This window comes from Dufourea novaeangliae, unplaced genomic scaffold (genome assembly GCF_001272555.1).
Source record: "Dufourea novaeangliae isolate 0120121106 unplaced genomic scaffold, ASM127255v1 scaffold101, whole genome shotgun sequence".
NCBI lineage: Eukaryota > Metazoa > Arthropoda > Insecta > Hymenoptera > Halictidae > Dufourea > Dufourea novaeangliae.
This window is the reverse complement of record NW_015373989.1, coordinates 1,591,095-1,663,183: the sequence shown is the minus strand read 5'-3', so window position 1 is coordinate 1,663,183 and position 72,089 is coordinate 1,591,095. Positions and strand designations below refer to the sequence as shown.

The window sequence follows — 72,089 nt, the reverse complement described above, 5'->3', positions numbered from 1 at the left end:
TGCACTTGCCCAACACGTTCCTCGTGAATACCACGACGGTAGAACGGAGAGAAAGAGCAGACTCGGCCGTGTTCGAGACCATAATCGCGTCGCAATAATAACCTATACCTTCGTTCAAGGTCGGGATCGCGCGAACCAATGTAAATGGCGTACGTCCAGCAATGCGTTTCAACGATTCTGTTACTGTGGAACGCGATTGGCTCGGCTAGTTACGAGTATGTAGTTTGTCGAATGAATTATCAACGAGTTTGATAAGTGACGGTAAATACCATCCATTTTGGTCCATTCTATCGCGTTCGGTAATGTAAAAATAAAACGGGTGTCCGATTACGAGAGGAAAGGAATTATTCAGTTGAGTACGAAAACGAAAGGAAGACGTTATTCTTCTTGTTAGATGATCAGCTGAATTTTAAATTGATCACTTAACTATGGATACTTCGATGAATTTATTAAAATTGGACATATTTGTGGTGCACTTTGGTAATTATTAAATCATCGTTCTTATGAATTTGCAATGTACTGTTTACTCCAAACAGTTGTAAAATGTTTTTCTTCTTATTTTTTTTTGTTATAATTTAGAACTTATTTATATGAAACATTTAGTAAATTGATTTTAAAAGATCTTTGTCCATACTTTCAAATGCTCGTGTTCACGAGCAAGTGAACTGTTGGTAACGTGTAGCTTTAAGGTAGTGATGGGCAACCGAGCCCGCTCGGGCATTTTGCCCGCACGGGCAAGTGGCGGGCAGCCGCGGGCTCCTGTGAAGACGACTCGAGGCAGGAAACGTAACGATATATTTGTGTATTGAAATTCCTTGACCCTTCTCGCACATTTTAATCTAAACTAGCGTATCACTCGTATAGATTAATAATCATTTATGTTTCTTTTTATTCAAAACAGATAGAAGCAATCTGATCTTGTGTCGGCCACGCGAAAATGGTGTCTATATTAAATAGTATTTAAAGCAATTGTTATTAAATTTATATAAATACCATTGTAAATTGTATATTTTCTTACGATTTTGGAAGGGTTGCGAAGCAGAACACATCACGAGTCACGAGTCGTAATTCACGACATATATGTGTGTGAAAAAAATGATAGTTACGTGCTTTCATTCACACATTTCACCCACCACTGCCATATGACCGTATGTTGTACGTTGTTGCCCTGAGTTGCCCATCACTGCTTTAAGGTTACTGTTGTCCGTAATATTATTAGAAACCGTAGCGTGACAGCAACTACTATGACAAGAGTATATGATGGCACGTATGTACATTAAATAGAATACAGCACTATACAGCTGAGATGGGCAAATTCATTATCTAGATAACAAGTTTCGAATGGCAAATAAAAAATAAGAAAATTACATCGCCATTTTTAATTGATTAAACGTGGGAATTCCAATTTTTGTAATGACATAATACTTCTTTTTGAATGAATTGACACTCGAATAATTATTTAATCTCATCAACTGTTTAAAGGTCAGGGTGACGCTTTTAAATAGTGCTGCTTTTCACTATGTATTGTTCGAATAAAATTCTGCCCAACTCTGTTTCAGTTCAAATTCTCCCAATCTACCATTTCGTTTCCACAAATCCGATTACAGTTAATTCAACGTAACCGACAATATAGGATACAAACTCCTCTTCGTCATTACTCCCATTGTTATTTATTTCCAATAATTTCAAAGACGTAATTCCTTATTCCCCTATTATCCTCATTTTCATTAATCAGTCTACAACATTTCATATTAAAATCACGATGATACATAAGGAAAACTGATTTAACACTAAATAATTGTTTTTACTCCACTCTTATAATGATGATTAAAATGTTACTACAATTCATTTTCTCATATCTTTCACAACTTTCATTGCAATATGAAACTAAAGAAATTACCGTAATGTTTCGATGAATGCGACGTACTTGGGTCTGCTTCGGAGCATTCATGGCAAGGCGGAAAGGTTTTCAGCCCCTCATAAATTTGTTTGTCACCCGAAGCCGAGCCTCTGCGTAGCTTTCGTTTACTCTGTTTTAATTAATTACAGCTTAGTAAGTAGGAGGTACCATCCTAGTGGTAGGAATAACGCCGTTGCTCGTGTCGCATTCATCGAGGAATCACTGTAATTAATTTATAATCTTGAATATTTTCGAAAGTTTGTTGAAAAACTTTCATGAATCAACATGTAACTTGGTTACACATAAATATTATCTAAAAAAAAATTATCTAACAACTTCCATGAAGCCGTGTAAACATCCATTGAAACTGATGGTTATAGATAAACACCAGTGAATGTCGGAGACATCCAGGTAAATCCTCAGATGTTTAACAGCTTTCATTGCAATATGAAAATTAAGAAATTACTCAATTTATAAACTTGAATATTTTCAAAAGTTTGTCATGCTTATCGTTCCGATAGAAATAAATAGACGATTATCATTGGTAGTTCCAGAGTGGAAAACTGTCATGAATCGACATGTAACTTGGTTACACATAAATATTATCTAAAAAAAAATTATCTAACAACTTCCATGAAGCCGTGTAAACATCCATTGAAACTGATGGTTATAGATAAACACCAGTGAATCTCGGTGACATCCAGATAATCCCGTGCAACGTAACGATTCCACGGTAAGCCTCTTTCTCGTGCCCAGGTACCCGTGGCGTGAGAACAACGGTGTCGTAAGTATTCCTAATCGATCGTACGAATCGTAGAGTCGCACGTGCGAAAAGCACGTGCGATCGTCGCTCCGATAAACAACGTCGACGGAGATAGCAACGGTGCAGGGTGGTGGTACGAGCGTGGAAATCGAGCGAGCCCCGTCAATATTCTTCGCAAAGTGGTTTATCGGGCCGCGAAGATCGGCCGGGAGATCAATTTGACGATAACAACCGGGGAGGGAACACCGAAAAACAGTGTCGAACGCGTGATCCACTGACACTCTCAATATCTCACGGCTCGGGGAAGTGTTCTGTCAGTTGAAATTACCGAAACAGAGGCACAGCGTGTGCGTACGTTGACGTAACTGGGACTGAACGTATCGATACAGTTTCGAGGAATTCGATAATCCGGTGGGTTCATTCGGAAGCCTAGTGGTTCGTGGGTATCGATGTCTTCTTGGAAGTATAGTTTACTCTGGGAATTTCCAAAGTGAAATTATTAGAGTAATTTCTTCGGTATACATTCGGGTCATGGGAAATAAAAATGGCCCATGACCATTTATGGTCCTGGAGACCTACTAAACTTGTACAGTTCATGTGCATATTATTTAAATTGTAAATTTACTTTCGTTCTATCGAGACTAATCTTTGTTATTTTTTGGACTGTATGACTTAACCCTTCGTTGGCAAACATATTTTTTCACACTTCATAAGCAGACTGGGTCATTTATGTCCCAAATCCTGGAATACTTATCGAAGTCTCTATTATATTATGCAGTCCTTCGTTAAGTCAAATGTCTAATATTTTTATCAATGAAAATACAAATTCGGAAGAATGTTCGGGAAAAATCAGAAGTCAATTTGATGTAGTAATTCCTGGATAATTTTTTACACAAACAAAACTAGGTGTTAGTATTGCACAGAAATAATATTAATCCCCTAATTTCTTTCGCGGAGTGTAGTGCACTCTAAAGTAAATCACTCTAAGTTGTACATAAATACTACAATTCTATCAGAAACAAACGTTAATTTCCTTTTTAAGGTACCTATCCTGAATGATTCGATTCAATACTACAAATATTCTGATCCAATATATCGTTTCTCTCTACAGCAATGTATGTAAACACAATTCCACCCGCAAAACACAATACCTTTGACTTCCTCTTTAAACTTCCGCATCCAGCCAGAAATTACCGTATTCTTACAAATACCACATTACTTCCTAAAACCCAATTATTCCGCTCCACTCGGGCCGGACAACATCCGAGAAACTTCTCGGAACATTCTTCAATTCCTAAGTACCATTCGCAACACACTCAACGAAAAACAAAAACGAAGTACCCTCCCCGAAAATCCTCTTAAAACGATTTTCACTCCCGTCGAGAGGCATTTCAGGCCGAATTTTCAACCGAACGCAAACAGAGTTCACTGGCTGTCGACGAGTCTATGGAACCGCCGCCTGTCACTCCGATCGCTCGAAATAAGTGAAAACAGACACGCTGTGGCCGGGGGATCGAGATAATAGGTCGAACGGTACCCACTGTTCAGAGTCTTTCACTGACGCTAAACGTAACACGGTGAGAGCCGTAACACGACGACGAGTACCAAACGCGTCAAGGGGAGGGAACTGGCTCGTATCGTCGCGATTAACATTGTTTCCCCGCAACTTCGGGCCAAGTTCCCGTTGTGCTCTTGGAAATTCAACGGGATACATGCACCATGGGTATCCCCGTAACGAGTTCGTGGAAACTATCCTACGACAAGCACACGACGTACCTTGGATATATATATATGTATATACGGTTGGATTCCTGCCGACTAACGGGTTCGATCTTCTACTCGTGGATCTTTCGCGACGCACACCGCGCGATCCTTTGTCCCACAGACGAACCACTGGGTAGCCTCTTCGTTCTTCTTCTGACGCACTGACGATCTATAGAACGCTCGATGCCCACGGAAATAGAAGCTTCTAGTGCCAGCTGGTTTGTAAGTCGCGTCGGGACAACGCGAAATGTCCCATCAATGTTTTTCCTGGATCACTTGTAACCGAAGCCACAGACCGACGCGACGCTTTCGACTTGCGTGTCGAACGAGTCCGCTCGCGATACTAACTCGTGCCTTCTGCACGCTGGAGAACGGACTCTTGGTGTGTATACCGGTTAACGATACTCACAGCGTGCTGTCCTCCCTCCACTTCTTTTCTACTATCCGCGATGTTGGCCGACCACACACATGCACGTGGTCTCGCGACTCTGACGTTCACAAGAACGAATGATTCTTGCCGCGTGGGACGTAGGATATATAGGTACGAACGGTAGGAATTTTATTTGGGTTGGTTGATACCTACTCTTTGTCAGAAATGAACTTCTCACTGGTCATGAGAAGTTGTTTAACACTAGAACTACCAACGATAAACGCATATTTTTTTTTTAACGATGGATAAATATGACAAACTTTTGAAAGTTTACTAATTTATGAAGTAACTAATTTCTTTAATGTCATGGCGTAATGAGAGTTACAAAAGATCTGAGAAAATGTATTGTTATAACATTTTAATCGTCGTTGTAAGAATGGATTGACCAGTCATTTTGACTGGCTTGGTAGTTCTAGTGTTAACACCCCGTGGGCAAACATATTTTTCTACAGTCTGTCAGCAAACTGGATGGTTTGTGTCCAAGCCTAATTTTTTCTTATTGTTTTAGGATTTTAAAAAATCTGAAAAGATTCTAGAATACTTATCAAAGTCTCTACTATATTATACGAGCGTTTGTTGAGTCAAATGTTCAGAACTTTTCTCGATAAAAATAAGAATTTGGGGGAAAGTCCAGGAATAATGGGATCCCTTGGGTCGTCAACGAGTTATATTACCTAGGGAGGGTTAATACTAATATTTTTAATAAATAAGTTATTTATCATATTTTCTATGGGACTCTGACGTTCAAAAGAACGAATCATTCTTGCCTCGTGGGCTGTGGGATGTATAGGCATATATGTATGAGCGGTACGAATTTTATTTGGGTTCGCTGATCCTCTCTATACCTTTTCGTGAATGGTTCTATACCTGGTCTAGTCGGAACGAAGACGTTTAACAAACATCGGTGAGTTATCTAAGGGTCTATGGGACCTGGAATCCGTTTCAAAATCGTGTACCTGAGTGTACAGCATGGGAACCAACCTGGATAGAGGGAACACTTAATGGGAGGCAGTGAGATTATTCGAGGGTCGATGTTCGTTTGCGGTGTTATGCAATGTTTCCCCGGGAGACGTGCAGATAATTGTATCTGATAGCAGCGTGGTTTTTTTCTCGTTAGAACGCTGTTATTTATACCACGGTTTTTTGATAAATAAAAAAAATAACGTTCGTTGGTTGGATGACGTTGTTGTCGCTGCGCTCGCGTTGTTCATCGTTTTATTATGAAGAGATAGTAAACTACAGGATTTATTTAACGAAATATTTAGTTGAAAGAAACTTGTTCTGGAATTCGTATTTGTGGCGATTACATGCGTTGGGGAAATTTGTAGAACAATTTTCCGCGCAGGTAGAATCAGCTGGTTGTATTAAATTGTTATTTGTAGGGAATTATAATTATGGCGAATTAAACCTGTAAGCAACTAATTGTACATGCCTCTCTAAGTTGAAATTAATTGTTGGGAATTGCTGCATTTTTTGGAATTAACAGGACGCTGTATTAAACGGAGTAGGGGACGGTATGCAACTGCATAGGTGGATGTAAATGTATTGTAATAACTATGCTGTAAACTGGAACATCAAAGACCATTCATACGTAGGTTTTTTCGTATCTGAGACTGGGTTGGACACAATCTGGCTGTGTTTAAGGTTAGCTTGCATGTAGAGGTTAATAGTGAAGCGATAAGGAGGTTGATAAACGATAAGGGTAGACACTGCTCCGTCTGTGTCGGAAAGTTTAACTGATTTGTGACTTGAACACCAGGTATAATACAATCCTTGTCGAATGGGATGATTATACTATTATACAAATGTGTAACGAAAAATTTAGGAATGCTTTTAATTTAATAACTTTCTTTCGATACTGGCTGAGTGAGGAAATCTATGAAAATGGAAAGGATAATGGTAGAATTACACTACTTTTTTAGTTATTTTAAAGTTGGCGGATATTCCGTAATAACTTTACTTGTTTCATGACTCATTTAAGTCAAGTACTCATCTGTTGCTGCGTTCGAATGCAAGACCGGTGAACGGGTTGTTGCTCTTACGTAACAAATTCATAGTTTGTCAGATGTTCTCGACATCAATTTACGATGAACTTATCTGCAGATTTCCTGAGTAAGTAGTTTGCAAATAGATCATCGTCCAAAGAAAATAATGACGAAACAAATTTTAGATGAGTTTCACTGACGATGACATTTTGAAGTTTACGCGTATTTTTGATAACTTTCGCATCAACTCCCGGATAAATAATTATTAGATTTTACGCATTTATAGTCTCTAGAAGAAAAAACTATCATCGTATCCCACGAGTTTTCTATTTTATTCTTAACTCAATAAAATACTTAATAGAAAAAATTCCAACTCTTGTTCTTGTTTTAATGAATTACTTAAAATCTGCAGTTTAATAATTATGCATTTCAGACTCCTTGAAACACATAGGAACATATTCTACAGAAAGATTTCATTAGTCTCGAAGTCCAAAATTGCTCAAATTTCTTTAATTATCCTTTCCATAGATACCCACGAATTTGAAGTTGTCAATAAATGACAATCAGCAAAGTATATTAACAACAATCAGATTTCATCTCGATTACCAACTACACATTCGAATGTGCTAATATACACCAGCCCACTGAACAAATTCTGCATATATTAAAAATCATATTGATTCTTATCAAATTACTTCTTAAATAACAAACTCAACAGATAACGATCCTGTACAATACACGAACGTTCATTACTTTAATCCTCTCAAGCTTTTTACACCAGAAATTTAATTTAACAACATACCCGTTTAATATTACCCCAATTTCCCCTGAAACACTCCCAGAATCGCGCACGGATATACATCGTTCACGAGCTATACATTCTGTACGACGACACCGGATACACAACGAACAACCGAATAATTCTCCGTTAATTCCACACCAACGAAAATAAACTCGCGTGAATAAACTGTCTTCGCGTTGGTTACCACTTTCGCCGTGTGTTTGCGCGCATCGTGTAATAAGGGTTGCGGTAGCCGCAGGCGGCTTTCCGCGGGGTCGAATGCAGATTATATCTGAAACCGTTGGAGGGAACGTTCCTACCCCTTGCAAATTGATATAAACTTCGTTTCATTATTTCGCCCCGGCCGAGAGATATCTACATTGTGAACGAAAAACAAAAGAAAAAAAAAAGCCTACATTTTTACGATCACCGGTTGCATTACACCATCCCCCGCACGTTCCGAAAACACCCCTGTATCGTTTCCAATCGTGATAATTTTGTAACCTCGTTAATTAATAAAGCAAACGGGTTTCGTATCGCTGAATCGGCTTTTATGCAATTCACACGCACCTGTATTTATAATACACGTGACCGCCCGGAACCGGCAAATAATACGTCGAAAGGGGAACCACGGTGGACGTCGACACTCGGTCGGGAAGTTTGGATTATCTCTCGAAAGCGACTCGTTAAAAATTTCCCTTTGTCCGTTGGCACTGTATATTTTAATTATGCAACCGTAGCTAGAAGAAGCCTCTTTCGAAATTCATCGACAACACTCGAAGCAGTCGCAAACGGTTCAAATATCGACGAATTTCTCGGGGGTGGCAAGAAGGACAGAGGAATAATGCTGGATCCACGTAATCTTGGCGCTACTTCATTGTCGAGAGGCGATAGAACAAACAGGCTCAGCGTTTCTTCAATGAAAAAGATACTCCGAGAGATTCATGCATCTTGCATTTTCGCGAAGTCCGACGAAATTAACGACGCTTCTCACCCCCCCCCCCACCCCTCTCGTGGAGCGAACTCTTCTTTGACCACGGGATCGAATTAATCCTCAGAGATCAGACATCGAACCTCACCGTGATCGTGGAACTGTCGGTACGCACACCAATTTGTCGATCCCCCTGAACGAGCCTCGCCATTGTGAGCATCGTTTTTTTAATCAGTTTTCCGTGTTATCCCACCAAAAGACCATTATTCTCTTCTATTCAACCAATTCTTTTCTACTTCGATCACCATGTTGGTTCGACGACGCTCCTCCTTTTTTCATCCCCTAGTCCTCTTCCTTCTTCAATTACAAAATGTCCGATTTTTTCGAATGGAAATCACCGCAGGAGTTTCCGTAACAAAAAGAAAGAAAAATATTTGTATATGTATAGTAGGACCTCCTATAACGTGGGAGATACGTAAAAAAAGGTAACACTAAACGGAAAAGTCTTTCCTAATACAACAGAAAATAACATGCATGTTATTCCATTCCAGAACAATACATAAACGCAAAGTTGTTTTTATTATATGTACAGAATAACTTAATCGCGTTATACGGGGGATAATAGCGCAATTTTTATGACGCGTTGTACAGGGTCCTACTGTATACGAAACGATCAAACGTGTGATACTTTTGGTCGACGTCTCGTTATTTATCGCTCGCAATTTTAAACGTAAAAATATGTCGATGTGTTTCGTTCGAACTGGAATTATAATCGCGAGCGATACAATTTACGGTGGCACGGATCCCGTCATCGTGATTTATTTCGATAAAGCATTCATTTGGCATTAAATATCCGAGGGGTATTTTTAATCCATTCCCAGACGACGATACAACGGATGTGTTTCGGAATCTCGAGCGAAAATAGCGATCGTAACGAGCAGAATAATGAAGACCTGCTCAATATTCTACACTGCTATTTACATATAAAATCCAGCATTGTTCCGCAGGGGAACGTATGTTCTTTTTTCGAGCCTTTAATTAAACAAAAATATTTTAACGTCTCAATGGATCGCGGATCGTTTCGTGCCGGAGAAATTGCTCGTATTTGGGGGCAGGGATGGAAGGGGATGAACAACCGCCGATACGTATTTTGTTTACGCAGGTAATTAATGGACGGGGGAAGGGGGGGCAACGATCGTTACCGCGCTGAATTTTTGATTCGAGCACATCATGCGTCGCGGGCGTGCATACAACCAGGTGCATTAACCTTTCGTGCACCAGGTGAGAAAAAGATCGCATCCAGCCACGCGGGGTCTCTGGGGAACCGTGTTATTATAAAAGCTAACATACCGTGGAATAAAATGAAATAAGTACGGCTTTTTTCATTAATTAATTAAGGGAGATCATTAATAAAGAAGCCTTTATTAAGTCAACATGGTGGCTGTTTGCTTTTTATGTTTGCACTGTCGGAGACGTGATTTTGATGAAATATTACAGCGTCACAGAAATGAACTTTTCACCATCCGTGATAAGTATTTTAACTCTCCATGGGCGAACATATTTTTTCACAGTCCGTGAGCAACCTGGATTGTTTGTGCCCGAGTAGAATTTTTACATTGATTTAGACATTCAAAGAATCTGACAAGATTCTAGTTAATTTACAATAAAATACAAAAAAAGTATGGTTATCTTTATTTTTAGAAAAAATGTGTTAATTTTTATAGATACCTTCAAAGTGCATAATTCTCCTTAGTATTTGCAGTTGGTATACAGAAAAATTGTAAGGTACTAAAGGGGTTAAGTCGAATGTTTAGAACTTCTTTCGACAAAAATAAAAATTCGGAGGAAAGTTCATGGGGTTTGCTTGGGTCTTGAACGACCCACCGTTGCCTACGAACGGTTAATACTAATATTTTTAGTAAATAAGTTATTTATCTATATTCAGCCCAATGAAGTCTTTGATACAATAAAAATGTCTTTATAATCTCAATTATTAGAAATTAGAGTTTGCAATGTGATTGTAGTAACTTGTAAAGCTTGTATCCCACTCTAATTTCCAGATGTCTAGAATTTCCTCAGATTAAAGAATTGACGGGAAAGATAATGGATGTTGTATACTACACGTTGTGAAATATCCGGTGATCCCGAAATCCTTTGTGACTCATGGAAGTTTTATCACAAGAACGTGGACAGCAACGGAAGGAGGCATCGTTGTGCATTGATCGTCGAAACGATTCTATCTACGTTCACGTGCCTGCGAAACGTGCGATATAAAATTACGTAATCGAACGCCGATAATAAGATGCCCGTGAAATAGAGACATTTCCCCGAACGCGACCTTATAGCTTATAGCCGATATAACACCCGAACTATGACTTCGCGAGAAGCCTTACGTTTCGCAACTTGTTGATTTCGTGGATCGATTCCGTGAATTTCCCTCGTCGATGCATCGATTCGATATCTTCCAAAGCCGTGCACTTTTCATATTCCGTCGGAATTACTACGTTCCATGCGACGAAATCATAACAGGAATCAAATTTTTAATCCAGTCCTCGCGCTAAATATACGTTTCCAGTTTAACCGCATCGTCCACGCAACATGGCACCAGGCCAGATCATCTCCGAAATTTACGTCAAACATAGAGGTCACCTGCCGTGCACCGTACAGGCTGTCCAAAAAGGTCCGGGCGAAAATTACACACGGTTCAGTGGATTTAATGAAAACGGGCGTACGTTAAACTGTGGTCTTGTAAAAATAGGTAAGATTCAATTTATCGAAACGAAACACAGGAGTTATTAAATCCTAGTAGAAGAAATATATTCTGTTCTTTAACTACCGCCCAGATAACCATTTGCGCGCAGATCGGCGGTAGAGAGTGGCAAAATATGTCTACAAATCCATAGCCGTCTGTCTGGCTTGGGTTTTGCAGGCAGAGCCGAGTGCTGACAGAATCGTGAGGCAGATTGGCGACAGGTCCTGCAACACAACCCAGGCTAACTAACATAAGTCAATTTATAACCTACGCTATGTTACAGGATCTGCAGTCAATCTGCCGTCAATCTGCGCGCAAATTGTTTTAACAGATACTGCCTCAAATCTGTAACCATTCTGGTTACAAATACTTCGAAAACTAATCTAAAAGCGCATGAAATCGCCGTAGATCCGACCAGTTTATCAGATATACACCTCTATAAATTCAGCCCTCCGATCACGTCAAACTATATCACGACCACGTTATCAACCAGTTTTTAGTTACTTACGGGAACGTCAAGTATGATATAGTACGCTGCACTCTGTCAGACCGAGACTAATCGCGTCGTATACGTTACGACGTTGCCCTGGCGATTCCGTCGACTTTCCCGTCGAACTTTCGCGAAGCAACCCTTTTAATCTCGACGAAGAGGAAAAAGAAATGATTGCACGAAAGCTTGGGGAATCGGGGCTATTTGTTATCTTCGCGCAACATTTTCACGTGGCGCGCGTTTCAGGGAACGTATTTCGTCGAGGGGCGGGAGAGGGATCGTCGGAGTGAATCACCACGGTGGCTGTGAACAGAGCATGAACACGTTGATGGCCTCTGTCACATCGACGGCCCGTGACGCTTCGGCCACAATGGCGGACACGCACGCATAATACGAGCGGACTCGAGCGCAGTTTCTGAACAATGACCGGGGAAAAACATGGTGGGCGAACGATTTGGGTTTAATGCGCCCCATAAACGCCTGTAATCTGCATAAACGCGGGGAGACCATCGTTGTCGGATTAAAATTCCAAGCTGGGGTAGGGATCGATCGATCCTCGATACGTGGAGGTTCACGTTTTTTTTTTTTTTTTTTTTTCGTTCGAGCTACGCGACAACAGGCTCCTTTGAAAGGGAGACAGTTTAAATAGAAAAAAAAAATGGACACACGGACAGCCCTGTCCGACGCGTTTATTGATTCAGTTTCCTGTCTGTTTCGTGGCGGGGCTGGTCACCGATACGCGCCACGGGTATCCGGACCGCGAGGATTATACGCGAATCAAGCGTTTCTGGTCGAGATTATGGGTATTCGGGTGTTCAGTAGTTGTTACCGGCGACGGGAATATGGGTCCAAGTTAACCTGTTAATTGGATAATCTTTCGATCGTGAAGTAGAATAATGAGGATTTCGGCGGGGGATTTTGCATGGCATCAAACGCGAATAACGTTTAGATTACAACGGTGTGCAGTGGGGAGAAGTATGAAGTAATCGTGGGTAGACGTGGGAGGGCACGAATGAAGAGTCAGGATGTCTTTTCTGGTGAATATTTAATCGGTCGAAAAATTGAGTTCACTTGTGATCAGTGTTGGGTAGATTATCGTACATGACTTTGATTGGTTGATTCTTATAAAGATGTAGATATGATTCGGGGGCTTTATAAGAATCAACTACTAAGTCATGTACGATAATTTTTACCCAACACTGCTTGCGATGATTATGGTTTCTGGAAAATGCAAGAATAAGGGATAATTTGACTTAATATTTTGTGTTTTTAATGTTAGAGTTGTTCTTTGGTTCATTGAATATTATTTGTGCTGGTTTGAATGTTAACGAGCATTATTTAGAACGGAGATGTTAGGTATGTAGGTATATTGAATCTCTGTGTCTCATAAAATACTCAGACTACCTAAATATTCGGGTATATTATAGACATAATCAAAATTAAATTTCGTAAGTTTTTTATTCATCAAGAAATGCCATTTTTACGACGACGCTTATCCATACTTTATTCTCGAACAAGTAAATTGCAAATATTAACACAAATTCATTATTTCTTCTACCGATTTATAAAATTAAATGATATAAAATCAAAATCTTTATAAAACCCAACGTCATCATTTTATTCCCTTCTTTTATAAACGCACGAACGTTCGCAGACTTCTAAAAGCTTCCAAACGTTATTCCACCCCTTATTGATCACACTCTCCGTATGAAATGTTAAGTTGAAACTCCAACGAACTCAAACAAACAATTTCGAAGCCGACACTTCCCAGTAAACCGTGAGAAACAAACAATCAATGTGATCAGTAAACTAAATATTCCGTTCAAATATTCCACATCGTGGAACGAACATAAAAACCTGTCCGCGTTTCAACGACCGAACTTATCACGCTCGATCATTAATTATTCACTAAATTGCTCGCTGAAAGAAATGAATTTTCTGTCGGTCAATTGCCCCGTAAAAAAAATACGATCTCTCGGTAACATTCGCCGAGTTTGGCTCAAGGAGCACGAGCCGACAGAACAGGGTCGTGTTTGGTTCGAGCGTCTTGGCCGGCTGAATCAATAATGAATCACGATAAATATATCACGAGCGACGGGATATTTTCGTATTGGATCCCGAACGAATCCCTAGACAGAGAAGGGGAAAGGGGCGTGTTATTCGCGAATGATAACGCTTTCCGTGAGAAGCGTGCAACGTTCGCAGGAACGACGATGACGACAACGCGCTGCTGGGGGACTATAACGAGACAGCTACTCGAGTTTATACATCGGTGGTGCCATCCATTGACATGTAGTCTCATTACCTGTTTCTGCTTGGATAGTTCGCGAGAGTTAGCGTTACCAGCCGTGCAAGCAATGCCGCCCGAAGTTTCCGCATAATGGAGTTACGAGTTTTCTACATTTAAAGACGCTCGGTATTACCTACGGGCCCACTCCGAGGCACATGATTAAGCGTAAATGCAATCTAATTTATACGTGGAGCAATTTCTCTTGACGTCGAGCTCCGATTTTGTGAAAATATTCGAACACTATTTCGATTATTTTGAAACTGTTCGCTTATGGTTTTCTTTTTTTTTGACGAGTTCGGTTGGTGGTGTTAGTTTAGTATTAATAATTTCCTAAAAGTACAATTAGTTTTATGTTTATTGCAACTGTATGGTTACTCTGAAAGCTGAATAATAAAATCAACACTATAGTATGTCACTTTGATTTAAAGAAAATTATCAATGTTCGTATTTGCTAAGTTTGGAAACGTCTCGATGTGGCTGACTCGATATTATAACTTTTAAATATTCGATGAAGATATTTTCTAACACGGTAATGATTTTATAATACTATCGAATCTACTTCGGGTGGATCTACATATAAATTAATTTAAATTCGCTTGTGTATCTGGTTTAGGAAATAAATCAATCTTATATAATTTTCTTTTTCAACCTTGATTCTGCTATTTTTCAGGATTTAATTATCGGTGGTGTTATTCTGAAGATCTAAGTTTAAAATGTCGCCATTTACACGCAAAAATGGTTAAATATTGACGGAGATAACGAAATAGAATCCGATTTCTCGCTGGAAGCGATTTTTTATCGATATCATTTCGATGGTAGCTCAGGCAAGGGATCAAGTACTCTGGTAGGCAAATTTTCAAATCTGGACGACACGGACTGTGACAAGTCACCGATGCTACTGGACCGGAGCCAAATTGTTTTGTGGTCGTTTATGCGCATCTAGTTTGAACGGGCTAGTTTTTCGGTGCTGCGAGGGACGCGTGAAATTTGTATGACAAGAAACGAACAGACACGCAAAATCGCAGGAAGATGGAACCCAATTAGAAACAGCGACTCAAATTGCCCTCGTCAGTTAACGAATTAATTAGCAAATAACGTTTCAACAATACCGTTGAGAAACATATTTGATCGAACGAGTTAAATGGATCAGTAGAATTAGTTAGATACACTACCGGCCAGAAATATGGGACCAAGTCTGATAATTGAGAAAGGAGAAAAATATTATTCTACAGAGATATGATAAGGGTAATGTGTTAAAACTGATTGGGAATGATTTTTATATATACTGATTCCGTAACTTTTATTATATGGTAACAAGATAATGAGTTATTAGTTCCATTAGTCATGAAATCTGGTCGCATGCTTTTGGCCGGTGGTTACATATTAAAAATGGACAATATAAAGTATATAGTATGTGAAATATGTAAAATAGCAGTGAGTAGAATAGTTGACAGTATCTGAAGAAATTAACTAGTCTATTTAGGGTAATTCAAGTAGAGATTGACGATTACTATTAAGCAGTTCTCAAACTATCTGTCAAATGCACAATGCAATAGTGCTATTTTGTTACAGTTATTCTGATCGAGCATGTCTGTAATTTGTCTATAAAGTGTGTTTTTCTGGTAAGGGTATTAATTCCTTAAGTAGTCCTAAGAAATAGTATCACTCTGTTGTTTGAGGAAAATGTTCACACCATTTATAAGTGTTCAGTGTCAACTAAACTTATAAGCGATGTAGAATTTAGTAATTAATACTTTTTCGTTTAATAATGAAGGAATATAATTTTTATCGAAGCGATCCCTCTTAACCGTAATAGTAACAGAGAGATGGACAACATCCCAAAATGTAATTTACTTATTTCCACAGCTATTTATAAAGACATTGTGCTATAGTAATTACATGTTCTGGAAGATATAGTTCCCTATACAAACTAGCAAGTACAATATTCAATACTTTTAAAATATTCATGTTTTAAACGTTTACCAAAGTGTGGTCCATCTCCACCAGAATCGCCCTATTAAGTATGTATAGAACATAACAGCCTATATAAATATTACAGTACCACCAAGTCTTGAAACAATTATAACCTTCTAAATAAAAGAGCTGGTAATTAAGTTCAAATATCGTTGGACAAATCCTGCAAGCACATTCTCATTTTCATCTATTACAAATGAGTAAAGATATTTATTCTTATATCAATATCCCACTTAAATGAAAACGACCATTTCATTCCATTCGTTTCCCTATCATTCAAAATACACTGCACGCGAAATACGGGAAATAAATGCTACATCAATCGTCCATGTTGTTCAATCAACGGATATACATATACCATTCCCGAAACAGCTTCAATCTCAAGTTACACACCGGGCGCAGAACCGAAAAACGACTCGGTTCCCCAAATCCACGGATCCAAGTTAAAACATTCAACCGTCTCATTAAAGCTAAACGAAAAATTACAAAAAACGATCCTCCCCCACCGCGGTTAATCCGCCTGGCTGCGCGCGAGGGCTGCAATATGCAGCCACGCGTTAACGGCGGCATAAATAATAAACACCGCAATCATAATTACGGAAGGAACCGTCGCCCGGCATTGCGGAGGAACTGTCAAGTGCCAGGGGGGGATTTTGCATCACGACCGACGGTTGCGCAACACGGAGGGAAAAAAAGAGCTGGCTAGGAACGAAGAAAGAATCGACGCGTGTGTGTCTCATCGTTGGTCCCGCATCTGGCCGCGCGTATATTTGTGGCTGTAAGAAGAAACGCCGTATGTCACGATTACAAGAAATTTCAGTTTTGGGTAAACGCACGAATGAATGAACACTTAAGAGATTTTCTAACTATTAAAGTCGAATTTTAAATGATAATATTAATCGATATTTCGCATAGGAAAAATAAACTTTTTAATATCTATACCTTTTTTATAATGTATAGATTTCGATTGGAAAAATTAGATAAATGTAAATAATTAAATTAAACAGGAAGATTTTACCAGCGAATGAACAATATTGAATAAATGAACATTTCTAACCAATGACGCGAAAACTATTTTAATATGAAACAAGGAATTGAAAAAAAGTTTATGTTTAATCATTTGGTTATGTTAGTTACTTAATTTAATTGTTTTTATATATAATGTTCATTCAATGGAGAGTGTTCTTTCACTGAACAGGTCAACCTATGCATTTATTGAACTTTAGAATATAGGATTTATGTATTTATCAGAAAAAAGGTATAAAAGAAATTTTATATGTCGAAAAAGATAATGCAATTTGTCCGAAGTCCAATATTCAATTCCTTTGCATTACGTAAAGCAGGGTAAGTCCAACAAATTTAGAGAATAGGACGATTAGTATTTTGTATAAAATAAAACGAACATGGTATTTGTATAATGTATAAATAAACGAACATCAGCGATATGTAACTTGTATTTTACGGAAAGAAATATCGCAATGCATAGAAGAATATTATGCAAAGTGAAGAAAATATACATTTATATCGCGAAAAGAAAACAAAGAAACATTGCTAATAAGACAAACTGGTGTTCAGAACTTTAAACGACAGTATCTCGACAGGCAAAGCATATGACAGGCGGCGTTTTTCCTGACAACCACAGATATACAAGGTGTGTCACTTAACTGTACCACCAAAATTAACTTATTACTTTCTTGGTAGTAAATAACAATAAAAAGTAATGTACACAGCAACAACATCGACATATCGGGCTAGAAAGATGTGTTTGTAAACATTGAACTCCTATATCAAGCAGACAAGTGCTGTATGACTTGTCAAGCACAGAACTTCAATCATCCTTCACTGAAGAATACCTCGGTAATTATTAATTGTTTACTCCATATACCATAATATTTTTTTTACTCAACATTCAATATTCTTTAAAATCCCAGGGTCAAACATTACACATTATGACACAAAAACTCAAGGTCACCTTCATATCTCAACCAAAAAGTCGAAACACCAAAAAAACCAATTACTACATTCTATACCCCGCGCGATATCAACTTTCATTTAAAACATTATTTTATACAAGTACTTTATGACTAAATTTCGGTGGTACAATTAAGTGACTCACCCTGTATACGAAGCGTACATCACAGCCACGTGACGTTGAACAGAAAACTGAAAAAGAAACAAGAGAGAACGCGACAAAGAATCGCGTCCGATGCAAACATGTCACCGATACAACCCCGCCGACAAGGAATCGGAAGGTTCCGCGTGTCACGAGCACCCCGGGGCGACATATTCGCGCGTGAAATCCGCTAATTAGACCGTGTCGTCTGCGGATAGGGTGGAGGTGAAGATTCGACTCGTTCAGACTCGGTTCTCGGGGTGTTTATCGTCACCGTGTGGAACCGCAGTGCTCGTCAACGATACGGAAACTTACGGGAATTGAGAGGTTATGACGCACTCCGCGAGGGATGAACATCATCCGATGGATAGATCCTTCGACCGTGCATCGTTCGTAACGAGATAAGGGATACGAGATAACGTGTGCAGCACACAACGATGTGTCTTGAGGGTTTCGGATGTTCACGGATTGTCGTTCGTCGAGATATTTTTCTCGGCGTTGTACGCGTCCCGAACAAATGAAAGCATGACTGTAGCAGCCCAATTTCTGTCCTTCGCCATCCCCCCCCCGTGCTCCTCCGTGTTTCCCGTCTCCAGGCAACCGACGTACGCCGTTTGGGCGTCTGTAGAGGGTGGCTCAGGGAACGGGGACAGGCGCCGCTGGGAGGGTGAATATGGAAATTAGCGGTCGAGATGGAGATTTTAAGCTGAATTCGGCGAGCGTGAAGATATATCGGGCGTCCCGATAAGTAATTCGCTATAGTTCCGTTATAGCGGGCAATGTTAGTTTCGGAATATTTTCTACGATCTTCTGGTTAGTTTAACCCTTGTGTGATCCAGATATCCATTTCTAAATTTCCTTGAACAATTTTTTATGGTCTTGTCTAAAACAGCAGTTGGTATATTATAGGAAGGGGAAACTAAGAGTTTCGGAAAAGTATGAAAGTAAAATTATTCTACGTTTATCTGGTCTGTCAGAATAGGAGTATTCCGATTCCTCAATTACCGTGAATATTTTGCTGCCCACAAGGGTTAAATACCGGATGACGATAAGTAGATTGGGGAAGCTTATGCAAATTCAGAATTCTGTATGCTAGTGGGTGGGAATTAAAATTGGACAGAACTTTAAATCTTGCATTTCGTTCTATGGTACAGTAAATCCTTGATGAGTGTTCGAAGATTCCTCGGCAGTGACAGGAAGAGGTCCTCAGGTTTAACAGTGATAGTGCTTGGAATTCTGAAGCCAATAATTAAGCAAATATTTAATGTTCAGTGTCGAGGAGCCTACGAACACTCAACGAGGATTCTCTGTACTGCATAAATAATATCAAACATTACTAAAACCTTTATTTTAATGCGTTTTATGTATTTCAATTATTTCGAATTGAATTCAGAGTGTCGTGAAAAGTAGTGGACTACTTATCGATACACGTAATAAAAAGAATTGAGGAAATTTCACGTATTTTGGAATTGTCGGGGGAGGGGCAGTAATCCTGACATTGTTCAAATGGCCATTTATTTCCCGCCAACTTGATACTGGTACAGAGACTACGGATATCCTACCTTTTATGGTAAATTATTAAGAATAATGCAATCTCGGTGAGTGCAGCTATATTGTCGTAAGGCAGAGGGTTAAACAAGAATTTATTAGATGGTCGAAAAGCTTGAAATTCTGGTTGAAACATGTATTCTACTCTACGTATAGTTCTGTTCATAAGTGTTAGAACATCCATTTTGTTCGAAAAAGAAAATGCAATTCACCGATTCACATCTGTTTTGCAGATTTTCACCAACCCCTATTTATACGAAACACGAAATTTCTTCAATCCAATTTACATTCTTAACAGTTTTATTGTTACGTCACCCATATGTTTGGATAATAAAATTTCTGGCTCACAATTAAAAGTCAATCTTTAGAATACCATACTGAATAACAAAAATTTAGCCAAGGTTTACAAGAGGTTAAAAGAATAACTACTGTGACAAACCTATGCTTACAAGTCACAGTTTCATTAAACAAAATTCTTTTGATTTTATAACATTTCCATGGATATTGCAGTTTGGAAGTTAATGTATATATTAATATGGTGTATAAAATTTGAACCAGCAATCTTGCAATCTTTGCAAAAGCATAGTAATCCTTTGGGAGCGTATGTCTGCTGTCAGCGACCAAAACAAGAGATCATTCTGATTTTGTACATTTTCATATTGCTTCGTCCTGACAAAAAACCAATGCAATTTAAGCAATAAAATAACGCAAAAATACTGCTCTCATAAAAATAATAAATTTTGTGTTTCTAATCTTGCATTCCATCATTAGTGTTCGTTCAATGAAAATTAATTTCGACCAGCCAGGCATACGTGTCAATTATTACGCGTTGACTGGCTCGATTCATATTGTTTCGATTTTCACAAACATCTTAGTTCAAGGAACGTTACAAATGATTTTCTCTGAAGGTTAAATCACTTATAATTTTCCTGCGATTAAAATCCATATAAAAATCCATATAATAATAATTAGACTTCATATATTTATACATTTATAGCATACTTTAACTTGGAAAATGCAGTAAAATAAAGCTTATAACCCCCTGCCAAATGATTTCTTTTACGACTTTACTCTCAAGAATTACTTTATCGTTTTCCCAGACACAAAAGGAATTCTATTCATATGGCAAGTGTTATATTTACTCGAAACTTTAAATATTAATACCAGCGCAATAATGTTTCAAGTGGATTCAAAGAAAACGAATAATATACATGTTTACTAAATTCAGTTTAAAATCGTTATCACGTGTCTGACTCGACGTTGTAAGGCAAGGGATTAATAGAGTTTAATACTATTATGTGTTACTATTAATACAGTAAACCTTCGAACAGAGAATTCAGAATTCTTCTCCATTTGAATTTTTAGATACCTGAAATTGTGAATTTGCATAAACTTTCGCAGTCTAGTAATAATTCGATATGTTGCTGGTGAAACAATGTCCACCCGTTATGAAGCATCCTGTATACATGTACATGTATGGTACGGCTCCCACACACGACGTCACATCTGTACCGCGCCTGGCTGATACTTGCACGTATACAGAGAAGAATCATCGATTGCATTCCGGGCAACGAGCGCGCACGGTCCCGTATTATCTGCTCACCAATCCCGGGCAACGCGTGCACGGTTGATGATATGTTCCATTAACGCTTAATTTGATTGTTAAATCCGCACCGCGGCCGTACAACGAAAAACGCCGGTTTACGGGACACGAGCGTCGATTAGAATCCGCTGGTCGTGAATTATCACGCGACGGTGAACCGAACGATTTGGGGAACTCGTTGTTCGCCGACCGATGCGCGTCTCCCTTTTTTTTTTCCCACTATTTTTGCCGCAACAATAGCATCGATCCAGATACACGTAACATTTTCGGTTACACTTCAATAATTAACGGGACTAAATCGTAATAATTGAACGTTGAGAAAACAACAGAAATTTTCGAGATAAATTGTTACTGCGCAATAATTTATAAAGTGTATTTTCAATGAATAATTTACGTAAATATGTTTTCCGTACGTTTAGTCCATGAGTGTATGAAATATTGAATATCAATCACGTCTGGCCCATAAATTTCGAAATACATCGCAAAACACTAATCGGTTGCTGTTTATATATCACGGTTGTGTAACGAAATGAATATATAATGAAGCACTTTCGGGATGCCTGAAATACATCGAGACATACATGCTCGGAGAGTTGTAATATATGAAACGATTAGCAAATAGTGTTGCAATAATTAATGTATCAAATGGTTTGCGGTAGCAAGTTGGGAACACATATTAATTTTCGAGAACAAATCTGTCGTTCGTTGGTTCGGCCTCCCCAGGGATGGAATGCAACGTAGTTCCGCCCTCGAGAAAAAATAGTGGAAAAGTTTTTCGGCGCGTAATTAGCATACGTCTCTAAATTACTCTCGGGGATTAATTAACACGTACGTATCAACAGTGACGGTTGGAACGGACGGAATTTTTCTTTTTTTGGATGATATTATGACTTATCAAAATAAAAATATCCAGTTTATAATGAAAGTTGCAAGTGAAAAGAGTACCACTTACGCCTTTCTTTATACCGCCGTCGTTTTTTTTTTCCAGCGGGCGCACTAAGGTTAATTACGCAAGAGAAATACACACGTTCATCCCTTTTTCTTTACGAGTTCCGCATTAACCCTTTTTTCCTGGGGGAAGAAAGCGCCATTGAAACCACGGTTCTACGGAGGACTCGAGACATTTTCTTCCTGTAATAATCTCAGTAAATGAAAAAGTTTGAGTGGTGCGTTGTGAACGCTGAAACCTGAAAGACGATCGCGGCTGGTTTAAAGCAATATTCAAATAATGTAGAAATGCGATATTAACTACGAAAATCAGTAGCATATACAGAAATGAAAACACGATTTTTGTATTTGTTTAACATCTCCCGCGCAATTTTATAAAGAAATAACTGAAATTTAAACTGTCGCGTATTTTGTTGAAAAAGGAATGTTAATTATTTATTTAGTCATATTTTGTGTACCATCGTATCCAATGGAAATTTTGTCTTGTAATGGAAATTTGCAATCAATGTTTATAAATAATGTGTTCTCGTCTCTTTGGTAAAAGGAATATTTTTTAAACGAAATTTTACGCTATTCTCATAATTTTCGAATTGTCACGATACAGTTCAGCGAGCATCCATTTTAAATGCCCACAGAATCCATCGTAATTGAAACTGTGCACGCGAAAAAGCTAATCGATTGATCGGCCGAATTTTTAATAACCGCGTTCAATTATGTAACACAGCAAATTTGGAATGAAACTAACATCCGCGAACCGAGAAATCGATAACGATTGGCAACCTCGTACTTCGTGAAACCAAAAATATGTGCGTAAGTATGAAAATGCATTTTACACTATTATTAAAAAATCATTAAAAAAGAAACCCAAACTCCTTCATAAATAATTTCTTTATGAAACGATATTCTTCACCAAAAACATCACTCTTTCTGTATTGAACAGCATGTGGCCGAAACAAAGATAATAATCACTACAATAATTACTATAAAAATATATTTTACTGTGAACTTAGTGCTAACAGTACTCAAAGAAATAATTAAACCCAAATGCGATAACTAATCTTGTCTGAAAAATACGTTCCAACAAAAGAATAGAAAATCCAAGTTATCCGACAACCCTTTCAATCATTCTGCAGCCACCCTACGCCAATATTTTAGTAATCACAAATTCCAGAAAATATGAATTGCTCACCGACGCGACTAACGCAATTAATCCACGGAAATTGTTTATCGGTGCGGATCGTTGAAAATCTGTATGTAAGTCGGAATAAAGGATCAGCTCTCTCAGCCCCTGTAGAAATATGTGGTCACCCAGCTGGGGAAGTTTTCGGTGTAGCCATTTGGAAAGTTTTGAAGAACAAGGACCAGGATTCGTGGGAGCAATAAATCACCACGTGAACAGGGTGGGGTGGTTGGTGACTCATGAATACCGTCGGAGGAATAAGGGCGGGAGGCAGCCATTGACTACACGTATTTCTGGCTGGACCCATCGAAGGGATATGGAAAAGTTTCGTAAAGTCACGATGAGTAACATGATAGTTACACGAGAGCAAATTGTAACTGAACGGAATCCACGAAAAATTGATATAAATTACAGGATCATTAACGTATCCATCAAACTTCTTGCATCGTTTTCATGGAAGATAATCTATTCCGAGCACTTCCACACCCCGTACCGAAATCCATTCCCGTTTCTTTCTGTTCGATTTTGCTCCGTTGGCAACTTCGAACATTCATTCTTGTAATTATTTAACTATTCGGAACAGGGAATTGTAGATTCTCATCCCCGTTAAAGTGAAATTTAATTGATATCCGAAATCACTTCATCATCGGCGGATGCTTTATATTCGATTGTTCCTGGTTCGAACAGTGTAGTCGAAGTTTCGATTATGGATCGCTGAAATTGCGAAAATCATGCGAATTGGGTCGACAGAGTAATCATTAACAAATCTGTATTCTTCCTTTGTCGTTTATCTTTCGTTACCGCTGCGATATCATTGCACGAATAATTAAGGTAATAATTCTTATTACCTTTGTCATAAAGCTCGTGTATGCCAAACTGTGTAATAAAGATCTAAATACTCGTTAATGAAAAAACGAAACAACATTTCCAGTTATATAGTTATGATTTAAGCTCGACTAGTTCCGACAGTTTAAAAAATGACAGTTTTCCGATATTGGGTTTAGAAAGATCGACGAGTTTATTAATGATTAAAATTCTTATTATTCCCTATATGTATACTACTATTGCGACAATATCGCAACAAAGCGCACACCTATTGAAATTTTTACTACTACAGTACAAATATTTACCAAAATAACAAGGTACTCCATATATATCAGCTTCATAATTTTGAAACAACGATTTAAGGGTCTGAGCGTTAAAGGGTTAAAAACAGATGTTTCAGAATATAATTCTACCTCAATATTTGATTAACGAGAATTATAGATTTCAAATCACTTTCTATAATTTATCAAATATCAGTGTTACAACCACTAATAGAATATTGCGATCTCGTCGCATTGAATTAAATAAGCACTGAAAAATCACCGTAACGAAACGTTCTGCAAGAATAATTGCAACCAAACCCAATCACGATGACCCCAGAGAAAACACTTGGCAACCGCCGTGCCGTTAGAGTCACGACTCGCAGGTTTAAAACCCAGGGTAAAAACCTTGTAACGATCGCGAAACACTTCGATACGTCGAGAAAAAAAATCCCCGAAAGAACCTCGTAATTACGCCCTTAATAATAAAGATCCAATCAAGACCGGTCAACGCTTCGAAATAAAAAAAAAAAAAAAAAAAAAAAAAGAGGTAGTCGTTACCGGTGTTCGTAACATCGTCGGTTTGAAAAAGTGCTTCCGCTGCGTGTTAGTTCCGCCTCTACAACCCCCGAGCCTCCACTTATTTACAGGTGCGAGTAAACCAACGCGAGGTGGGGGCTGGTGTACCGCGTCGGAGCGCGCCCTTTCAAACAGAATATTGGATTTCGGATTTAAAAGAATAAACGGATTAGCCCAATGTGAATAGCGTATCTTCGAGGATTAATAGGGACGAAGTTAGGAGGAGAGGCGCGGACACACACCACGATCGTATCGCGCGCGCGCCCCTGGAACGGAGTAATTGAATTATTTCATCAGCGTTATTACCTGCGATGCGGAAACAAATAGAGTAATAACGCCCGGTGGCGCGATTCGATTGGGCGAGCGCTTGATAAAATAATATTTATCGCCGAAACGTTGGACCAGCCAGCGCCATCTATTTTCACGAAAGCCTCTTCCGATCTGGAAATCAAATTAGAACTACTTGTTCGAAAAATGTTTGTACCTTCGTTTTTCCATGCTGATTCGTCGTCAACTGATTGCTTCGTTCTCTTTTCATCGCTGATTGCTCAGCGCCGCGTCGGATTGAATTGCGATTCAGTGGTGGGAGATTGAGAAACCGTCGGGCGAATCGAGATTAAAAACGATCTTGTTGAGTATGTTTTTTTTTTTTTTGCTTTTTTCTTTTTTCCGAGGAGACGCTGCGTTTGATGAGAATTTATTCGATTTTCTTCTGGTACAATTCGGGCTGAAATGAAAAGGGATAGCGGTGATTGTAGTGAAACTCTGGCGGGGTTTTGAAAGAGACTCTTTGGTTGCGTTGCATGGAATACAATTGGAACTCGTCAAGTTTTTAAATATAAATCGGTCGGATACCCTTTCATTAATCCTCGTGCTCGCCAGGTCGAAAATATCGGCGCGAGGGAAACGGGAGAGAAAGAATTTCTAGAAACGTATCGCCCTTTGAGAAAAAATAAATTGTAGCGAACGATGTCAGAAGGGTGCTGGATTATTTAGAAGTTTAAAAATTTAGATTTTTGTCGGTTTCAAATCAGCACAAGCCCCAGTGAAGAGAAATGGTAAAATGACAAGTACCGTGCAGTGAAATGTTTTATTTTCATTCTGTTCGTAAACCGCAAATATCGTAAGAGATGAAATATCAATGGTGTACGAATTTTTTTTTTTTTTTCACCGACAGAAAATTTTGATGAAATATACCTTGTCGTCAAAGGAATAAAATTTCCATAAAGAGGTTTCGTTTCCAAGTGTTATATTAAAAAACTGAAAGAAAGTTGGTATTTCGTGTGAGAAGGGTCGGAAAAGGGTGAGAGAAGGGTGAGAAAGATATTCATCTTCATAAAGGGAAACGTGTCTGTGGTCATATCGTTATTATTATCATAAATATCCTTTCGTATCGTGACAAGCTGAGGAACATAATGAGCATCGATACCAAAAAATTGGCGAAAAACGATTCGACTAGCGTTCCGTCTCACACAAAGAATCGAGAGAAACTATGGCTGCGGACATGCGAGATACCTCTGACACTTTACACAATAATTACTGTTTTCATATTTCTGTTTGTTTGTTCTTTCTTTTTTTTTTTTGTTGGTTTTTCGTTCATAGTACGTACATTAATTATCCCATCCGTTCGAAAATATCAGATACACCACTCTCACGCGTTTTTCTTCGTTTTCTCGTCTCATTCTTTTGGTTTTTGTTGTTTCCTTTTTGTTTTCTTTCTTTCGTTTGGCTAATCTCGAATGAAGACACACACGTTCACTAGAACGTGGTTCGGCGCGCGGGTTTTTAGCTACGTAGAAACGATGACGGTTTCAAAAATACTTATTACAATTAGAAAATCATGTTAGAGTATTATATTCAGTCGTTGCGATCCTTAATCATAAATTCGTAACTAATGCTAGCACACATCGCCTGTCGATACAATAATATACATATACATATATAATACATAATACAACGATATCTCATCGTTCCACTTCCTCCTGTCCCGGCTTGCATATATCCTCCTCGTATCGTGGCTCGTTCGTCGTCGCGGTGAGAATTCCGCGAAATATCCACCGATTCGAAAACGTGAAACCGCGCCGCGGACACGAGGCCGCTCGAACACGGAAACGGCGCCGCGACCGGAAGCTGCGTGGCGAACGCGGTTGTACAGGGTGTTCAACGAGAATGGTCGTACGATCGAGAAACAGGCTGACTTTTCGTAAAGCAAAGCCAACATGTGAAATAAAATTCATTCTTTCGGAGAATTTATGCAAAATTGAAAATCATCAATAGATCATATCTTTTCAAATACAGTTGTAACTGAATAAAAATACAGTAAATGACAAATTTCAGTGAAGTTTAACTGAAATTAGAGTTTTCTGTAAATTATGAAGATGTAAATTTAACCTCTTTCGAATAATTGTTTTCTTCTTTTTCAGCTGCATATATATTTGTGAATATTAATGACAATCAAATGGTAAGTTATCCTTTTTTTGTTGGGGAACTTCCGAGTAAGTGTTAATTTACAATAATATTCATTGTATCTTTGGAAGCAGGCTAGAATGAAAGGAAAATTGAACGTACACGTTTGTGCCAATATCCTTCAAGAGGTTAACCCTCGTGTACTGTTCAATAAATTTGTTGCATTACTATTCTTTGAATTAAACTTGATCTAACATCGAATTAAGGAAATATATTTGAGTGTTATATATTTGTACTATTGGTGTCGAATTAATTTACGAATTCCTCTGATATAGAAGATAATTGAAGATTAAACACTGAATCTGTGTGAGATTGATCCTAACAGTGGATGAGAGTTTACACTAGAACCACCGACGATAAACGTATATCTATTTCTGTCGGATCGATAAATATATTAAACTTTGGAAATTATACAAATCCATAAATTAACCAACTTTTTCACTTTCATATTGTAATAAAAGATGTAAAATATCTGAAAACAATGCATTGTTATAAAATTTCAATCGTCATAAGAGTACTAACCAGTCATTTTGATTGCTTTGATGGTTCCAGTGTTAACTCTGTAAAGCATGAAGGTACGAAAAGCATACCAGATTTTCAACCGAATACAGAATTGCATACGCAACATTTCTATATTAAGTTCAAAATGTCGTATATATTTTTCTTACAATCATGCTTCGAAGAATAGAACTTCTATCATTGAACCATGTCTGTCAATTACCGACTACTTCTACTTAAACCGAACTTTGATGTTACTGACAATACTATTTCTTCTCCTCACCTTTTTACTTCCTTCTAATTTCGAATATATACATACAAAATAAAAACTTAAAAATACGATACCACTGTTAGTACCTGCGAACACTAACCCTTTGTAACACTAACAAAATGTATGGAAAATTAGAAATTCCGAGTGCAAAGGGTTAACACAAATAAAAATAATCAGTAATATACAGACAGAAAAAAAGAAACATTTTATAATAAATTTCAATTTCAATTCAGCCCATAATATGGCCTTCTTCTGTACCAAGACTCACCGAACACCGAGTACGTTCATTGTAAACAGAACGTGGCTGGAAAACGCCTTTCATTATTCGTCGAGTTCTGGCGCGCGCGTTGAGGAGGTGGGGGGTGTGTTAAACGCGGTTGACAAATGTATCGCGGGGGATTGGTACGCATTAAATCGAACGGCAAATGTATTAATTTAATAAACCGAATGCGTAATAAGCAGCGATAGGATCGCGCCCGCGGAACGCAAATTTCGCTAACGAACGATCGTATCGAACGGCCCCAAACGTCCATCAAACATTCTCCCCCTCACCCCTCTTTAATTCTCCTCTAATCAATTTTCCAGGGCGGATCCACGGGTTCACGAGTACTTTGTGAAAGAAACGTGGATCGAGCACGTTTAAGAATATCCAAATACAACAGCGACAAACGTAAAAAGCAACGCGTCCGTTCCGATTTCAGGTACATCTTCTTCACATGAGCGGTCGTAATGTACTTGGGTTTGCTGGGAAACATCGTGGAAATTTCTAATGGTTCTGCGCGAATTTCATCGGACAACGAGTGACATGGGGGGGGGATAGATAGAGAGCGATAGATTATACACATACAGGTTTATATATGTTATAGAGAGAAAGACAGATATACACACGCATCCGCGGCTACGGTTTTTTTAGTCGTTTTGTTCCGAGTGTTATAAAAGTACGAAAAAAAACTATTCCATTTTTCTTTCACTCGTCTTGCTTTTGTCGTTACAGCTCGTAAATATTAGAATACTTGTCGACTGTTCAATAAACGTTACTAGGCATTACGAAATTACTGAATGTTTGAAATTAAATACTGTCTGGAATTAAATTTTGTTAATACTATTATAAGGATGTTAATGAAAATGTGGGACAAATTGAAATATACAGGATGTTACTGAAAATGTGGGACACTTTCACAGGTGGATTTTATGCGCGAAATTAACATGAAAATCAAGAATGACGAAATTACGTTCGAGGCACAGTTTCAGAGTTAGTAATCGTTGAAAGTTGCGAGCGAAGTACGCGTGAAATGAGACTATTAATTCTAAAATTATTCTACTTGAGAGGCGGGCTCTTCAATTGTTCCACGAGTTACGTTCATTCATTTTATTTTACTTCATTCATTAAATCCAACTAGTTCATCGATCGAGCCCTTGTATCTGTTGTGAATCGGCTGTTCGAGTAGTACATACAACCCATCGCACTAGACCTTTTTTTACGCGTATTTCGCCTGTACTTTCAACGATTAACCCCTTCCCTTATGATTTCCTTTTACGACTTCGCATCCCACACAATTAATTTTCTTCTTCTTGTAAGTGTACACGTTCCTCAAAAATGAAAGGTCAAAATCAGTAAAATAGTATTTCATGTCAACTTCAATGGGTAAAATTCCTGTTTACTAAATCCAGTTTAAAATTCTCAAGACGAGTCTGACTCCTCATTATTTAAGGCAAAGGGTTAATAACTTAGAAAGTAGCCTCTAATGAAATTTGGTTATTCTCGACTGTAGTCTTAATTTCACATGTAGAATCCACTCTATGAAAAGTATCCAAAGTTTTTGTCAACACCCTGTATAATTTCCTAAAATATATAATCAAAAATTGTTTAGAATATACACAGAGTGTACCAAAAATGTTGGAGGATCCAGAAATAGGAGACTCCTGAGGTGATTTGAAACAAATTTTTCCTTAGCAAAAATGTTATCTGAGGCTTTGTTAACGAGATATTAACGAAAAACCTCGACCAATCAGAGCACGAGTCTACCGGTCGAGTTCCCCTTATAACGCTGGCCACGCCTTGCGATTAACTCGCGCTCTGATTGGTCGAGGTTTTTCGTTAATATCTTCTAAACAAAGCCTCGGATAACATTATTACTAAAGAAAACCTTGTTTCAAATCACCTCACGAGTCTTCCATTTCAGTATCCTCCAACATTTTTCTTACACCCTGTATATCTTATCACATTTTCTTCATACAGTAGGTGTCCTCATACTTACGACCGACAATCTACACACGTGCCCACGTGTTACACCTAAACACCGCGAAAAACACAATGGATCTCGCTCGAAACGAAGCAAATACGTACGTATGTCTGTGTCTGCGTGTGTGTCGGTTTCTAATAATAAAATACTCTTCGGGGATATTCTCTTTTAATTCCACGCTCGCTCTCGCCGTTCCTCCGTGTCGCGAATACCTTTGTTTCTTGTTCGTTGATCGGTCGATTTAAGGCCGAGAATGGTCGCGATTCACTCGCGACCTACGTACGCTTTCTTCTTCGTTTTCCATCCTTTGTTCTCACCTCGGAACACTTTTACCCCCGTCTGTACTCCGATGGACCTGGCTTCCCGGTGCTGTTCCGCCTTTGTTTCCGTCTTTCAGCATCGCAAACGCACGACACATCGTTCCTCCCGTGCACTCTTCGCGAACACACACGTTCCCCAGTCGGCTGTGTCACCAGGGGGGTACGATACATGATTCGTGGGTATCGTGACGAAGACACGCGTCACGTCGCGTCACGTCAAAGCAGGGCCGACCCCCGGACTTTTTTACAAGCACGTCGATTTATATAAAGAGCTCCAAAGCGCGCGGTAGTTGTAATGCAGCGTGGTTAACGAATGACAATCAGAAGTAACAGACCGAGCACCAGCCGCAGGGACGGTAAACCCGCCGCTTCCGCCGGGGACGAGCCGAGAACTGAAACAGGTACAGGTAAACGATGGTATAAGTAGGGCCTCGATTATCTGGGATCGCAATTGGACGTGTTACGATCTACGCTGGCCGAAATTTCGACGTAAGTCACCACGTTTTTTGACGAATTCTTATAATTATTCTATTGAATTATATTTTTATTTCTTTTTAAAATGAATGTTATATTTATTTTTTTAAACGAGTACGCTTTCTTTAAATAACTCCAAAATGCTACCAGACATAAATTTTTCATTGGTGTGCAATAATTATAAGAATTTATTTACTTTATAAAAAATTCTTATAGAAAGAAATGTAAGAAAGCATATTTGGCTGTGACTGTGTTGCAAAAAGGAATGCATCTTCCTGTTGTATGAAGAGCTTATCTTGTATATAAAATATATTTTCTATCATTTCTCCCCAGGTCTCGATTATCTTCTGGGCCGCAATTTATCGAGATTAATCGAGATTCTATTGTTGATAGAGACTGGTCGAAAGGAGTTTCTCAAGTATAGGTAAATCGATTCATGATTCTTTTATTTTGAACGGTTTGGGTCTGTAGAAAATGCCCCATAAATCATCTCCTTTTGGGATTGTAGAGACAACGTCAGGTGTTTATATGGAAGCCCGTAAAGCTGTTTTAGGTGTCCTTAGAGGATAGAGGGCTGAAGTCACCTAGGGTGAATGTGTTTCTGAAATTTTTAGTAGACTGAGTACATGTGTATGGATCATTCTTTCGTTGTACAGGGTCTTCAAAATAGCTGGAACCAAATTTATTTGTCGTATTTATTTAACCCTTGTACACCGAATGCTCCAGCAGCGCATGTTGACCCATATCAAATGTTCTGATATATTTGCTGTAGGACAAAGTTTTATATTCAGTTCTGAATGTATTATTTCTCTGAAATGCTTTTTTCGAATGACATTACGAACTATAAAACGCTTGTTTACATTACTTGTGACAAGATCCGCTATCTCGAAAGTCGACTGTCGAAACAGGCGGTTCAAAATGACCCAGCATTCTACCCAGAAGTACGTTCATAAAAACAGTGTTGTGATCTACTGATTTAGAGACGGCTATACAGCATAACGATTAATAATTCACAGATATTATTTATTTATGTAACATGCTTTTTCATCGATCTATCATTTTCGAAATGCCTTGTACTAAAATTGTAACTAACCACCTTGTACTAACATTTTAACAATCCTTTTCCATCACCTTCAATTATCTTTTGCTACCACCTCTATAACTCCTCAAATCCTCCATAACCCCACACCCCCATATCATAAAACACCCTGTATTGTTACACAGCATTCTAACGGGCATAAACATTCTCGGGACAATATCCTGAAAGAATCATAATAATCGTAGTCGTGCAACGAAATTCTGTTAGCGCCCCCGTGTATATCCAGCTCGAGCACAGCCGGAGGTGTCATACATAATAAACTACAAAAAATCATGTTGCAACGCCGTTGAATATTAACACCGACGTGCATTCGGGAGGCGAAGTATGTGCCAGGGGTGTTCCACGGTTTATATTTTCCACGTCTCGTACACACGATCACGAAAAATGGTTTCATTGTGGGGTCAGGGGGCCATGGCAAGCAGTGGCGTTTCTTAAGGGAGGTCGCAACATGGCACGGGTTGTCTTGGCCCCGCGTCCTTAGACGGAATAATTCACTAACATCTGCCAAGGAAAGCTCAGGTTACCACCCCCACTCTCTCTCCAACCCCAACAGTGTACATCCAAGGGTATCTTCTCCGGCTGACACTAGTTCATTCGCCGAAATATTTGATCATCCGGGTGTTCATGGCCCTGGAAGGACGCAGGTTTTAGCCGGTTTACTGCTTACCAGGACCTCTACGAGCGGTGCCATTGGTCAGCGTAGTAAAAAAAGGAATTCGGTAGCAGGAGTCATATAGTCGACAATATAAACGAAATTCGACCGGATGAAGTCTAGAGATCTTCTATACGGTTGAAGGTGAACGTGGAATCTATGGGGGAACAGCTGAGGGAGTTTGTCTTAATTTATAAAGAGTGACCCATTTGAAGTGATAGTTGCAATTATCTTTTGAACTATTTGTTATTGAAAAAAGACATGTTTTAAGCAAAGCTTACTTGGTTTAAAGGGGGACATCTTGTGGTGGTCACAAATGTTATCTAGGTGAACGTGCTTTCGAGATCTGAAGGTAAACTTTCTTTTTTTTAATGACCTTGAATGACCTTGGAACAGCAACATGTTATAGGTCAATGAATCCGTCGTGGAATGGGCTACACGTCTATTTGAATAATGAGTAGATTGCGGATTTTTATGCAAAATCACATTTTAGAAGGTTCGTCATAAAGACAAAAACAAAAGTAGGAAGTTCTTTCTGCCCTTAAGTATCTTTAGAAAACCCATTGCATCTGATAAAACTTTTATCTTTCATTGTATTTCACAGACACCTATAGGCTATAAATGCATAAAATTCGCAGTCTAATAATGAGCGTCGAAGAGCGTAGAATTAATTAGAATAGAAAGTAATTTTAATCACAGTTGGTTAATGTTATACTTAATTGAATACATTTTATTTTATACTAAACGTGATGGCAAAACGAGGGTGACCAAACTAATGGCTGTTAGAATCTGACAGAAAATGTACGTATGTCAATCGTATTGACCAGTTAGTTGGCTCTGAACAATCAATAGCCTGGTCATGATTTTGGGTTTATGGTAAACTAACGGTAAATTACCGTATGTTATATTACGCGAATACATCTTTCCTTTACGAGTTATGTATGAATTTTGGACATTCAGTAAAGTATCTCTACTGCTCAAAATAAATAGTGAATGCAGTGATTATGTCTGTCAATTCCACGTATAATTCCTGGAAATTCTGTTCTGAAATTGAAACTGAGTACCAGTATTGCCCATAAAATATGTCAATTTATTACAGCTATGAGCATTTGGAGATTAAACCAAAGACCTGACCCAGACCTTTCCTAGATTTAAATGGATCAATAGGAGCTCACAATGGTGGCGAACAGTGTATATTTTTGTATAAAGATCAGATATTTATCGGCGATGGATTTTTTCGATAGACCGTTTCATCCGTTTCCAATGAATACTTCAAAGCCACCGATAAAATCTATGAATCTACGAATCTAAATGCTCCACAACTACAATTTAAATTTCAGAATTACAAAGTAACATCGGATTCTATAATCAAAGCACACGTACAGAATTGTCCCGACTCACGGAACGAAATACGTGCGAAAGATAACAATTTCCATAAACTGCGATAACCACGTGACAGGCGTCAGTTTGGATTCTTTGAAATTTCAAATGAGAAAGAAAAAACGATCGCCTCGCCGACAGCAGATAAAACTACCGTGCGACGATTTTCTTTTTTTCTCGTCGGTCCTCCGTTAGAACAATGTGCCAGAAGTCGGAAATGCAAGCTCGCCCGTCGTGTTAGAAGGATCTCCTTGCGTTAAGGGGGTCGACGGTCGCCGGAAGTTTCAGAATTAATTCGCGCCATTTTCCGTCGCCGCTAATATATCCCTGTAGTCAGCGATGTCGGGCTGCTCGCGCGCGTTTAAGAATAGAAAGTAATGAAACCACGCTTTCCGAACATAATAACGCAAAAAATTCAAATTGAGGGAACGCTTACGCTTTAATAGCCGTCTCCGGATGTGGGTCATAGAATTTCGATTGCGCCTTTCGAGCGTTGATGGATCACGGATCTCTCGCTCTCTTTCTCTCTCTGCGGCGCCACGAGTACACGGAGTCGAACGAAAATTCCTTCCTGATTTTCCACCATTTTCAATTCCTTCTTTTTCTTCCTTCCTTCTTTTTTTTTCTTTTATTCGCGTATTCCGTTCCGTCGAACGTGATTCGGCGACGACAAGAACGATAAATAACGCGTCTCCGCGGTGAAATAATTTTCGGGCTTTCAATGGGATTACCCGGTTGACTTTGTCACGCGCGCTCGACCCGATAATTAACCCTCTCCCATCGCGGCTGTCCCGCGACTTGATTTACGCTGCCAAGAGACTGGGGCCTCCGGTACAGTCACAGGCGCCCGATCAAATATTATTCAATGCTCTTCAAATGAATTAACGTGGTACCTGGGCTCTACAGTCACGCTCCGGGACCTCGAATAACATTTGGACGAACCACGGACGAGTGAACCGTGTCAGTAACACCGGGACGGCTCGTTCTCCTGTAAATGAGGCCTAATTATGACACGGTTAATCGTCAGCCCCCTCCCACCCCCAACCGCCCTCCGACATCCCTTCAACTATTCGGAACATTCGCCGTTTTACAGTGCTCGTTTATCAGTCGGTTAACTCGAATTAAAGTAAATTCGAGAGATGTACGAGGCTGGAACAACGATAGGGGCGCTGCATGGCAAATATTTCGTTTGCGGGGAAGAACTGTTGTTCTTCTAGTTCGATGCTCTTTATAGAACAGTAGAATAATTGACAATGAAATAATTAAGTTCGTGAGATTGACCGAGAAATATTATTTCCTGAGCAAATTGTTTATGTTTTAGGCTTTGTGAAATAGAGATTTCTCTGACGAATCCAAGAATAAACGCTGTGCTATTGATTAAAGTGTTCTTTTTAAATTAAGGCTCATTTTCTGGGTCTCTACTTAGATTGTGAACTTCCTTGTGCATATAAAATTCGAAATATTTAAAATTCTACGGTATGAAGTGAATAGAACTTTGCCATCCGGTTCAAACCTGAATTATTTACAGCTTTGGAACCGCCAATTACAGTCGTCATTTATTATTTAGCTTCATATTACAATTTGTAATAGTTCAAATAATGGACGAGGAATATATATGTATATATACTTCTTGCCTTGTAAGAACATAATGCAGTAATATGTAAAACTAATATGCAATTACCCACAGAAGATTTCGGCAATTCTATTTCTAAAACGGACCTTATATTGTTAAACAATGTATGCACTAATGTGATGTATAGACTATGGATTTTTATGTATTTATAGCCTATGGGGCTCTATGACATTGAATAAAAAACAAAACTTTTGTGAGATGCAACGAGTTTTCTATTTCGTTTCGAATCCAATAAGATACACAAGAGAAGAAAAAAATGCCTACGTTTACTCTAGTCTTTCTGAAATTATAAAATATCTTACAAATGCAGTTCATTTTTGCATAAAAAAACTGCAGTCTAAGAACGAATAACAAATTATAATGTAAATGTATCTAAGAACCTGGGCCCCACGATTATAAGAACTCCAGACTAAACAAGCGACAAGAAAGAATATAAAAGGAAACGATCAAAACACGATTCATCCATTCACCATTGAGAACTCAACGTAATTCCACATCAGTACTGATTAAGCTCAATTTTATTGTATTACTATTCTATTAAAGTATTAAACTGTAATTATAGTTAAGTTGTATTTTCTAAAAAAAAACATTTCCAACGGTTTTCACTCGAGACAACATTTAATAAAACCGAATAATAGAGTCCTCTTCAAAAATAACCTAATTTATCCCTCCAGTATACACAAATACCTTCATAAACGATGGCATATTAATTGACTACGATCCATGACTAACAAACACGATATTCATTAAAATCACCGTCAAATACCGTTCTGCAACCGACCAGTCAACAATTTCTTTTCATCGCAAATATAGTCCCCGCCCCATGGACACCTCCCTTTGTTTTACTATCAAAACCAATGCAATTCATTGCCGTGAATATACGTCACGGAAGAGATTAATTCGTTCGTGAATCGGACGCGCGCGTGGCTGTGCCCGACGGCCAGAAGGCTTTGATTCGCAAAATGATCGTTCCCGATCTAACGAGCAAATATTTCATTTATCAGATAACTTACTTTCACCGCAACGAGGCAAAGAACCGCGGAGAAGGGGTTGGAGGGCAGGGGGGGGGTCTGTTCGAAAGAGGATCGTTCCCATCGAAATGGAAACCAGGAGCCGAGGTCTATAACGAGGCAAACAGCTAACTCAAATAACGAAACGAAGTTTTTGCAAGCTCCGATCGACCAATTCAACCGTGCATTTTTTGCCGCCACTCAATCCCACCCCCCCTCGATGATACGATTTCGATTGAATTGTGTTATTATATAACCTCATCGTACCACTGCGCAAGGGGAACCGATGTTCGTCCACCATCTTTCTTTCCTTTCCGTCCACTTTTTCATTCGGTGCACACTCGAGATTTTATTTAGCTTTATTTCGTCACTGACGACGACCAGGCATTGTTAGCGACACCATTGGCTGTCGTCGTCGTTTCCCAGTTGTTTTGCAGCCGGTCGACGGCGTCCCGTTTCATGGACGGCACTAAAGCGCGGCTCACTTGACGCGAAATAATCCGAAGCCGCAACAAATAATCCTGGAATGCGCCCGGGAATTATCCGTGGCCGCAGCCTCGGGATTATCTGGCGTGAAACGAATTATTTGATGGCGTGCCGAGACTATTTGACGTTAACCAGGGATAATTCGCCACGAACAGATTATCCGAACCGCAGAGGGAAGGGGCGGACAAACAAGACGGACAAAATTTCTCGGCGAATCGACCGGTGTCGGCGTCGATTTTGGGATGGTCGAAAGAAACTGGTTTGATCGAAGAAGCAGAATGGGACATACTTCATGATTTCATAAAAATCTGACGTCGATTCTCCAACATCTTTCAGGATATTTCGTCGAATGGATTTGAGGGAAGATGTAACTAGGGGCTTAGCCATGAGAGCTGAGGCATTGTACTATCCCACCCCCTTAGAGGGGAAAAAGTGGCCTTTGCCCTATTGTAGATGGAAAAAATTGGAACCCCCACCCAGGCGAGAAAATTATTATATTATAAAATTAATTAATAGTATGTATGTAAAAATAAATCGAAAATCCATTTAAAGTAATATTGTGAAATTTACTTTACAATCAATTTCGTCAACCGCCCCCCACCTAGAGGGAGAAAAGTGGCCATTACACTTCGAGGGGGAAAATCGAATTCTCCCACCCTCCTCCCCAGTATAAAATTAATTAATATTTTTAACGTGAAGATAAATTGAAAATCCAATTAACGTAATATTACAAATTAACTTAAGATAAACTTTGCCCCGTTCCGCCCTCCCACCTGACTGATAACCTGGCTATGCCCGTAGATATACCGAATTTAAATTATACCATCATTTTATGGACTTAATTATACCGCCACTTTATTGTTCAATACCGTACAATCGTCTGAGAGAGCTGGGATACTTATTCAACCGAAGAGTATTCCCTCTTGAAATATTAATTAGCAGAATCAAGTAAGGAAAAAGAGGGAGGACGTGTTTCGTTAGAGACAATAAGTTCTCGTGAATCATAACTAGCACAAGTGGAAGCAGACAGACATCCGTAAAATTTGTATGAAATCTGTCCGGAAATAGTGAAAAGATCAGCGAACGGTCGCTAGGAAACGTAGCGTCCGTGTCGGGATAGTTCTCTAAGAAAGTTTATAATTGGTTATCCCCCCCCCCCTGCCTGGAGTATGGTATAATTTCCTCGAACTCTAAATTTTCCTGTTTGGATGCTAATGCGGTCCGAGGGGGTGCAGGTGCGGTGAATCCTTAACGAAACAGATTTTTCAGTGTTAACCAGCACTGGTTCGTTGACCGAAATCGTATTTCCATTTCGTTTTATAATTAGTATTGGTGCCTACTTATACATTGGTTGGTCGAAGTGAACGTGAAACGGTACGCTGATAATAATTTAAACAATTGATTGTGGAAATATGAAAGTGCAGCAACGAAAAAATTGTCTGAAAAACTGGGTACGTCGGATACCTTAAACTATATTCATACTTAGACCTAGGACTCTTTTCCTGTTCAATATTTGCTGTAGGCTCTGGTACCTACTTTTAAGTGTAGACAGGTGATGAAAGGTAAAGACAGATGGTCTTGCAGTCAGATATGTGGGTATTCGAGTCAAGCCTAGAACCAAAATTGACCCCAATGTCTCAGATGTCTATGTTTAAGAAATTATATATTTAATCTGATGAGGAATATTATTAAATTAATACACTGATCTGAACAAAATGTTACGGAAAGAATATCTGAAGTAATACTTGAAAATGCTCCCCAAGGAGGAATGCTGGAGCAGACTGGCAAGCGGAGTTTTCATTTATGGTCCCAATGGGATTACAACCTCCCTATGTCGTTATCAAACAGTGTCCTGTCAGTGGAACAGATATAGTAACTTCAAAAAAAATACCAGAAAGTACCATCTACAACTCAGGAGCCACTCAGGATTTATTCTGTTTTTCTAATCCTTGGGTCAGGACACCTAAATCAAGACGGGGATAAAAAATTTCTCTGGTATACTAACCCCAGCCCTAAGATCGATGGCCCAAAAAGCAAAATCGACAGATTTTACTTACAAAAAGTATTACCCACAGATTTCCTTCATCCTTGCATGACCAACCTTGAAAACCGATGTTCGGATCACACATCTGATGAACGAATACAACAAAATTTTTTGCAAAAACGCACGTTTCATATTAGTTACACCCTAAGAAAGTTACTGTATTCGTTCCACGGACATCGCATCTCCTCCAACTAAGGGACCCAATCATCAGGGCCGTTCCTGACGGGGATGTAAAATGTGCCCCTGCATCTGGGCGGCCGCAAACTATTATATGTAAAATTTAATATGAATAATAATTAAAACTTTTTTGATGATTCCTAAAATTTTAAACAAACAGAATTTAATGAAATTAAAAATGAGCTCTCTTTGCATAACATCATGATTACAAACACTATACGTTAGTTTTGTAGTTATATGTAGAATAAAATATTCATCTTAAATAACACCACTCCTTTCTTAAGGATTTCTGTTTCATTTTAGGAAAATAATATTTATAAAATATTCCTTTTGCGCGATAACTGTTAAAAAAACTATGTATATAAATTAAAACTACTGAAACATACTTTTGTGCCATAAAATGCTTACATAAAAATTAATTAAACATACTTTTATACAGATATAAAAGTAAACACCGCAATATTCAATCCTTTGCCTTACGCTTTTCTTAACGTCTGCAGACTCCAAAATAACATTGATGTCGATGGTTTCCCAAAAACGAAAGGAATTCTATACTCTTATCGCAACTGTATTTTTACTGTAAAAGTTAATTATTAATGTCAGCAACGTGGCATTTCACTTCGACTCAAAGAAAACCGAATAATATTCTTTGTTGAATCGATTTCGAAATCGTCAACACGAGTTTGACTCAATGTTATAGAGCAAGGGATTAAATAATATTAAATTAATAAGAGCGGCCATATTATTTCTGCGCCCGGGCAACAATCCAGAAACGGCCCTGCCAATCATCAAACTCACCCCTCCCCCGTCAATCGATCAAGACATGTACACCGTTACCTTTCACTCCGACGTGTCCGTCGGGCTTCTTCTGTCCCGTCTGGAAGTTCGGCGGCGGTTGGAGATAGTTGATCCCGACGATCGTCGCCGCGGGCTCGTAGTGTATCACCCTTGGCCTGTCCTCCTCGCTGCTGACCTCGGTGCTCTGCCAGTATATGTCGTATATCGAGGCGCTGCACCGTATCTTCAGCTTGCCGAAGGCGGTGAAGTCCTCATGAGTAACGAGAAACTGAAGGCCGATCTGGGAGACCTGCCACTCGGACTCGTTGGTGTCGAGGGGGCTGTACGGTCGGACGTGTGACTCCAACGGCTGCACCACGGTGGAGTGGGAGGAACCAACCGTGAAGGACAGACACCACGGGATTGCAGAGACCAGGTTAGAGATAGCCAGGGAATCCCCTTCGATGATCACGCAGAACGCCTGTTAAAATTCCCCCGGCCAACCACTACCACGAACGCAGCGTTTCCCAACCCAACCCACCCCTGGGGACACGACGGCGGCGACTTAATTCCGATAATTAATTCCCCTGGTTAAGCCGCCGGTGTCGTTTTAAAGGGACACATTTCCACGATTAATCGTGCCTCGCAGCCGCACGGAATTCACCTGGGGTAATCTCGCTTGTTCGACGTTTAAGGATTGTTGCCTTAACCTTTTGCGGTACACTCGGCGTTCTACTACTGGTGAGATTATACGCCATCGGACGGTGGATTATTTCTAGGATTCTTCGGTGGTCTTCTGGCGCGGAATAATTCCGTTCGATGTAATTGCCGGGGAAATTTTTATTCAACGACGGTTGGCGTGAAGTGGTCGGACGGTGAGTTCTGTCGAGTGGAATGGGGGTCGTTGATTTCTCGGGGATCGAGAGAGTGTATAAAGGAGCGAAATGAAAGACAATTGATATTTGTATAAATAATGAGAAATGATGTGTAGTTTGTAGGTAACGGCGTGGGAAATTTTTATTCAACAGGGTCCGTGTGAAGTGGCTGGACGGTGGAGTTCTGTCGAGTCGAGTGGGGGTTGTTGATTTCTTGTGGACCAAGAACGTGCATGAATGAGCGAAATAAAAGGAAACTGGTATTTGTTTAAATACAGTGAAATACTATATACCATGTAGGTAATTACGGAGGAAAGTTTATTCGCGAAGGTTGTTGTAAAGTGGTTGTGCGGTTAAGTTCTATCGAGTGGAGTGGGGGTTGTTGATTTCTCATGAATCGAGAGTATGAATCAACGAAATGAAAGAAAATGACTACTTCTATAAATAATGCGAAATAACGTATAATTGCTGGGGATATTTTATTCGCGAAAGTCGGGGTGAAATGGTTGGGGGGTTGAGTTCTGTCAACTGGAGTGGGGGTTGTTAATTTCTTGTGGATCGAGAGCGTATATGAATAATAAATGAAAGGGAATTAGTATTTGTATAAATAATGTGAAATAATGGATAGTTTGTAGGTAATGGAGAGAATGTTTTGCTCGAACAGTAAAACTACCCCTTTTGCGAGTCACGGAATTCATACTCGACGCGTGGCATGTTCGCGTGCGAAATAATACGAAAACAAAACGGGAAGAAGTATCTCTCGCTAATTGTCGATTTGATTACAATTTTTATCGGTGCACAGTGTGTACGTGGATGTGCATTTTTTTTTTTTTATATAACGCGTGTCGCGGCTCATCTCGCCGTTTCGCAATTTCGAAACGGATTTATACAGGGCGATCCTACGAACTGGGACGACTATAACTCTTTTCTGAATGGGGGGAGGATGGGAAAAAAATTGGCGGGCAAACAGAGTTACGTTCGAAACCGGGATTCTATACGGGAAAGTTTTTTTCGAGAGCGAGATCGAGATTGCAATTGCGTTTCGTTGGTGTTGTTGTTGCGTATGTATATGGGAAACTGTGCAGACTGGTGAAGAAGTATATAATCTCGTCGAAACGAACGATTCGACCGGGCGAATTCTTCTTTATTATTCCGAAACGGGGAGCACAGGTTCGCTCTGATTTCGAAAATGAACGAATGAATCACGAGGAAATTCAGTCGGGGTAAATTGAACTGTGCACCGATGAAATTTCGAAATACAAAGTGACAAAGTCGCGATGAAACGCTTTACCGTCTGCAGCCACGACGATACAAATATCCGGATTGCTCCTTTTATACACGGGGAAGTGTTTCGCTTGCAAAAGATAACAAACTCCGTTGTTAATGTCAGCCGGAATTTCCGTGGATCCCGGAGGGAAAATATTTACACCGCAAAAGGTTAATGTTCGAGACAAGTTAAGAATCCTTCGTCGTCACGGGGGGGGGGGGGGGGAATCCCTGCGCCGAATAATGAAAGCTTGTACAAAATGTTATTCCGCCGCGTTGCCACTTTACCGAGGGAAGCCAAATATTTTCCCTCTTTTTAAATAACAATTATGTTTCCAGAATAAGCTACTTTCCAGCACCAGTAAGCTACTTATAGTCACCATGCTTTATAACCTGTATTTCAGCTGAAAAACCTAGTTATTTATGAAATATTGAAGATAGACGAAGGAGTAATTTCATCCCTTACGAGCATTTATGATCCATTTTAAAGAATATTCATGATATATGCGTTTGTAAAGTTCATTTTAACACCCGTCTAAGGAATTTCTTTTTAACATCTTACATTAAAAGTCACGTCTTTAAAATATGTATATCGTCATCCGTTGACATTATGACGTAGAACGTAAATTATTGATGTCGCTCCAAGAATAATTCAAACGTTGACTTCGTCTCGGGACTTAACATACGTTACGCGACATCTCCGTTTAAATATCAACGCAAAGGATTAATATATAATCTTCTTGATGAAAGAAAGACATGCGCAAACCCCATATACCACGTTATTTTCATAAAACGATTTGAAAGGATCTCAAATAAGACTATGTATTCCTATGACACGGTTCCGTTTTAAAACAGTCAATGAATTAAAGAAAACCATGTAGTTTTTATAGGAACAAAATAAGAGCTGTCAAATGAAAGTCAATGAAATTAAGTACATTTGCTATGCATTTGTTATGCATATCCTATACATTTTGCAATAGTCTTGCACTACATAGGAACACCAGTGTACAGTGACGCGTTAATTCACATACGTATTTTCAAAATTACAATTCCTTGTACCAATTTTTATGCAATTTCTATTTACGTTACCCCATAATTTTTACTTTTATCACGCTTTCCCTATAAATTGTTCGCAACGCTGAAACCCGATTTGTACTTTCATACGTAATTTGTTCAAACAAATGTGACAGCGATCAATAAACAAACTTGTCAGTCACTGTACCTCAGAAAATCTTCATCTGACAAAAGCAAAATGGTATCCCAATCCGTCCAACGACAACGCAAAATAGCCTTTCGGTCTTCACGAACAAAAACACCGAAAACTCACGATATCTAGAGTGTATCATACAGACAGCTACACATAATAACCGTCTAAGTACAAGCTTCATCGTTCAGCGAGCTCCTGGAAACACGTTGAAATGCTAGGAAGGGGGATCAGTTACGTCTTGCGGGTAGCCGGCGGAATTCACAGACGTTCTATCAGGATAGCACAGTAATATACCAAAACCCCTCGTACTTGTCGATCGTTGATGTACCAGGTGAGATTGGCCGCGGGTTTGCTCCGTCCGGATGTGCAGTTCAAACGTAGCATATCGCCAATCTGGTATTTCCTCCTTAACCCGTGTATCGCTGGCCCTTCAGAGGGTAATTCTGCGGAACAAGAGACGCCCAGGTATACAGGAACAGGCGATGTGGAGTCGATGTGGGAAGGGTGAGGAAACGGAAGTATGCGAGGCATGTTCGAAACGCCGCTTTGACGTTCAGGCCACCCCGTTGCTCGTGTGTATCGCACCGAAAAGGGATGAAAAGTTTTCAAGATTCCCAGATGCACCAACATACCAATACACTCTCTATCTCTCATTCTCTCTCCCTCTCACCTCACGTTCCCTATGTTGCCTGATGAAAAATTCTTCTTTTATGCCTGGCAATTCGCGCTCGCGTTTCGATACACGGAGTAATGTATTCATAAGAGAGACACCATTGTCCCGGGACTCTCTTTCAGCCGTATCTAGCCACGGCTGCGCCGAATATTTCGTCGATGCACGCTTCGAACCGGTGCGTTTGATATTTTTTCGCGATGCCTGGGTACACACGGACACATATACATGCATAAACGAGCTAGTGTATCGTCCCGTATCGGGAGGGAAATACGTGGCGACCAAAGAGGGGGATAGGCAAACGATCGAGCGCGACGCCAAACAAGTTCCTGAGAGTCTTCCGTTCCCACCACCCCTTTCGAAGCTGGATAACGAGAACGGTTACAGGTAGGAGGATCCTCGTGGCTCCTTTCTCGTCGTATCCCATCGCTTTTATGAGCCGTAAGAGCCCCTTGAACCATCTATGTTTTCCTCTCTTTTCTAACCCCCCCCCCCACCGGAGAACCTATTTTTTTTTCCTTTCCTCCCCTTCCACCCCCGTTCGTTTCGACTTCCATGTAAAACATCCGCGGCGTAGATAGGACTACACACCGCCCCCACGCACATCCGTCGGAGAGAACAAACACGGCGAGAAAGCACACGAAGAGAAAGAGAGCGTTTCCCTTCCCTGTACCGTGGAAACAAAAAAACTAGAAAACGTTCCCGCGCGCGCGCTGATAAAACGAGCCATTCACTTTTTGCCCCGTGCAAGGTACAAGATTATACACGGTTGTTCCCGCGAAAATTTTGGATTTATTAAAAACGAACGGAAACCCGTAGTAGATCTCACTCCCATCACCTTCCGAACGGTTGTGCAAGTTTTTTACCATCGTGCATTGACTTCGTTAACCCTTTCATTACTGAATTATTTAATAATTACCGAAGAAATAGTTTTTTGTATTTTTGTGTATATTACCATACATAACATATAAAGGATTCACTGGAATATTTTAATATTTTGATACTGTCTAATGTTATTTTTTATCTGTTGCCGTTTGACAACTTTTTCTACATTTATCGCAGTTGTATGTAATAATTCCCATTATAATATTATTCTATATAATATAAAACCCAATTTTTCTTAGCTTTGATCTATGGACCGTCTTGAAATATTTGAAAGAAATTAGAGTTTTGTACATTTCTGTTGTATTCGTGATAATGCTCAACACTTGAATTCCATCAAATGAAAAAAACAAAGGACTAATAATATTTTATTTCACCGATAAGTTTTGAAATGCACAGTGAAATTTGTGCTACACCATCTATAAAAGACTAAAGGAAACTATTATATACTCACAGATATGAACAAATATATGATACTGCTACTTACTTTATTCCGTAATTTAGAATACGTACACATATGGCAACAGTAGGAATGAAAGGGTTAAAAATGTTTAGATCTGTAAAATACGCGAGGTACGACGGTCGTTTTATCAAAATATCATCCCCCTGTTTTACTTGGTTCTTATGGAAGGGGAAAAGTTCATATTTCTATCCACGGGAGTGTTTCCCCGTGTAATTTTTCCAGAGGGCGAAAAGTCAGGGCGAATTTTCATCGCGGAATTACGGAAGCTTCGTCTCTTTCTCTTTCTGTGCTTCCCGGCCGCGCCGTTAACGAAAACACGCGAAAACGTAAATATCAAGGATGTCTCTGACGACGAAATTCTTTCTGCCGCGGGAAAGTTAGCTGGAATTTTTCCATCCGAGTTTTCGAATCAGGAGAAGGATCGAGAATCGCCGTGAAAGTTTCACCCCTGATTTGAAACGCTCCGGTCTGATTCGCGGGGGCCTTAAGTATATTCCCATAATGCAAGACACCGCGAGAACCCCGGGAAATTGGAAAGATTTTCTGCTGAGCAGACCGAGTTCTCGACTTGTGTTAACCATCCGTGAGCCGAATTATAGTCTCGATTTAAGCAGCGTGATACTCCGCGAGATTTTCGTCTGTACGTCAGTCCTGCAAGTGGAATTAAGTGGAAATTCTTGTAAGTTACCTACTTGCAGTTAACGTCTGTAATTTAATGGATATGGAAATTAATGAAAATTGAAGAACTCTGTTTTGAATGAAGATTGGCTTTTTCGTGAAATTTCTTTTGTGAGACGAATGTCTACCGAATTACAAATTCCCCCGTTTATTGAAATATTGATTTTATTTAGCATATTTATTATTGAAATTTATAAATTAACATATTTTATTGTTGAAATTTATATATTAGCATATTTTATTATTGAAATTCGTATATTTAAACCTTTGTTTTATTTGTTCACGATAAATTACACGTAAATAGTAGAGAGCTGAAAAATATGCTTTTATATTGAAAAAAATGCTATATTATTTTTATGTCTTGCATGACGTTTATTCTACTGATATAATCTTCTGCCTCTGGCATAAAACGTGGACCGGTTCTTCATTTTTCATTTATTTTCTGTGTCAAGATATTTCTTTTTCAGCCAAGTTTTTCCATCGTGTTAAAAAATGCTTTGAAAGGAATTTCTGTGAGTCAAGTACCTACACCGTTTTTCGTTTTCAGTGGTTCGTAACGTACGTATTTCTAACCTGCCTTTTGCGGAATATTTTACTGAACTTCCCTTCTTATGAATTTATTCATACTTACTCTTTTACTATAGTTTCATCGCATTGATTTCGTCTTATTGTTATTTTAATTTCGTATTAATCTGTAAAAGCCTCCTAAAAAGCCCTGCCATTGCTTCTAACAGTGCTCTAATTCGGAGAGAAATTAATTTCTACTGACAACACAATATTACCCAAAAAAAAAAATAAGAAAACCAATTGGATCTTTTCCTTCTATAAATATGCCTAATACATAATACAAACCAATTGCAACCACTCGATAAAAATAATATAAACCAACGAAACCTTCAGAAAAATCTGAAGCACGTCTGATTCAAAACAACTACTCCAAATTTATTAGTACCACTCGACAGGAAGCATCCCTTATAACGTACCATTCACAAAAATCGAATTACCATCTTCCAAAGCTAGGTCGAACTTCAACTACGTAAATACTGATTCTACCGTTCCCATTGATATCTTTCCACGTTCAACTTGCCGTAACAAAGACGTTCAACCGACCTCTTATCATTGGCCAGAGTCCGCCCTGCGCCATTTTCCCCATCCCCCTTTTATTAACTTCTTAATTACGTTCTTCCAAGCGAGCTCTTCATTCAACAGTTTCTCCTCTCGCGAAACCTCCGCGCGATCTACAACTATTCCGCGCGCGAAATTTATTGCTTAATCACGTTTCTTTGTCCCGCGGCTTAGTCAAGGACAAAAGGGCCACGGCCGAAGAACGGTAACGGGGTCCCAAAACGATCATTAAACCGGTGTCCCGGAGTCCGATAAAATAGCAATTATATAATAAACGTTCAGGGGCGGTGGGATCCAGCCGGGATGGTAATTCTCGCTATTTGTTCGTCGCTTTCTTTGCCTCCATTCAGCACCCCGCGACAATGCGACGAGAGACACGAACGCTGCGGTCCCCGAATTTACGGTGTTCTCTCTTCTCCCAGCTAGGTGTATTTACCGTACCAACAGCATAAACGCCTAAACGTCCCGGGAACACAGCGTCGAAACTGTCTTTAATCCACCCCACCCAGCCACCCCAGGAGAGCTTTGTTATCCGGCGGGCGTTTCAGCTTTCGCGCCATTTGGCCCTGCAATTTGTCATGCGCCGATAAATTAATGAGCAACGGGGTGAGACGGCGTGTCGCCGAAAACGTCGGGATGAGAACCAGAGAACTTCATCAGAGCCACCCTGTGGCCTAACCCTAATCGCTTTTACTATCATTCGGAGGAACGTGAGAAATTTAAAGGGAATAAAAAAAAAAAGAAAGAAGAGAAGGACGTGGCAGAAAAAGAAGAAAAATCGACGGTTAACCTAATTCTCCTTCACCTAAAACACATCTAATTCCCGTTCATTCCCGCCGCGTGTACCCGCAGTATTATCTTCGGCTCGGTCCACAGCGATTCGCGTAAGCCCTTAAGTCCACCCCAGGCCGTGGCTGGTATTAATTCGCAGTTCGAAACTGCACAGCCTCAGGTTAGACAGAGGTAAGGGAGAGAGAGTGTGAGAAAGGTAACGGCGACACACGTTTTCGTATCGCTTGTATCGCCGCGTAAAGTTCCACTACGAGTTAATAAACACCGGCTGCTGGGGCTTCCCTTACCGACGACGTTCATGGTGGCGACAACTACGGCCGTGTGGAATGAAGGCGCGTCGGCCGACACCTCGCACCTGTACTCCCCGGCGGCGTCCAGTTCCAGGTTCGTCAGGGTCACCTGAGTCGCGTTGCTGTCGATTTTCTGAAACAGAGATACATCGATTTGTCGCTGTTTTGTTGATAGTCTGTTTTGGGGTGATACTTTTTATCTGTTGGATTGAATTGGCTGGTAAGTAGAGGGCCCCAAACTTTGAATAATGAAAGGTTCCCAGGTGTAACGATGAATTTTTAGTGAGGCTTAGCATAGTGGTGAAACGTGGAATTGTGAAAGGAATGATATTTGTTCCAGTAGTATATGGCCATTAGTTTATGAGATATTTAAGGTTAATTCTTTGAACTCGGAATTTCTAATTTTCCATACATTTTGTCTCTTCGGAGGAGACAGTCGAGTGCAAAGGGTTAAAATTGTAGACTATATAAAAGGTGTTCCCAAACTGGTGGTACAACACAATAGAATGTGATTCTGTTTACATAGAAAATTAGGTCGAAAATGTGGATTAACATTGTGTTTGTGACAATTGAATTTGAAAATCTGCTGGATGCGCAAGTGAATAGGACTTGATTAACGCGTCTGAGCATTACATCCCGTTTCTACTTACTGTCAACGTAATACGTATTAGATGAATTTCAAAATTGATTGTCTTGAAAGCGAAGCATCATACAAGAAAATTTTATTGTATATTTTCGATTTCTTTTTCTTTGTAGAATTAAATCCTTCCAGGTTGCACTACCACTTTGGAGACATCTTGTATACATATAGGCTACAATTTTAACATTAAATATCTTGCAACTTTATGCAACTAAAATAAGTATTATATTGGTTTCATAATTCCAAGCTCTATCACTGTGATAAACCTTATTAAAAAGTCAATGTTACAACTGGGGACCCCACCTTGTTAGTACTGCTAGATGATTGTATTTAAACAATTCGCGATGCTGCATCGTCTAGGAAGAAAAAAGACCCAATTTCGCCAATTTTTTACTATTAGTTAATTGTATTAGCAATTATTTTCCAATCACCAATTTTAATGAAACTGTTAGGACATTTAGTAGGCTTCTTCCTATTTACAAATCACCCCCTTGTAGGGGCAGATACTCGACAGTCTTTCAGTTCTTTGCTTTTGAAGGGTTCCACATGACTTAAATATAACTTATATTGTCTGGTCATTCGCAGATGTAGCATTAGGACAACGTCTATGGTTTCTACCGTGACAGCCAAAGTTCTAATACGTCTTAAATATGTCTAAAGTTCTTTGGGAGAGCTGATCGTCACCATAGAAACCATGAACGTTGTCCCGATACACGAACACCTGTAAATAGTCGGTCAACATAAAGTTTAAGTAAGTCACGCGGAAAACTTCAAAAGCAAATAACTCAAAAAGTTTCGACTATCTGACCTATATAAGAGGTGATTTGTAAAGAGGAAGAAAGCTACTACATGTCTAAAAGTTTCATGGAAATCAGCGACCAAAAGTTAGGGCCCTCTGTTCTTATGTCACATATTTAGAATTTCGGTGACATTTCTGTACTTGCTTGGGGATTTGGTTACGTTTGAGATAAATATTTGAACGAATAAAATGAAAGGATCTTCAAGATTGCAATTGACAATCTAGAGATGTCTGTTGGTAGAAGACTATCGTGCAAACAACATTTCTGGTTACGTTTCAGACGTTGGATAGAAAACAATAAACTCATAAAAATTAGCCATCTTAACAGCGAAGTACCATTCATGAGATAAGACTTAACAAAGCCACACACAATTCAAGGTGTATTTCCCAATGAGATTAACCTTTAAACTGCCAGTATTTTTTCATAAATAAGTGGTCTTTTTGTAAAATACAACAGAAAAATTTTTCAGAAAGGAGATCTTAAATTTGACTTTACTTTGAACCCAACGAAACCTTCAATAAAGGAAAGAAATCCCTGGCCTGATTTCAGTTCAGAAAAATTAATCTATAAAAATCAGAAGTTGCCTAAAAATTCGCAGCCTATACATATAAAATATGCACAGCGCTGAATTTTGAGTAATGTCAATCTCCCAAAACGGATGCTCCCTGCAGCCTAAATGTAACTGAAAATCTCGCATCCCCATAAAAACTGCTGTCACCGCAAAACAATATCGAGTTCCCAATACCTCATTCTAAAATCTCAAAGCCTCTAACACCATCTCCAAAAGAAGTCTATAAACCAATCCCATTCTCCGCGATACTCAATCCCAAGCCGTCTGAACGTCATTTCTTCCACTCAACACAGTACCCAGCTACATGTCCGAGTATTTCACAGTATCTTCCACCCGAGTATCCATGTCACCGAGGATATATCCATGCTCGACTCGACGATGCTCGTTCGACGTCTTCCTCCCGTTCGCACCGTTTGGCAGGCAGGTGGATTTATGATCGCCATACAGACTCCCCGAAAAAAAGAGCAAGGAACGAGGAACGGAGGGGGGTTGAAACGCGGATCGGTCCAGCGAGCATCGATCAATCGACCGGAAGACAAAGGCCCGCGGCTGCCGCCACGCCGATTCCCCATTGTTCCATTTCGCCGTTGAACGAACGTTCGTTGAATAATCCTCGCCTCGCGAAGACGGCACACAACTGGACCCTCCCCCTAGCCGTTGTTCGCCTCTTCGCGGTGGTATCGATTCCGTGAATGACGACCGTCCCCTGCGTCACTCTTCTAGGCAGACCCCTCTGGCAAAAGCTTCACACTGTTCTCGCGGAATACGCGTCTGCCACCCCCCTACCCCCCCCCCATTTTCTACCCCTCGTTCTGTCCCACAGGCAGCCAGTTTACGAGCGACATTACGCTTCGTAACGGCGTCCCGTCGGCCAGTTCCGCAGAATTCCGCGACGCGTTTCGCGATTTATTCTCGTACAACCCTCCCACCCCTCTGTCCCCTTGGTCTCTTTCCGAGGCGAGAATTCTGTCGCGTGCACGCACACCCCTCGAACGAGCAATGGCAGGGAGGGGACTCGACTACTATTCGGTAAGCAACATCGTTTCCACGGGACGGAGGATTTACTAAGCCCGGAAAAGCAATTTTGAAGCTACGGCGGGAGGGGTGGGGGGATCGTTTTTTGTTTTTTCGTAATTTTGTAACGCGCCTGGATTTCACGGGTCGAGGGGAAATAACGAGACACTTGCATGGTAAACGAAGGATTATGGAAAGCTTCTGTGGAATATTGTGGCTTGTTTCACCGGGGGGATGGGATTGTTTCGCGAAAATTCTGGTTTTTCGGGGATTTTTCCGTCTTTTTTTTTTTTTGAAGCGGATTGATGTGAATTGGTGGATTGAGTGAGTGATATTTTACAGATTTTTTGAATTGGGTTCGCTTCGGTGAAAGTTTGTAGTAGGGTTAAACGGTCGTGGTTACGGAGGGCACGAATGGATGTGGCGATCGATGGATCGTATGTAATATTCTACGTGAAATAATTACGGTCGCGGGGATTAAAATGTGGCGGCTTCTCAATGGGTTGGAGTCAAAATTGGAGTGATTAGAGAATATAGGATAAGGTGGAGAGAATTCGGGTAACTTAATTGTTGTCAGATCCTGTACGATTTCTTTTGTGGAGGATTTGTTGAAATTTACGAATATCAAAATTGTAATAAATATCACCCTTCACGAACAATGTAATATTCGCTACAATAATCTTCGATCCTATTGAAGTGAACACAATGAATGTATACACAATGAGTTTTTTTCTATTACTCCTGTGTATTGGAAGATCGATATAAGAACAGTTAGGACCAGTCAACAAAAGAACCCCCAATAATTACTATAATACTTCGACAATCTACGGTACAATCACTGGGGTAACAAACATGCAAACGACAGGAAATTTTCATCGTGATCAGAATATCCAATGGACACTTCGGTCCGATCATTTGTCTGCCTTGAAATGTGATAAAAACTCAAATGATTTCGTTATTTTACCATGTTACAAAATTTCCACAAAAATTCCGTACACAGATTTCTCAGTGAACGTAATGCATCTACAGTTATATTTTTTTAAGACAATTTGGTATTGAATAATCTTAATGTTAAACAGGCCTGATTAAATATTACGTAATACAGAAACAAATGGGTTTGCATGATACGTAACATTTTTTAATAACTTCTTCTCACGCTGTCTGCCATACGATCCATATTTAGGCGACGCAATCTCTACTTCGAAACCCAAAAGTTAGGTCTGAATACGATATATCAGAGAAAATATATTTAGTTCGTATCATTCAACTCGATAAAATTTTAATAGTAGAACCTGTCACGGATAGAGATCCGTTCAAATTCCATTTCGTAAAATAGGAGCTGTGTAATCCAGCTGGAATTTCTATTATATTATTACGACCCCTTCGAAATGATCGTTTCTGTGAAGTTGAACATTCACTTAATTAAATTAAAAATCTCTTATTTGAATTGAACATTCATTTAAAATGAACCCTTTTTTATTACAGAAAGTATTATTACGATTTTAATATTACATTCATTGAAATTTCTACAAAGTATTTAAGATTTTATAAATTTAAAGCTAGTAAATATGTAATCAAAATACCGTGCTATATTTACACGCTATCACGTAACAATGTTACAATAAACGATAATAAAAAAAGACACAAGTGAATAAAAACAAGCTCATAAATCACCAATATCAAGTCACGCTGTTGCATATGAGCAACGACAACGTAATATGGCAGCTTGTCATACATAAACGTCTTACTGTACAGTGATAAAATAAAAACACTGTTGCCAACATATCAAAATATAGTCAAATCTTCTATCTATGTGTTAAAAGCATAGAGAGAGTATATTTTACTATTATCGAAGTCATAATACCGTCGAAAACATAAAATATGTAATTTCTTCATCTGATCATAATAATTTAATCACTCACCGTAAATTGACCAGTTAATAAAAGTACGAAGTAATATTTACCGACAATTACGTCCTCAATCAAACACACAGCGGTTGCTTTCACTCTCAAAGATTACTACATAATAAAACCCCTAACAAGGAGAGGACCCCATCGTCGATTTTAATGAAACTTTTTGGACACGTAGTAAGCTACTACCTCTTTACAGTTTTACAGTTATTTGCTTTTGAAGTTTCTCGAGTGACTTAAGTATAAATTATGTTGCTTGAATATTCGCAGGTGTTGTATCCTTGGGACAATGTCCATGGTTTCTATCGCAACGTCCAGAATCTGAGTTAGGTACACGTCGAGCCCTTCCAAAGATTCTGGGACGTGTTTTGGACGTGTTTAAACTCTGGCTATCACGTTAGGAACCATGAACGTTTACCCAACGTCATTATGTATGCGAACAATCGAACAACACAACTTGCATTAACGTTTCTTGTCGCAGAATTATGTTCGCCAGCGACAATCAAACCCTATTACTACTACCACTGTAACTTCTAACAAAATCATTATTGTCACTTAAACAAATTTGTGCACATTCTTCGAATGTCAGTTAACAAACGTACAAAGTTGGGAAGTATAATACTCAACATTTTGCTTTTAAAAAATTCCCAAAGATCGCCTTATTTTTAGAGCATCAAACTAGAAAAACCCCTTAAGTAGTTAGCTAACCTTGACCGCTTGAAAATGGTAGGTATCTTTGTGAACTTTTTCTGCGAATACAATAAACTAAACTAGAAATCAGCTGCAAAGCCTGTATATTTTGCATATTTCAATATATATAGGGTGTCCCAAAATAGGTGTAAGTCCTTGAAAGGGGCAATTTCGCCAAGGAAAAAGTTGTTTCAAATCACCCCAGGAATCGCCCCTTTCAAGGACTTACACCTACTTTAGAACACCCTGTATATATTACAAGCTTTACAACTGATTTCCAGTAGGCTAACCCCTTAATTCACCCAGAAAATTCCAAAAGCAAATAGCTCAAAATCTTTCAATCATCAGCCTCCATATTGGAAGCTAATCTGTAAAAAGGAAGAAACCTTACTACACGTCCTAAAAGTTTTATTAAAATCTCCACCAATAGAATTCGATCCCTCCTCTCCTAACTGAAACATTTCCTATCACCCCCGATAACTCGCCCCTCTCCGCAAACCAGCGATGTTTACGATGTCCTCCAGGATAATGATGGCAGGCGTCGGTATAATCGATTGATCGATGTCTCGAGGGTAGGTCCGACTTTCCACCATCCCTTCCAGAAACGGTCCTCGTAAAAACCACGGAGGGTTCGTATAATTTCTCCGTTTAATCGACGCCAAGCCGTCGCGTGTTCCCCTCTCTGATTCCCGCTCGTTAAGCGGACGGCCCCCGGGGTCCGAATATCCACCAAGTTCCACGGTATCTCCGGCGTCATATTTTAGAAGAAACGTTCGGTTATTGTTCCATCCAACTTTCTCTCGACTACGATAAATCCCACAGACGACGCGGGTCGGTCTCGCCGCAAGCCGGCGGCGTTTTTTCGCGGTCGTCGACGATGGCAGTGGCGTCGGGCAGGCCGGTAGTCGCGAGAAGATTCTGGGCTGTCGAGCCCGTGGGCCACGAAGAGTAGAGAGCAGAGAGAACGAAGGAAGAGAGAGGTGGAGGGAATGGAAGGAAAGGGAACTCGATGCTCACCTTCACCGTCAAGTTCCCGATGGGGAAAGTCTTGACGACCGGGGTCTCGTTCGGGGCGTAGCGATAAAACTCTCGACCCCCTTTGTACCACTTGACGGCGTATAAAGGATCCCCCTCGGTGTCATACCAGCAGTTCAGTATCGCCGAGTCACCTTTCTTCACGGCCGTCGGTATCTGGATCCGCACTTCTCGCAAACCGGAGCAAATTCCTGCAACAGACAGGTGTGTTTCTATTTAGCGGCCGGGACGCGATAAAATTGGGAACGTTTTATATTCCGAGCTTGCAGGGAAGATAATTGAGGCGGCGGAGAGGGTGAATGGGTTGGAGTAAATGAATGGAACCGGGGATATTGTGTGGAGTCGTGAATAGACTGAGGGTGATTGTATGGAAAATCAGAATTTTTAACAGTTAGTGGTATACAGGGTGTAACAAAAATGTTTGCTAGGAAAAAACTTGTTTCAAATCACCTCACGAGTCTCCCATTTCTGGACCTTCCAACACTTTTGTTATACCCTGTATATTATGTGACGTTTATACCAGATGCCGGGTAACGTTGCGTTGGTTTTTTAAGACCATTTTGTTGCGTGTGAGTAATATACCAACACACAATTTCTTGTAAACATTAAGTATGGATCAATATTTTATCTAATCAATTGTATTATAAAGGGAGAATACTCGTTAATATATTAATTTAATGGACAGGATTTTTCGGAACTGGCGGTTCAACCATAGAAGGATGTAGTTCTACGCGCAGAAAATATGTTAAAAATGTGGAATGGATTCTTTTGTTATGATCCTTCGTTTTCGAAACAATCGAATTTGAACGTACGCTGGATATACGTGCAGGTGAATGGAACATGGCTAACGCGTCTGTTCATTACATTCCGTTTCTACGTATTCTCATTATTTTTCGGAAGAGTAGGAGAACGAAATATGTATAGGAACTATTCTACACGTTCAACATTTTACTTTTTGTTTTATTAGTTATAGTATAATTACACATTTCCCCGAATATTTGCATAGTTACCTGAATCATCGTTTTCCAGGATTGTTAATTAATGTTTTTCGCGTTGCTTTTTTACATGTGATTAAAATATAGACTTTTATGTACTAAACAGCTTATAATCGTTACCTTTTATGCATTCGTTTAGAAGTTACGGTTATTCAAAGTCAATAACTTTCAATTTGGAGAATTTGATGATCTTGATTATGCTAAAATTAGTATTTGGTGTGTGCCCGTTACTATTTTTGTCTTCGAAGTTCGAAAACTTTACGGTATATGTGAAAAAATCTGATTATAATACAAGAAATAAACAATTTCAAGGTACATAATAGGTAACGACAAAAATACGTGTCAGGTTATATTATAGTATAGCAGTCTTTTTAGGTATTCGCTCAATAAGAAATGATCCAATCAGAGAGAATATTAGTTTTTCGAAAATTCTTAACCACAAAGGATTGAATTTTACGAAAAGATTACAATTTGCATATTCGACAAAAATGTTATTATTATAACACCTTCAAAACTTCGTATGAATGATTATCCACTCTACAAACTTCAAACTTATCTCACAAAATTGTATCTTGTAAGCACATTGTCAAGTTATTTATGCAAATTTACACTTTACAGACTAATTCAAAGAAGTTGGATAATAATTTATTTCTTCTATCAAGTGTTTCACTGCGTTAAAAATAATACGAAGGAGTTCTAAAACTTCTAGTGTCTCCTTAAAAGCAGAATCTTTACGAGGGAATTAACACAAAGTATGCATATACCGTTCCGAATAGGAATACTGTAGGGCATGCAACCGTGTGGATTAAACAATGTTAAATACCGGTAAATATTATTCCAAACGGTTGTTCCACGTTTCTTTTAATGGAACCCCGAACTTCGCAGCGCACTAATTCTCGACAGGAAGCTATTAGGACGCTTGCGTAAAAAACTATTAGTTTAAAGGATATTCAAACTCCAACTTCGTAAAGTTGTACCTCTGTTTACCGAAGTAATTACACGTGCCCTCACTCTCTCCCATATGTACGTTCTATGTGCAGCGCAAACTTCACGTGAAAATATACCCTTTATGGTAATTGTTTTATTTGCCCAAGTGTCCAAACTCTTCCTTGCGCGAAATGAAAGTCTACAGAATTGTTGGAATTGTAACTTTGTTAATATACGCACAAGCACGACGCAAGTTTGCCTTATTCTTTTCGACTTTCTTACAGCTATAAATTCAGATTAACTAACTTAAAATTAACAAAATTATAAATCTGTATCTTTGAATTAATCCCATCGATTACTCAATCAACGGTTACCAGTTTATTGACAAGCAAGTTATTAATTAAGTTCAGTCACATCCGGTCGGAACATCGAAACAGTCGAATAAAGATAAACAAAGGCAGACCCATTCAGTTGTTGCCAGCAGAGTCTCGACTCTCTCCAACAATTCTTGAACGGACTGACCAACTTCTCGACCGTGGGGCTCTACACTACAGACTCAAACCGGAGTTTTCGTGTGCACAAACCTTCGCGTGCTCTTCTAGAACCTCTCCATTCCCACTTGAGGCACAAACACCTGCGCGATCTCTTTCCAAACTATCACTCATACCCATGAAAACTTAAGGGTGGGCAGCTTTAGGTCTTGAGAAATGGTAGCATTGGGACTCTCCTTGGAAGAAAAATGCGAGGGCGCATTTAGAACGAAACTTTTTCTGATCGTTCATGAACACTCGAGATATCATAGACATTATGACATTTGTCTTATACAAACGAAAATTCAAGAGAAAACATTATGAATGTAACAAAGATCTTGGAAAAAGTTTGTTTCGGAAGTATCGAAGTAATGAAAATAATTGTTAATCGGATAAAAACATCGTCCAAATCGTTTCGATTAATTCATTCTCGTCGCGAAATAATTACTGATGAAATCTGTGCATTAAATTTCTATTAAAAAGTTCAATATTCAAACAATAATTGCCCGTAGAAAATTTTTGTGGCTCTCAGGCAGCATGGTGATTCTCAAACAATCTCTTTAGCTGCCTTTTATTGTAGTTTCAACGGAGATATCTATATAACTTAGAGATTCCGTTCATTAAAGTTTCCGATTCTCCTCGACTCTGGAACAATTTAACGAGTCAGCTGTAAGTGGTAGTTGTTTTCGAATCCGTGCCGGCATTCAAGCGAAACCGAGGAAGAATTGACGGGGGAAAAAAAGAGGAAAATGGACGACTTTCCCTGTTGACGACTTGGACAGCTGAATTGATAGGAGTTCTCCCCGTCTGGCAAACAGGTCGTCGCGAATGTCAATCACGAGACTTTCTCGCCCTGTGGGGAAACTGGTCGGAGACGTTTCTGGGATTACACTCTAAAACTATTTTCATTCTAACCCACCGTGTAAAGTTTGTACGTATTTTCAAACGAAGATTCTATAAACTGACCACTTATTTTATTTTGCAACACGCTGCCTTTTAGAGATCACTAAATTAATGGAGATTTTTATTAGATACTCCAGGAACGACAGCCAAGTCACTTCAGAATTAATAAAATTACCAAATATACTTTTCTTAAGCACAAAGTGTTTTTGGACTAAATAGACCAGTTTTGCCAACAAAAGAATGCCATTTCCGAAAATATGCGTGTAACTAAAATTACATACGTTGAATGTATGTTTATTTACTAAAATATATATTATATATGCTAATCTAGATTTAATGGCAATAGAGTTTAATTGCTTGTAATGTTAGATAATTAACCCTAGTTGCCTTGAAGACACTCTGGGTTAATTATTTTTCGATTATCAACCCTACAATATCAATCCTACGTTAAAGTACCTCAATGTTATACTGAAAAACTACTAGAATGGCGATAGTGTTTAAACATGGATAAAAATGATACCAGAGGAAAATTCACGACAAATGAATCTTTGTAATTAACACTGGTACATGTATTTACAAACGTAAGAAGTTTAACCCTTAACTACAGACCACTCGTCTCACAGACGAATTTGAATTTTGTTTAACTATCACCACCTAGTGGAGAACTTTTCAAGCCCTAGGCGTTTAAGTACCTTGAAATGAATTGTTATTAAAAGTGTTCCAACGCGGAATATTCATCTCCCAGACGAGTGGTCCGTAGTTATATGTTAAAGGAGTCATTAAAAGACCATTATAAGAGGAATTAACTCATTTGTACGAACGACCAGTACCGAGTACAGCAAGGGAACCACTTAGTAAACAGTTACTAACTACAAAAAGAAACACGAGGAAGGTTTCAGTACCAACTATAATAGTACTTGGCCAAAAACTTGAAACATCTCTGGACAACAATTCTTCACAACAAAACTCACGCAAGAAATGCACGGTCACCGTCCCGAAAGGCGTCAAGTAGCGTTCGACAGGAAAGCTTTGCCAGCATTCCGCGAAAAATCGGCCAGTAAACATGTCCGCAGGGAAAAATGCGCCCGGCTGCGACAACCACCGGCATTCTTTACGAGTTCCAAAGAGGGAATATAACGGCGTACTGTCGCGGCACGGAGGAATTTGTGTGCGGTTTTTCTACACCGTGGACGCTGTAATTTTCCACGCGTATTTCAAACTGCGGCGAACGGTTTCGCGCGAATTTAAAAGCGTGACCTCGTACACACACACACACACACACAGACACGACAGGTTCCCGAGGCAGGGTTTCCCAATTTCGGCGGTTGGCCGTCGGGGGATTTAACAAGATTTCCGAAAATTAATCAACCGTTTCGGGTGGTGGAGGAGGGGGCTGCAGGGGTGGTATCCACTTCGGCCCGTATTCAACCCGTTCCCGGATTTATACACGGAGGCACAACAGATGGGTATCGCATGCGCCAGCCGGGGTAAACTGAATCTGGTTGACCCAGAACGACGGGACTTAATATCGTGAAGGCTAGTTAGGTAAAACGCGCTCTAACGATATTTAACTCGACGGAGACGGTGATGAAATTGGTGTATGTGTGTCTACAAATAACGGGCATATATGGTGTGTGTGTGTCGAGCATGTTCCGAATTGTTCGTCGGTCGACGTATTTTCGATAGGGTCTGGGTTTCCTAATGATATACAACTTGTCCCTATTGTAGACCCGCGAATGGTACACCTGTTCGACGGCTGGGCCAATAGGATATCTTTCTATGGCCCTCCAGCCTGTTAATGGTTATTGGGATTCTTGATGGAGAATGGTTCCTGTCGTATCGGAACTGGATATGGTGTCGTTTCTTTTTTTTTCGACAGTATGCTCTTTGGACTAGCTTTCACAGAGGCTGGCGAGGTTATTGGCCCACTCTGACACGGAACAAAATGCCGCGAGTGGACTAAATTTTACTAGTACTTGTACTGAAGAGATATTTAAATAAATTTATAGACTATTTGAGGGGTCTCGTGCAAGAGCGGGCTATGCCATAACAGTAGCGTTGTGAGATATCAAGGATTTTATGAGCTGCAGTGTACATTATAGCAGAGGCAGGAATTTTGTTATGTATTTATAAATTAAGAGATAATAACTAGACATCGAAAGGTGTCCGAATGTATAAAACTCTCGTGTTTCGACATTTTTTGGAAAACCTGTCTTTCACTGGACCTCGCATTTGATTAGAGGAGCAAAATATCTAAATAAATACTAGATGTACGAAGAAGTAATTCGTTATAATACAATGTATCCTCTCAGTGCCGTATTTAGTCAAAATGTAGGAGAATAATGGGAACACATAACGATTATTAGAATGGGATACATATTTAAACTATTTCGAAATGAATATAGAGTTTCACGAAAAATAATGGACTACTCATTAGTATACCTAACGATGAAAAGCATGTATAATTTGAAATACGTACGTTTTCATACGTTGCGTTATAGCAGTGTGCAAAAATTGGCGTCCTTTGAAAGGTAACTCTTTAACACTTTGACCGCCACGTCACTGGAATATGGATGACACGTGCATCGCAAAGATGCTGGATTGTTTAAATACCGTTACAAAATTTTGTATAAAATTAATATCGCAGTATTATTTATAGCAGACTTAATAGCCTCTGTTAACTAAACGCATATATCTTCCGCAATTTATGACTTAAGAAGTGAAATAAAGTATGTCTGGCTACATACGACTTTTTTCACTGTGGCAGTCAACGTGTTAAAGAAACGCTTGTATTTCTAGCTATTTATATATATAGGATAAAGACGTGGAGCAAAGATTTCTGTCTCCTGTATCAAAACCTATAAACCAATATTGATATTCGATTAACATAAAGCCTCAAAGTTAACATTCCGAAAGCAAATGTCTTCCAAGTATTCCCAAAGGCACAATTTCTTCACGTACTCAGACTGAAGTAACCATTGCGGTATACGTCGTATGATTTCGGCCAGAGTCGGTTAAAGACCCACGTTTCTGGTTCCCATTAGTCGAATGGAACACGGAGACTGCCAACACCGATCGCAAATTCAAGATCGTCTTGCTGTCACACAACCAGACCAGAGATTGCTTAAACAGGAAGTATAAATGGTTCCCCAAGTAGGCCGCGAGTATTCTTCCTTACCGGAGAGAAAAAAAGGAAGACATTGGCCGGTTTTATTTACCAGGACTGGAATTTATTACTTTGTACCAGTGTCGTAACTGTGGGACTACGGGCTCGTTCTCATCGAGGCAACGACCATTAGCTTTTACAACTGTCTACATTACTCTATGCCAAATACTTATGTTTCGCAGCGCCTAGCAACTACTTACCGGTTGGATGTAGCCAAATGGTAATTACAGTTACTTGTTCTCGCGTGTTCTAAACTGTAACAGCGAAGAAGATGGTCTCCGGCTCCCCTATAGTCTCTGGTTGATACGTTGCTGCGGATGTGTGCCTGGCGTTCCGCAGTTTCCCTAACAGAAAGCTTTTGGCTCCCCCCCCCCCTTTCTAACCGTACGCCTGGGACCCTTCGCAAATCAGCACGCGGGGTAGACGAATTCACTCGTTCTTACGAGCGGTGGATCAAGAAACATCCCCTCTTTCTCGCCTCGAGTTAAGTTACTGTTTATATTTGGGATAAATGTTTGGCTGTTCCGTGAACACCCGTCTGTCAATTTTCCATTAACAGTTTCCTACGTGAAGTTTTAACGATCAGTTCGGTACTCAAATGGAAAGCGTCGATTTTCCATTAACACTTTCCTATTTGGAATTTTAACGATCAGTTCGGTGCTCGTTGAAGAAGGGGTTGGTTCTTTTAATTTTCTTTTGAATAAGATACTGAAGACGAAATTGGTACGACGCGCAATTATAATTTGTTACTGCGATTGAGACGTTTACTAATAAGTTTCTGACTTGGAAAATTGTTGGGTCTAAAAAATCTGTTAAATGTAAGTATTTAAGTTCAAAACGTTTCCGAAGACAGGGGTGTAATCTATAATGTATTTTTCAATTTATATTGTATTCTTATTTACTACTTGTTTTGACAATTTCTTTCAGTTTTTCGATTAATTTCTTGTACCAGTTATGTACAATTTCGATTATTTTAACAAAAAAGAACTTTTCAAACTGTTTCCAAATGAATTTTGTTTTCGGAAGTTTTTCCTCGATACAGAATATTTTAGCCATCTAAACGAATAATTATCTGACGGAGCAAGAACTAATTAACTGGCCAGTTGCTATAGAATTATCCAGTCGATGTAGCATACTTTTTTTTACAGGTCCGGTAAAATGTAATGAAAAATGGACATTGTCCTCGTTCCTACGTTTCTTCGGTATTTCTCACAGAACAAAAAAGAAAACGACGAGTAACTTACACGGCAAACCTATTCATTCCATATATAGAAAATAATACTTGTTCACCAAATGAAACGATTTTTCCTTCGTACTGGAGAAAGGTAATAAAAACACTGCTCGAAATGTTAGAAACTTTCATTACAATAAGTCAAAAGTATAGAATAAAAGTTTTTCATTTGAGACTCCGTTTTCGAGAAAATCAACTTTACCCTATATACATATAGAGGTTAATGTTTTATAACAATTACAGTTCATAATCGCAGAATTTCGTCATTGACACCTAAATAGTAATTAGACGTCAGATTTTATGCAGTATGAGTATAGTTAATACAATAATATGAAAGACCGCCGTAATTGCGACAATTACATTTTTACAGTTTATCCTAAAAAACCAAACAGCGTATGAAATTTTCACTAATTCTTTTTCACATTTTACGATATTGTTCGCATTGCTAAATTCCTCAATTTCTAACACCTAATCGAGAAAGTAACTACATCGTACGTAACAGAACATTGAAATTCTATCGTGATCAGCGGCAAACAACTTCCAAACTAAAGGCCACGATTAGGATAAGGAGCAAAAAAAGCCGATCAACCCAGGGAACTAAGGCACTCGAACCTCCAATCTTCCCATCGAGCCCCATCAAAAACGAATGTTCTCCCCGTACAAGAGCGGGCACTTTAAAATACTATCTCCAGATACCCCAAGGGTCCCTCTGGAAACCTCGTACGTCTAATTTTCACCTCCACACCTCGATCGACCACCTCCTTAAGAAGAAAAAGACCAAGAAACAATTCCTGCAGGAAGCTAGAAGAAGAAGACGATCGAACGAAAATCCACCGAGGTGGATAAAGCGTAGGAGATCGAAGCCCACGGAACATCGAGTCGGGGAGAGGATGGGGTAAACGTTGGGCTCGGGAAATTAGATTGTTAAGATTTAATCGGACACAGAGGCATTTTAACCGTCCGCGTTCACCCTCCTGCTAGCGTCATACAGGATCGCAAGGGTTGGGGTGGCGACGCCGCGGCTGGTGAATCGCGGGCGAAAGAGGGTAGGGGTAGGTCGAGATTTAAATTACACGGACTTCCTTGAGCCTCGGTTGGAAGTCGTCGGGGGAAGAGGGGAGCCACGCTGTCCTGGCGAGATAGCGGGGATCGTTAAGATTTCTGGCGGATTCCGTTCGTCGGAATTTCATTTGCGACTTCGTCGAGTTCACCTTTGCCCGGTCGTCGTAATTTAATCGTCGATGCAATTGGCAGTGGGGGAGGGCAAACGGTTTGAAAAGGAGATGGAGGAGAAGGTGTACCCGCCCGTTTAAGAAAAGCCTCGGCCGAATTCATTACGAGGCGACGACGATTAAAGCGAGGAGACTCAGAGCTATTTAACGGAAACAGCACAAGCCGATAGTTGGAAAGGTTTCCAGTCCCGAAAGCTCTCTCACACCCCTGTGAACCCTCACACCACAGATCGTTCCGCAGAACGGCGCCCGTGGGACTTCGACGGGGCTCGATTGTCCGTAAGACAAACTGCGGGACAAATTAGCGGGATCGTGGGAGGAGGGCGATCGGTGGTACGACGCGAATTGTATCGACGAACGTGCGTGTGCGACGACCAAGGGGGGACTGGAAAGATGGGCTGGTCCGATGGGGAGGCTGGCAATGTGCTCCTCCCCGCGCGAAATATATTAGGTCGTTTCGGAAGAATTTATGTATTTTCCTGTGTACAACGACCCCGTGCTTGGAGCTCGGAGGTTCTGGCGGATCGTGGATAGTGCAGCGATTTCTACGGATCTATGGAAGCTTCTGGTATGATTAGTAGACAGCGGATGTTTGTGCGGTTGTGGGATGTCTTAACTTTGAAAACGCTCTAAAATAGAGGCTCTAATAAAGTTTAATACTATTTGTACGTTGTTATTAACGTAGTAAAAGCTCTAGTACGGTGTTCAAAATTCTGGTCCGTTTTCATTTTTAGATATTGGTACCGTAAGTTACGGTAACTTTGTACTGAATGAGAAAATTATCATTGTCGATGTTGTAGCTCTGCGGATTGTTAAGTTAAGCTGATTCTTACGTGAAAAGGTATTTCACGTAAGAAAAAATACCTGGGGAATAGCTGCCGAATGGAAAATGATAATTTTCGGACTTTGGGACAAAGTTACTGTCGGAGTAAAAGTTACCCCAACTTACGGAATCGAAAATTTGGAATTTGCATAAACTACCACAGACTTTCGTAAACAAACTTTTTCCGTGCCTTTAAAAATTAACGAGACATTCCCGATGAACAGAGTACATCTTATACACCGCAAAAGAACAAAATAGATGTACACCGACCAATAAGACAGAGGTGTTCGTTTCAGCTCCAATCTTTTCAACCCCCGTCAACGCCCGCGGTCGAGGACAGTCCTCGGCCGACGTCGTTACGATAAATCTCACCGGCGGTGTTTTGTTAGCGTGGAACAACAGAACGGTGGATTCGGAAGTAATTAAAAGTGCCCCGGTCGCCGACCACCACCACCACCACCACTCGCTCTCTCTCAGTTCTCTCGCCAACCGAAGTGAATAGAATTCTTTTCGCGGGTCTGCAACCACAAACAAAATTTCCACCCTCCTCACCTCATTGTACCGGCTGTCTCGTGTTGAATCGCTGTGGTATATTCTACGTTGCGTAAGAAGCAACCAGGGGGTGGTACGTACCGGTCGACCGAGAATAAATCGGTTCGCTTGCTCGGCAGAATTACTCCGTGTCCGTATAAAGGGTAGACGATCCGCATTTAAAGCGAACCTCCCCGACCCCCATTCACCGACAACCGGGCACTCGCGCCCGCGGAACGATCCTCGCGCGGAAAATGACAATCGCCGTGTGCTGGCGCACCGTTGAAAAGAAAAACTACAAGGGGGTGGAGGTTGGGGAAAAGGAGGAGAAAGGAAACGAGCACAGTGGACAGAGGGGAAATAGCTGAAAGGGTGACAGCAGAGGGACCACGAGGAAGAGTCTCGTGGAAGGAAGAAAATAGGGGCTGGTGTAGCTCTGACTACGTAGCGATACACTCGGGGGCTGGTCTTGCATTCTTCATACGACGTTGTAACGACCAATTTATATACAGGCTGATTCAAAAGGTCACCGCCGAACTCGAGGGGTTAAGCTACCTTGGAGACCCGACAATCGTATGTAAGATTCAGAATTTTTTTGGTGAAATTATAAAATAAATGAAAAAACTGTTTCGAGGGCTTCTTTCTACATGCCTTATAGTGTACGAAAAAGTTTTGTAAATACTTTTTTTTAACCATATGGCACCACTGGTGCTCTTTCATTCTTGCAGCTTTTGAAAGGACCCTCTTCACGGTTTGCAGTACAAGACCTGTATGCTTTGACCAAAATTCTCTTTATCTGTGTCATATTTTTTACAGAATTGCATTGGGATTTTATGATTCATTGAACAATTTTCTGAAAGAAACTCCCTTCATTGTTTCCATGCGGCACGATAGCCCCTGAATCGAGAGTTACTACTAGTAATACTAGCTTTAACAAAAACAAAGAATTGCACACAACTTTGCAAATATTAAATTTTTTATCCATGTTTATTAGGATTTCTTTTCATTGTTTGGCGAGTACTATCTATCCCACAAGTTACGAACCCTTTTTTGTTTCACCCTTGCACGTATACAGGGCGAACCACGAATCGTGATCAGTAAAGACTACTCTGTTATTAGCAGTCCGATCGAAAATGTTTTTATCAGGTATAGCATCGTTTCAAGACAGCTTGAACGTGATTATAGGAAATTTTTTGTCAACTCTTTTATTTCATGATTTTTCAAGGTCCTTTTCAATTTTTTGCAAATATACCTATAATTTTTGTACGCCTATCTATTACAGGATTTCAGGACGAATTCGGTAAGTATCATAACATAACAGTATTCCTTTTCTTTTTAATTAAATTTTTGAAAGAAAATTGACGATGACCTTGAAGAATCATGAAAAAAAAAGAGTTGACAATAAATTTACTATAATCACGTAAAAGCTCTCTTGAAACCATGCTATACCTGATAAAAACATTTTCGATCGGACTGCTAATAACAGAGTAACCTCTACTGATCACGATTCGTGGTTCACCCTGTATACTCTACGTACGGCTACCTCGTATAAGTGAGATCGTGATAGGGTCAAAAAAAAAAAAAAAATGAACTGGGTCTAGACTCGAGCAAACAAAAGACAAGAGGAAAAACAATCTCTCCTACCGATCGAAGAGTGAAGGGGGATGGGGGGGGGGCAGAAAACGAAAAGAAGAGCTCGGTGTCGATGGAGAATCGCTACAATGGAATCGACAGCTCGATGCTAGGAACCCCCAGATCGTATTTCACGTCACAGCCAGAGAGATCGCGTGCGCGCCGCACACTTCGAGATCGTCCTCCTCGCACACGCGTGTCGCGCCCCGAACGCTGAAAAGGATGCTGCTCGCGGCTGGGTAGAACAAGCCTCCTGGACCCGTTTTGCTCTCTCCATCCTCATCCCCTCGGTGACGCCCGCGGAGTCGTAAAGCCCCCCGTGGATCGTCGGAAGAAAAGAGGGGAGGGGGGCGCGTTCAATTACCCGGGTAGATACGGTTTTTCCGCGTCGGGTTTCCTCTCCTGGACGGCGATAGAGGGCGGAAGCAAAAAATTCAATAAAGTGCCGATGAAATAAGCCGACGGGAAACGACGGCGATTTGTTGTAAACTGGGCGAGAAGTAGTGGAGCAGAAAGAACGGTACCGTGAAAGTGGGCCTCGCCGAGAGGAACTCGGTGCTCATTCGAGCGGCGTTAACACGATTATCCATTGACACAATTATTCGTCAAGTTCATTAAATTTCTATTATGGAAACGCCTGTTCGTTTTACGGGCCGACGGAACCCCCGACCCTTCCAGGCGTCGTCTAGCCAGTCACTCCATCTCGCGAGTTCAATGCACCGATGGATAAGAATCCTCTTGATTGCGCCTTCGAATCATCTCGCTTCGCACCCCCTTATTCTCTCTATCTCGCTGTCGCGCCTTTTCACGACCTATTTCGCTACTCTCTATCGCTCGGCTCTTCACGGACGGTTATGTCTTTTTGTTGTTTTTTCTGTTTTTTTTTTTTTTTTTTTTTATTATTTTCGTTCGTTCGTTTGTTCCCTCTGTCTAATTTTTTTCTCGTTCGCCGCGCCCGGCACATCCGTTTGTTTGCCGATGAGATATATTCTCGGTTCGCAAACGTACACCGACAATTGAGCTGTTCAATTCTGCGTCGGGCAAATAAATAGTTTCGAGGACAAATATTTTAACCGCACGTGTATCGGGGCAAATAGTTTTCAGGACAAATATTTTAACCGCTCGGTTGACGATCCCGTGTCATTCAGGAACCGATCTCGACACGTCTGACTTTTACTGGTGGTGTTCACGCGATTTTTTTTTTTTTTTGTTCACCCCCGACGCATCACTCAGTTTGTCCTGTCCGATTCGGTTTCGTTGTCGGTTTCGTCGGGGAATGAAATCGACCTGAACATGAATCGATGGAAACGATCGATCGATGAGAGAAGGTTCGTGTAACCGATGTTTAATACCGTTAGAACGTTACAGACTTCCTGGGCTCGCGCAATGGTCCATGCAAACAAAGCTGCTTCGATAAAGCTCCTTGTAATCAGGACTTCGAGTGGAGACTGTATCAATACAATAAATATTGAGGAGTTCAATATGTACCCTACTTCATGATTCCGATACTGCGGAGCTGGTCGATGAATCTGATTTTATGGTATACGTGGGTCGATTGTACGGCGGGAAAAATTGTCGGACTTTACATATGTATACGAAGTTGAGAAATACGATGATTCATGTATTCGTTTATATATCGTTTAAATTACAATGGAGTGTATAAATTTTTATGCAATCTGTATTTACGTATCCTCATCATTCTTACTTTTATCATAGTTTGGTGATAAATTTTCTTTGTTGAGATAAGATTCGTACTTTCGTACGTTAATCTGATGAAGTAAATGTGACAGCCTTTCATGAACGAAGTGAGTGACTGTATTATAATTGTTTGTATTTCGAGTAGTGAAACATTGTATAATTTATGAAATAACGTAATTCAATATTTTAATAGTCACGGTCTGTTCTTTTTCGAGAAAACCTGTCACAGATTTTGAATTCATAAGAAGTTGAAACTCGGAAAAGGGAAAACCTGTATTGTTTATGGAATAACGTAATTTAATATTTTAACATTCAAGCGAGGTGCGAGACAAAGTTGACGGGTCTGCCTTTGAAGATCCGAAGCCGTTAAATTCAGGGGCTCGTAATTATCGACACATTCATTACAAATATTTATTTAATTGGAAATTCATTCAATCGTGGTCCTTTGTCAATGTTAATACAAATACTCTCCAGGAAATTGATGTGCTCGCTGTCATTATCTCCAGACATTATACCAAAACATTTTAATGTCCCGAATCTATATGAATCACGAATCCACGAATTAATCATAATATATCTACCTGAAATTAATTAAACGAGCCAACGGATACGAGACAGAATTTATGAACAAAGTCAGACAATCCACCCTGAAACGACGTAACTAATTTAACCGTGGGAAATGCAACTCTAAATAACACAAAGCCACGTGTAACGCACGTCGACGAACATTAAACGAATACGAAATCATTTAATTAACCCGTGAAACAGAACTTTGCAAGATTTAAATCTCGTGCACGGGGACAGCCGTCGTCAACCTGATAAAGTTCTGCATGTCAGCGAGCGATTATTACTTACAACTTGACGTGTAATCTCGCGCACAACCTTCGAAAAGAAAAAGTAAAAAAAACCACAGACTTTCGTGTTACAAGCAAAAAAAAAAACCACCCGCAATTCGGTGCCTACGTCCCCCGTCCTCCCCAGTAACGAGACAACCCCCCCGTATGTACCTACCCCCTGGCGTGCGTACGTTCACTTTTCATTCTCTCCTCTGCCTCTCGCCCTTGTTTTCCTTTTTTATACTTTCCACTCCGTAATCAAAGTAGTCCGGTCGATACGCATCGCGCCACGTAAAGCGAAGCGAAATTACAAAATTTCACGGAATCCGGCCAAAGCAGGAGGATTGGTCGAATGGGATGAGGGATGGGTTACCGATAATCGACGGGACCCGAGTGTAATCCTGAGTTCGCGCAGCTTCATTTCACCTGTTCATTTTTAATTGAACGTCCACTCCGTCGGGGAACCGATTTCAGCCAATCTCGTCTGGATTTCGAGGAACTTCCTTCCTACCCCCTCCTACCACACCCCCGTCGACGACAAATACGTGTTACGTCGAGGACGGTGCGACGTTGTCTACTTCCCCGATCTCTAGACCACCCCACTTTATATATACGTTTTTCCTCTCTACACAACCGCGTGCAACGTTCCCTCCTACCTTAATACCGCAACTGAAAAATGCAGAGCATCATGGAAAAAAAAATCCTCCACCCTCTTTTTCAAATCTGAAACAACCTTGCACAGAGAAGGGTAGTATGGTCGTCTGATCGGAGACGTAAAATCTCGGGCGCGATTCACGCACAGTTAAATTAAACCGTGTTTCAATCCCCTCAAAGAGATCCTCTGCACGCTCTCATTCTGCCGGTTAAACAACCCCCTCGTGCAGCCCGACGAATCGTATTTAAAATTCATGCCCCGCGATCTCATCTACCTCTACCCTCCTTCCGCGATACCCGCGACTCAATCTCATTCTCCCCCCCCCCCCCCGAGAGTGCAAAATAACAGAAAGGAACATCCCCCTAGGAAACTAACAGGTGTATCAAGACTGGTTCTATAACACTCTATTACGATCTACCCCCTAAATCCCGAGGAGCACGTTTCCGACCACGTTGTAACGTTCTAATCTACTGGTTCTCCGATCCACGGCACCTGTCACACGCACATGGCGCAAGGAACCCGGTTAGTTAACAGGTCGATCCACGAATAACAGAGCAACGGCCGGAAGAATCGTGGAGTCAAACCACTCGACGAAAGAGGATCGTGTTCTCCGACGGCGAAAAGGGTAACGCGTGGGTGAATCAAAAATCTCGTGACACGTTTTTCCGGTCCACTCACCCACGATGTAAGCCAGCAGCAGAATTATCAGTTCCATCGAGGCTCCTCTCGGCGATGGTCACACAAACACGTTGCTTCTTACTGTCGACGATCGTCCTGTCGGTGGTGGTCGTGGTTACGCGGCCGGCGCGACGCGTCTCTTCGCATGTTTCTCGCGCGTGTCTGTGTGTTTTCCGAATTCTTCTCACTGGTCACCGGGGGATATTCCGCGATCTTCAACGAAACGTGGGGGTAGGGAGTAAGGGTTGCACGACGACCGTTCCCTTACATAATACCGACGCGATCGACGTGATCCTCTGATCTCGGTTGTTATCGAGGCTTCGAACTACCCACACGGTAACTGCACCTCGTTCCCCGGTGCGGTGTCCGCGCGATCTGCAGACCTCGGCGCACTATCTTCCGGCGGTGCTCCCTCGCAGGCTTCTGGCCTCGCGCAGAATCAATTTCCTCGCAAAAGGACGTCGAGGAAGGGCTGCGAGTGCGCTAGCGCCAGCCACTGACCATCGCGCACGCGCACTCCTGACAACACGTTCCAAAGGAGAGGGGGGAGGGCACTGTCTGCTCTTGTTGCCTTTCGACGGAGAGAAGCGTCGCGGGGTGGATCGGTCCCCGCGTGTGTCCGCTAAGCCTGGAGACTGTGCCAGTGAAATCTGGCCCACCGATAGATTCCAAGCAACCCCCTCCCTTATTCCCCCTCG

The 72,089-nt window shown here is 40.1% G+C and overlaps 1 protein-coding gene across 1 annotated transcript; it reads right to left on the bottom strand.

Annotated features, from left to right (window-relative positions):
* Positions 1-31,220: 31,220 nt before the first annotated feature.
* LOC107187647 (cell adhesion molecule 3-like) lies at positions 31,221-71,428 on the bottom strand. Its single transcript, XM_015575789.1, has 6 exons — positions 71,392-71,428; positions 55,537-55,745; positions 48,892-49,027; positions 44,304-44,437; positions 40,707-41,016; positions 31,221-31,306 (listed from the first exon to the last, which is right to left on the bottom strand). Exons 1-6 carry the CDS (start codon positions 71,426-71,428, stop codon positions 31,221-31,223), a joined length of 912 nt encoding a protein of 303 aa, XP_015431275.1.
* Positions 71,429-72,089: the final 661 nt, after the last annotated feature.

Coding starts and splice junctions, on each gene's coding strand:
- LOC107187647 (XM_015575789.1), bottom strand. CDS start 71,428: ATGGAACTGATAATTCTGCTGCTGGCTTACATCGTGG. Junction 49,028..55,536: donor TCGGGAACTTGACGGTGAAG/GTGAGCATCGAG, acceptor TCTCTGTTTCAG/AAAATCGACAGCAACGCGAC. Junction 44,438..48,891: donor CGCCACCATGAACGTCGTCG/GTAAGGGAAGCC, acceptor CTTGTTCCGCAG/AATTACCCTCTGAAGGGCCA.